General features: G+C 38.9%; 1 long non-coding RNA gene across 1 annotated transcript; it reads right to left on the bottom strand.

The window, feature by feature from the left end:
• Positions 1–1,060: 1,060 nt before the first annotated feature.
• Positions 1,061–17,187, bottom strand: LOC135306393 (uncharacterized). Its single transcript, XR_010367209.1, has 9 exons — positions 17,128–17,187; positions 14,337–14,522; positions 14,161–14,239; positions 13,933–14,036; positions 7,375–7,449; positions 6,713–6,781; positions 4,559–4,674; positions 2,723–2,816; positions 1,061–1,602 (listed from the first exon to the last, which is right to left on the bottom strand). It is a non-coding gene; the product is annotated as an uncharacterized LOC135306393 (long non-coding RNA).
• Between the last annotated feature and the right edge of the window lie 46,884 nt (positions 17,188–64,071).

Consider the following 64,071-nt stretch of genomic DNA (forward strand, 5'->3'; position numbering starts at 1 on the left):
CACAGTGGTCCCTTCCAACCTGACCCTTCTCTGATTCTGTGACACTAATCTGCACTGGGACTAGCTCTGGGAGTGAAGCACTGCTCCTGATCAGCAAAACTGAACATGAAATTTCTGCATAATCATAAGCCTCCCTCTCTCTTTCACCACCATCCCTTACATATTCCTTAAGAATTTTGGTTTTAATAGCATGGCATGTCACTCAAATTGTACCAGTTATCTCAATTTTTATACATGCAGTATGAGTTCTCATAATGAAGACACTGTGAGAGACAAACCATTCAAAAACCCTGAGGGGATGTATGAGTACTGACTATGTAACTAGTAAACTGTGTATTTCTGAACTAAAATTCCTCTGGACTCAAGTTTTGATGCTGTCAGTGGGGATTCTTACAAGTGATTACAGGAATTTGGTTCCTAACAAGAGGAGCCAGTACAGGACAGGACTTTCTGCCAAAGGACTGGTCTGAACATCTTTTTTGAATCCACCAGTAGCTGGTCCCCGGAAGAGTAAATAAACCCAGCAGTTGTTTGCTACTGCTTTTGATAGGCACACAAGTACAAGATGCATTAGCCATCACACAGTTCCATCTGTGCTGAGCACTTTGGCAAAGTCAACCAGTAAATTCTTCATCCTTCCAAAAGAATGTGGCAAAAATGATACAGTGTTTCTTACCAAGTATGAGAGGTGCAAGCATCATCAACTAGCAAATTTCAGTAATTGCATTTTTATGTAACCTACCATGCTGTTGGACAAAGGAGATCTCTTCGTTCTCATCTTCATTCTGTGAAGCTCAATAAATATTAAGACCAAATACGGTTAAAAACCTGCCTGTACATCAGCCAATTATTCAATTACAAACTGATATTTTCTTTTAATTGCTTCATCAATCTCAATAATGAGTTCTCAGAGATGTTAACAAACCTCTGATTTAATAGCGGCAAATGACAGAACTAGTATACCATTTTGTTTATTGTACTGAAAGTAGATGGAAAGTACATTTGAGAGAATTACATTTTACCTCTACAAACAAGCAATGAACAAAGCCCATTGTACAGTAAAGCTTAAAAGCACTGAACCATTTTCTGATGGAGTTCCTTTCTAAGCTAAGCATTGTCACAATCACAGTCTGCTCCAAATCACCTAGGGCTGAAGCAACTCTAACTTACATTTCTTTATGAAAATAAAGAAATAAGGATTTTCAGAACATTCAGAACTACATAAAAGCTGGCAATCAACCTAGTTACTCCACTGCTGTGTCTCCACCAGACTGATATCAGAACTGTCAGCTCTTGAAAATCCAAGGCGGGCAATTGCAGATTAGGCAGTTTCTTCCCAACATCTCAACTAAAGATTGGCTGCTTCCCTAAGGCATAAGAAAAACACATCTGCTTTTCAAATTTCCACAGCTTCATTAAGCAAACTCACTGGCTGAAGAAAGCTGCAAAGGACATAACCTAGATCATGCTGTTAAATCCTGAAGTCTCTGGGGAAATCCACTGCAGTTCATTGCAATTCCTTTTGGATATAATTTTGTGATGATATAATGAATGTGCACGCAGGGATGAAGTACTTTGAAGAGCTCAGATAGAAGCCTGACCCTATGGAAAAACAATTATCTGAATCATGGCCTAAAAACTAACAGATACAAGAAGTTCAACACACCAATTTTTTCTCTTATTTATGCAATCAGGTAGAAAATTATCTTTCCTGAGACTGCAGAGTTTCCCCCCCAGGTGCTCTTTTAGATTTTTTTTTTTATCCTTGAAAATGCTCATAGAGAAAGTCTAACACAAGATTACCAAGATACTGATTATAAAAACATGGTGTGTGGGAGCAAGGGCATGCTCTGTTTTTAAATAGAGTTCTGTTTGCTTGTTTTGTGCCTAGAGAGGAATAAAAATGAAAGCTAGTAAACAAACAAAAGAGAACTTCACCCTCCCATTATTTCATTTTAACCAAGCCAGTGAGATGAGTCCAGCCAGGCTCTGCTCATCCACCTTTTCTCACCCATGTTTCTTGTGGGAATACAGATCAGCCAGGAGAGGCTTTGAACTTACGCATGCAACTCTTTCATCTAAAGCTTCCACTGTGTCTTTAAAGAATAAACAATACAGATATATTTAAAAGAAGTGAAGGGGAAAAAAAAGGCTATTGTAACAAATCCACTTTTCTTTTACTCCCTTGTGGAAACAGCAACAAAATCCTTTCACTATTTAGGTAAAAACCAACCTGTACCTGAAGGATTTCCTCACAGGCTCTTGGGATGAAGGAATTTAAACTGACTGAGAAAAGACCACAAGCACCAAGAAGAAAAAAAGTTAGAAACAAAAGAAACAATGCTTTGCACTTCTCATTTCAGACATGAAAAAAAAAGATAAGAGAAAATCAAAAGGAGGCATCTAACAAAATAAATGGGGAAATCCCCTAGAGGACTTGACTCTGATTCCATGCTGAGGAAGCTCTTGTGCAGGTAGGATTGTCCTGGAGGCAAGTTCTACTCAGAACACCAAAGGTGACTGTGCTTGTATGATCACAGCAATTATGAGTGCTCTCTCTCCAGCAAAAACCCCTCAGTGAAGTCGGATATCTTTCTGTCCTGCTGGCAGACAGTTCAGGTAATACTGAAGTTACTCCTGAGTGACCACAAGGGTGTGATAATGAGAATGCAAGTTCAAAAAATTATATAGCTTGAAAATTAGTCTGACCCCTGCAGCTTACATGGACTACCAGACAAACTTGTACAGCTTCCTTCCTTGAGTTTACAGATGTGTGTTGATGGTAAAGAACAGCACACTACTCTGCCTGAAGGACACTAAAGAGGAAAACACATATAAAAACTACATATCTATCAGAAATGGGAGACAAATACAAATGTAGTATATTATACTGTTACCTTTCTGAATTCTGAAAGCATGAACTAAGGGCCAGCATTAAGAAGTGCTCACATACATAAATAAAAAGCCAAATTTGCTATGAAGCATTTTGTATGCACTGGTGTTCTGAGAAAATAATCAAGAAGGGAAAAACATGATCAGGACAGCTTTGCCTTTTGTGAGCTAGGATAACCCCATATTTTTCAGTTGGATTCGGTCTGGTTTACAAAATAAGAGAATATATCTAATGAAAACAAATTATGACAAAATTTTGTGCTTTCCCTTGAATTGGTAAAAAAGCCTTGAATGTGGGTTTTGATGTCTTCATTTTCATTTATTCACTAGAAAATATTTAGTGGGTATGTTGAATTTTGTGAAAGAAATTAGCTCTTAGGAAAATCTAGAAGGAAGTTTTTACTAGTGGAAAATATTACTTTACTATTAACAATTAGTTTCTCTTTAATAAAGGGTTACATCAGATCCATGACATGTTTGTCACAGCCTCTGCTTACTGAACAATGGATACTATAATGGCAAGCTGAGAAATGGAACTTGAAGCACCTATACTGCAATTCTGACTTTTCTTCCAGAGTCCTGAGTGACTTTAGGCAAGTTTCACCTATTTTTAGGCCTCAGTTTTCCCCATCTGCAAACGAGAAGAGTTATATCTATTCTATTCTCCAAGCACCCCCAGATCACTTAGCTATTCAGATGACATTTCATTAAGTCTTATTACCACTACTCTCAATTTTCAATATAGCTAAGCCAAAAGTGAGATTGAGCTGACATTTCAGTAGCAAACTCATTTTATAACAAATTCTGCTAAAACATTTAAGTACATGACATAGATGAAAGCATGTGGTGGAACAAATTGATAGCAAATATACAGACTAGAAATTATATTTGGACTAATCAGTATCCATTTTTATATTTACTCTGCAAACTTTTCAATAAATGCATTTTACTAGTTCAAATATGTATGAATTTGAAATTCATACATGCAACTATTCACTCAAAGTATTAAACTTTATAATGGATTGGGGGAAAAAAAATCCCATTTTAGAAAACTGATATAAAATACTCAGAGCTAAGAAACCTGGGACCAGGTTGTAGGTAAGTAATTCCAGAAGAAAAATGGTCAATATTAGGGCATTGTTTTGGGAAAGAAAGGAGGACATTAATTATTCACTATTTCAATGTAAATGCAGTAATAGAGAAAACTGATCATGGAAAATCCACACATGGGAAATCCAATGACACACAAAGAGTCAGAAATTAAAAACATAAATTATTAACTGGCAAGTTATTGTTAACCTGTTTTACGACACCAATCTTTTACTGAAGGAACCTAGCTTGATATTCTAGGAAAAACAAATAATTCCCTGCCTTGTGTTTACTATGTGAATATCCTAATTAGTGTGCAATAAATTGCATTCCTTTAGTATAAACCATTCAAGATGACAATAATAAATAATTTTAGAAGAAAGAGTATCCACTTTATTCTACTAGTAGTAGAATTATTATTATTTAATTCATAAATGATGAGCTGTCTGCACAGCTATTGTGATTTTTTTAAAATGCACTTTTGCAGGGAAAAAACGTAAAGTTATTCTAAACTGATTTTTTAATTAAGTATTTGAAGTTAGAAATAAAAACAGCGAGACATTACATTCATTAATACCTGTTTTTGACTTGCTGGACAGTGAGGACAGTGGGAAGGATCTAAAGCGCTGCACAGTTACAGCTCTAAGAGAGTTCCTCAGCCCAGGAGAGAGTGCCATGAATGAGGAGATGTCCCTGCGTTAAAGCACACAAGCATCTCGGAGCCTGGGTACCTGTTTGTGTTTTAATAACTTGCACCTCTCTGCTGCACTCCTGCAGGAGAGCCTTAGGGCAGCTCCAAGCAAGCTGAAAACAAAAGCTCTTGTGCCAAGGGACCCAGGCTCATTAACCTTGCCTCTGAGCAGGGTTAATTAGATCAGACTGGGCCTCAAGCTAACACAGGGACTGTTCTGCTCTGTGCCACTTCCATATGCCCTTGTGATTCAGCAAGTGTGGGAATGCAACTTCGTAAGGTTCCAAATTTGATCATTTTTCCCTTGTAAGATCATTCTTACTGGTGGGAAATCACTATCTGAAAAATAAGGCTCTCCATTTAAGATAATTAAAAAAAAAAAAATCCATTTTCTCAACAGACTTTAGGTTCTGTAGTTCACTTAATTCATACTGCCCCTTTCTATTCAGTAGCCAGGCTCTGTCAGGTTGCTCACAGTAAGGATGACACCACTTTTATTTCCTGAAAGGAAGAGACAACTGAATAGAAATTATTGGAAAGACAAGTGCATTAAATATTACAAGCTTCCACATGGCAGCTGCAGGGGCTCCAGCAGCCCTGGGAATAAGGAAAATGGTTCTTCAGATTAGTGGTTTAGTTACATTCTAGACAAGAGAATTATTTAATAAGAGGGAGTTAATTACAAGCAGCTCTATTGATAGGCAATTCCAGCCTGAGAGAGGGAATTAAATCTATTCATTGAATGTGTCCATGTCCATTTGTAGACATTTGCTACTATTATCTGAAGAAGTTACAAGAACAGTTGCAGTTTACTTTCCCCACTGTAATCAAAGGACAGGATTTACTTTATTCTTTCATTCCACAAGGATCTCTTAGGCTTGAAAATTTAATTGCTGCACTATGACAGACAACATTCAGATCTTTTTAATCTTTATTCTGTCAGTAAATATTCCTGCAGCAAATTTCCTCATAAAATTAAAGTAAGCATTAATTAAAAGTGATTAAAGTAAGCATTTCCATAGTTTTGATGGCTTTGTAAATCACAATTACTAACTGCTCCTCTTGAGGTGAGCAGGAATTCACTTAGTAACGCAGTTTTACTATGGACAATTTCTCAGCAGTAGTGTAATTAAATTTTGTGTTATTTCTCATGTTTTAATATAAATCCCCAGCCCCTCCTTGTATGCCAGGTATTGAACAACAGCATGTCTCACATGAAAAGGAACCAGGTAGTGACTTCACTTTTGTTTTAACCCTGTAACTTGGAAGATGTGAAATCTGAAGTTTCTAAGTAATATAGTAATAAAAATCAGAGATAAGCACCTCAAAAGCAACCAGAAGTTATTGCTTTTTGAAGAAGGGTTGAGAAAGGATGAATAGCTTACATTTACTTCACTCTCATATAAATCCTGCCCTCCCACGTGTGCTTATTTGCAAGCATGTGGCCTCAATCACAATATTGCAGCCATCATCAATTTGATACTGAGAAATTCTCTTTGGAATTGTCACATAGACACAATCTACAGAAATAACACACAATCATATTAAACTGAAGAGAAAATGCAACAATTCTCATAGATTTAATTGGAAAAAAACCCCTAAGTAAGCTAATAGCAAAATTCTTTGGGGTGTTCTGGAAGTTCATTTCCACAGTGAGATCCAAGTGAGACTTGTCTGATTTCCTCCAGAGTAAAGCCCAATAAAGCCTACAGAACTAAAGCAAATAACCAGTGAAATGAATCAAAAGAAAAAGTGGATGTCCATGTATTGATACCTGAAGTGGTGAACAGTAATCTTCAAAAAAATTGACTCAGCTCTTTATAAGATTTGCTGGGCAATATTGTAAGGGCAGAGGTCAAACTATGCAACCTAATATTTGCTTTTTGATTTTAAAAATATAATCTGTCAGTGTAATAACCTTTTGCAGGTCTGAAACCCAAGAAAACTATACTTAAACTCTGTGCAAAGAGAATTGATTGTGAATATAAACAGCTATTTTTTGGGATGAGATCTGCAAAAAATGAAGATCCAGACGTGTACCTGAAGGTAGAGAGACCAGGTGTTGCTCTGGATCAAAGGCAGAAGCAGGTCACCCATGGCAGCAGGGCACTACAGGGAAGACATAATTCCCAATTTCTTAAGGTTTGCTAAGTTAGGTTTGTCAATTGCCTTACTTTGGATGTCTTAAAATCTGCCAAGTACCTTATTATACCTTAATAATTTAAAGTTTTTAAATAAAAGCTCGTTAACTGCACCTCCTGAGAATTTTGTTTTTTCTTCCACACATTGCACAGAGGAATTCAAACAACCTTTCCCTAAAACTCATTGATTGGACCAGGGCATGCCTGGTTCAATGCCACAATGCCACAAAAACCAAACCACAAGTCTCACAATGTGCCCAAATATGTAAATATATGCAAGTACATTTAAAAAGGCAAATTCTTATTTAAGCAGAAAACCACTGTAATATTGACATATTGATGTATTAATAGTTGCAATTTGTACATAAAATTACAATATTAATGACCTTTAGCCATATCAAATCCAAAAAATCACCACTCTAAATTGCAATGCCTATTTTTGCTTCCAGAACTGTTATGCTGGGGTTTTGGGCCTTTGAAGACTTTTTGTGGCACTCCTCAGTCTTTTCTAAAATTTAATTATATCAAGCTCTCTAAAAGTTTTTCTCGGTGCTCACATACCTTGGAATATTCTTATTGCTTTCCTCTGGTCCTGCTCTACTAGGTCCAGGATTTTCTAAGTATGCTGCTCAAAACCTGACACAGTACATGAGCAGGGGTATTATTAGAGCTGAGTGACATACAAAACATTTCTTTGCATATCCAGACTTCTTTTAAATAGGGCACCCATTTTATATCCCATCATGATATTTGGGGTCAATGCATTTGGTAACAATACAAGGCCAATGACTGGCTCCTTATCCACAGAGCTTCTGCCTGGCCCATTTCCTGTCCTGTGCTTGGAAGACAGAGCCTCTTATTGAAGTTCTGCAGTTTACATTCAGCCTTTTTCAATCCTTTGTATTTCATGTGATTCCACCAATAGGACGAGATTATCTTGTACACTTTCAGAGTGCTCAAGGCCTTTCCCTAGAGCTTTACCATTTGCAGATGTATTAAGTGCACTCTTTATTTCATCATCCGTGATATTAACAAAAACTGCCACAAAATAGTACCAGACTCAGGGTGCTGAAGGAAATACAAAACATTTCACTTTCTACCTGTATATGTTGATGCTGTAAGCTAAAATCTGTCATGTGGTTAGAAAATAATGAAAACACAGGACAATGTAAAGTTAATTTAATCTTTCTAAAGGCAACCCCACAGAACAGCTGCTAAAAAAGCACAAATGACTCAGTCTTCCAGATACAAGACTGTTGCTCTTAAAAAATTATTAATCTTGCATCAATTACACAGCATGCAACCCAACCTCTGCATTACTATTAACTCAATAGAGAGAAGTCTTTTATACATAAAAATATGGAATTTATGGTGCTGGACCTATCCCTTCAGATGATTCAGAAGGTGCTCCCTGACCACTAATCAAAAATGTCTGATGTTCTTGTTCTGACTGACAAATGTTAGAGCCTGATGTTACTCACAAAATCATCTAGAATGCATCTGCACTCTTTTGAAAAGCTGAACAATTGAGAGGTCAGGGCACAGAATTTGTCTCTAAATAGGATTTTTTGGGAAACAGAGAGAACAGACTATACCATTCCTTTGAGAAGGGAAGGCACTGGGAATGAAAAATTAGGAAGCTTCCACTGCCTGTTCTTGTGACACCAGATCAGTGCACGTATGTGTATTGATTTAATTTTCAAGGCAGGCACTTCCTGCAGGCAGCAAATCTTTTGTAATTAAATAAAGGGGGAAAAAACTAAAAGAAGAGAGAAGTTAAGTCTCAAAATTCTTATCATTTGCTAGGCAATTGAGGATACAAATGACTTTTCTTTCTCCTTAACATAATCTGCTTCTTGTCTACTGTGAATATATGAGAATTCAGTATACACAGCTTAACTAATTCAACCTCAGTCTATAGGGACATTTGAGAGTGTTAGACTATTAGAGCAGAGACTCATCAAACAGAACAGGGATCAACATCCTTCCTGGATGTTAAACACTTTTGAAAAAGTTTTTTACCTATATAGATTGCAAAATTTATGGTTCGTATGGAATAGAATGGAATTATAGACACTGCAATAATTCATTTTCTGGTGGAATTAAGAAAGGCATTGCATTGTTTGCAGGAGGTACAAGGTTAATGCTTCATAACAGACGACCTCTATTTTTCCCCTGTGAAGAAATATGATAGAATCATAGAATCAAAAAATATCTCAAGTTGGAAGGGACCCATAAGGATCAAGTTCAGCTTTTGTGATCCTCACAGGACTACCTACAACTAAACCATATGACTGAAAAGCATAGTCTAGACACTCCTAGAACTCTGATGGGACTGATGCCATGATCACTTCCCCAGGGAGCCCAATCTGAGAGGTAATAATTTTGTATATGGAATTCCTCTTTTATGAGGGACTTCTAACTGTGCACAAGGCAGCAGCTTTGACTCTCAGCTCATGAGTCTAGTATAACACTAGAGTTAAGTCAGACATCTGGAAATTTTAAGTAGCTGGCACAGATCTCTCTCCTGACTGGAAAAAAATCACTGCATACCCCTGGCAGTGCCAATTCATATTGGCACCTGAATTCAAGATGGATCCATTCTGCTTTAAATCCTTTCTAAAAGCCACTACAGTCTTTTGACATGCTCCACTGAGTATGTCAAGGGAAATGCCTGAGTAACATTAGACTGGGAAAATAAAACACAGCAAGTCCCACTTATCAATACTGAGTGGGGGATGAACATTTTGAGAGCAGCCTTGCTGAGAAGGACTTGAGGGCGCTGGTGGATGAGAGGCTGGACATGACCTGTCCATGTGCACTGGCAGAAAGCCAGCCTTGTCCTGGGCTGCATCCAAAGCCAGGCAAACGGGATTCTGCCCCTCTGCTCAGACCCCACCTGCAGTGCTGCATCCAGCTCTGCAGTCCCAGCACAGGAAGGACATGAACTCCTTGGAGGGAGTTCAGAGGAGGCCACCAAGATTATTAGAGGGATAGAGCATCTCTCCTGTGAGGAAAGGCTAAAAAAAGTTGGTTGTTTACCCTGGAAAAAAGAAGGCTTTGGAGTGACCTAATTGTGACCTTCCGAACCTGAAAGGAGCCTACAAGAAAGATGGAGACAGACTTTATTAAGGGCATGTAGTGAAAAGTCTGCATATTTCAGAAAGTTACTATTGCCTTTAGGAACCCACGTTGTACTGGGAGCAACTGAGACCTGTGTGTCAAATCTATTTGTCACACATTTGCAGGTGACCTACTTGACAAAGGTGCCAGAAACACTGGGGCCTGCATTCTCATGCCAGCAATTTTTGCACATGCAGGATGAAGACTGTCACTTGGTGACTGGGGAAACCATCACACGGGATCTTTTAAACTGTCACCTCCCTCTCTGCTCCTGCACACGCAGAGCGCCCTCAGCCCTGAACCTGCAGCTAGGGCCCAGGTTTTGGCAGCACACTGGGCTGGCCTGGGCTGTGGAGACTGATTTTATCAGCAATATGGCATGTGACAGCCCAGCTGGGGGCCCTGAAGGCTCTGCCCAGGAGCCAGGCTCTGCCTGCTGTGGGAGAGCCTGGGACAGACTGCACAGCTTAGCAGGAGAAGAACAGCGCGACGGGAATAAGCAGAGATGAATGCACATGACAAGAGACTCTAAATGCAGAACCAAAATAGACAGCAGCAATTGCTATAGCCTAAAATGCCATCATTAGTCCCAGCCAGGAAGCTCTAACAGCAAAAAGGATAGATTCAGACAAAAGATAAAATCAACTGAAACGAGGAAAAAGCACCAAAAAAGGCCCCACCAAAAACTAGCAAGCATTACAAGATCACTTGGGAGCCTATTGGTGCCATTTTTAGGTAGTCATTTGTTAAAATTAACAACAGAGAAAGAAGAGGTGCAGTATCTCTGGAGCACAGATGTGGCTCAGCCTGCCTAAGCCTCTGGTCCTGCTGTGCCACACAGCCAGCCCAGGCACACCACAATGGCCACAGGACATGGCACCCGTTACCACAGGCTGAGACATTCTCCTCCCAAGGCAAACAAACCTCACACAACCATGAGGAACAGCATCTGCCTTTTTGTATTAAATAGAAAAATTCTGCATCGAAAAGCCTCTCATTCACCACAGCAATAAACCATGCAAGTTGCTGGGAAAAAAAAATCCCCAAACTCTAGTTCAAAGAAAAATCTGAAGTAATTCAGTTGTGAAGAGAAAGTATCAGTCATTTAATTTGCTGGTCCCAAACTAGGCCAAGTTAAGAGTTCAGAGCAATTCCTTTGCTTTCAGACAAAAATTATTCCTGAAGGAGAATGTTTAATGCATACTGTGAAGTGTTTGATTTTTATCAAGAGGTTTAGGAATTTGGCTGCAGCAGTTTGCTATGAGAAGACTTTGAACAGCACTAAATAAAACCATCTTGGAGCCTTAAAGGAGCACTTTGCCCTTCCCTGAGAAGGTCCTTTAAAATGAAAAACTACTGCCTGAAGATTGATTAAATGACCACTTAATTAGATAGGGGAGAGCTACTGACAATATCTGGCAGCGCTGGGAAAAAAAAGTGTGCCTTTAAGGAATTTGAAAAAAAATGAAGTATCTTGTGTTTCCAAGATCCATCAGACCCCATATCTGCAGCAGAAAATGCTGCAAGTGCAGCTTTGGGGAATAAGGTGTTTCAGACTACAATGAAATTCACAATGTAGTTCGCCTTCACCTGTAATAATTAAATGAAAAATAGCCTCCCAATACATGTTCATATTAGTCTAGATTTCTGAAAAAAAAAAAAGAAAGAAAAAAGGTAAAAAAAGTACTACTGCATTAAAATTCCACATCCTATTTTCAATCCAAATTAAAGGGCCTGAATGCACTCTTCTGGCTTAGCATGCATAAGGGATAGGCTGTCTTATGCACTCTAAAAGCTCTCCAAATCTTCTCAGGTTAAGATTGAGGATTTCAGCCTGCACTTCTATTCTTATCAGGGTAAAGTAGAAAAAAAGAGTCCTTTTCATAGAGTATTATTTGAAAAGGTAAAGAAAAAAGAAGGGAGGACAAAACCTCCAGCATTTTTAAAAGGTAGTATTTAAAAAAACAAAAGAAAAGCCTAACTACAAAACTATCTTTGGACTTTCCTACTCCCAAATTGCATAATACATATGCTGTAGAATTACTTATATGCATGACCTTTCAAACAGCACCCAAAATACTTTGAGTATCAAAGCTTTCTTGACATCATCATATAAATGGCAAATTGCCTGGGTAAAAGGAATCAGCACTTTTGAAGGTTTCTACAATATTGTGTGGGGAGCAAGAAAAAATGCAGTCAGGAAATGCCAGCTCCAGGTGCTGGCTACTGAGCTGCCAGTTCACAGTGCTCCTGCAGCAGGGAGGCATTAGGTGGGAAGAGGTGAGTGCTCCATCCCAAATAACCCAGCAGGGCATCACAGGAACATCAGAAATGTGTCTTTCTAAAACACCAGTGGTCAGCCTGGAATGTGCTTCTGGAGCACACTGAGGGGCAGGGCCAACTGCCTTGCAGCTCCAGTTCTTTCAGCTGTCCAGGAGGACAGAATGACCTGCAGAACCAGCTCAGACTGCTCTGGGACATGGCATCCTGAGCTGCTAGAAAGCTCTTTGAGGAACTCTCCATACTCTCTCCTTGCGAAGTTTTGCCAACTCAGTTGCTGCTCTGGGTAGTTCAGAGCAGTAGAATTAATGTCCCCCCAGCTTGAGCCACAGTCAGGGCAGTTTTCTGATTTGAACCAGACTTCTAACCAGACCTTCTCTTCTAACTGAAAGTAATAGAAATTCCATGTAGCATTCTACATTGAAAATTAATGTGAAACAAAATGAAACAAAAGAAACTCCAAAACACTTCTATGAAAGTAAGTTCTATAATTTCTGGGTTTTTTTAGAAGGCACTGGCAAAAAAAAAAAAAAAAAAAAAAAACCAAAACAAACCCATCTTAATTATTGCCCAACTGTTTAAAATTTGCATCACCTCCTGAAAAAATATCCTCATGACATGCTTAGTTCCATTTGGCACAATGGAAGTGCAGAAGAAAAGAGACCTCATTAAATGCACCCCTTGGTTTAGGCAGATGGGAGTGTGCTCAATAGCATTTCAGTCCTGATCTCACTTGTTCCTGCAGAACAGATGCAATATGTAATTTACCATAGATGATGACATTTGAGACAATTCAAAAATCACTGATAAGATGAAATTATATCAAGCTAGATACAGCCATCTGCTAGGATTTCAAAGATTCACCTGATACTCACTTTTCTCATTATCTGAGCTTCAGGATACAGAGGATTTCCTACATATACATTTGAGAGTGTGGCACATTAAACTGTGTTTCTCAGGGACCCTCACATGTGTTTTGTTCCTTTGTTGGAAGAGACCTACAAGTCTAGACACTCAGAGGCATGAAAATGTCTTTTGTGGTTAGGGAGAGCTACCATGTTATTTATAACTCATACTAGAACAGTGTGAGAAAATCCTCCAGGAACTTCTCCAGCGTGAGTGTGTCTATTCTGAATAAGGCCATCTGCATCCTTTGTCCTTGCTATGGTTTATTGTCAATAGGCAAAACAAGGAGGTCCTATACAAATGACACAATTCAGAGTTTTCTAGGATGTATTGTACATGAAAGCCCAAGAGATGACTAATTCTATGCACAGTATGTTGTACTCTCCTTTGTGGGTACTGCAAATTTCACTCAGAGAGGCAGCCCTGAGAATGAAGGGGCTCCTGCCTGAAACACCAAACTGGTAAGAATTGGCTCGTGATACAAAATTTTCAAATACAAATGTTCCACAGGAGCACAATAAACATTTAAGCACCAAAAGCATGGATCTGTGGCTGACAAATCTGCAATTTTTTTTGCCCACTACATCCTCCTTTGCACTCAGCAGCCTCCAGCACAGAGGATTCACCAGATTGCCAGGACTGCAGCAAGGCCTGCATAGTTTATTATTTCACCAATGCAACTTGTAATACAGAAATACAGAATGCACTTTAAAATGATATATTGTCAGTACTGAATGACCATGCCTAGTTTTCTGTATTTACACCTCTGCAAAGTAATAAAAAAATTGAACCACTCAAAATAGATCATACCTGTAAAATGTTTTTCATGAGAGTTTTGTCTTTTCTCCTTATCAAAAGGTACAGGATGATGAATTTTCACATTTTTATGTGCAGAATGTATCTGACTCTAGGAGCTATCAAACAGAAAGATAACAAGATGCAATGGCTGAAAAGTAGTACTAGAAACAGTCAGCATATTAAGGATTTTTTTTTTTTTTTGCCTGGGAGGTAATAGAATTATCAAAGGTAATTACTCACCAATTGGTTGCAGTCTTTTAAACAGAGAATTTACATTTCTCCAAAACCCTTTGTTGTCCCCAGTGAATTTAATGTGTAACTGGATGAAAAAAGCCCAGCTGTCAATTGCAATAGGTCATCACAAACTTATGTTATCTGGAAACATTGTTAAAGTGACCTGCCTGAAGTGTACGTACACTGTCAATAGAGATGAAAGCTGATATGCATCATTTTACCCCTCTTCTAAATTTCTTAGGCAACTTCAGTGAAAGCAGAGCCACTGTCCTTGTGCAGCCAGCCCCTCTGCACATGCTGTCACATTGGGGGATGGAACACAAATGACACCAAGAGCTGCTAGCAGAAGCACTCCAGCACATTTGTTTCTTCAGGAATGAAACAAACAGTGTTTTTAAAACACAGCTTTAACTTCATCACAGCTAATGAATATTTACATTGCTCAATTTGAATTTTGCTTCAGTTCAGCACATATTAAAGCCACTACACTCACAGACTGAAAATCCAAAGTCCTCATTATATAAAACACCCATAACAGCATCTCAATCCTGACTTTCACTACAGGGAGCAAACAAATACTAAATGAGACTAATTCCTTTATATGATGTCTCAGTATCAGACCTGGTAATCAGAAGCTTGTGTACATTCTATCATTTTTTTCCAACTTATTTTTTTTGATATGAAGATGACTGACATCATTAAACATGATCTGGCCTCAAAGCCAAGCAGTCTGAAATACCAGGAAGCTAAAATGTTGTGATTAATTTTCACATGGAAGCAATTTGAATGGCAATCTCTATATAGATTCAGTGGTCTTAGGTGTTGATAGATGGTACTAAATAAATGCCATAATGCTGGAGCCTTCAAGACCTTCAAATGCTTCATCAAATGACCAGGAAAACAAGAAAGTACAAGCTTCTCTTACAGCTGCAATCCCACAGTATCATTTATTTATCATTTATTACTCTGCATGAATACAGAAAGCATCAGCCTAACTCTGGCTTGGTTTTGAACCATTGGTGCAGGGACTACCTTGTACACACCTATAACTCAAACAAACAACCCACTCCTTCATTAATCTTGGCACATAGAGAAGTTCCCCATCTCACAGTACTTTCAGTGTACTTCAGTGTTTTTTCAAGTCTACAGTGAAAAATGTCTTAACATCATGCACAACATCACTGCATTTTCATACCTTTCTTTCATACTGTAGGAATATTCAATACTAGTACTGTTTTATTACTTTTAGAATGAGTCCTCTAAAAATGTATAAAGGAGCACTTGAATAATTCTCAGCCCCTTTAATTACATCTCCAAGCTAAAAAGGCTGCCTGTGCATACTTAAATATTTATATAGCAGTACTGCAAAACGTAAGTAGTTGCTGAAATTCAAAGATGCAACTACCTCAGTCCATAGTTTAGAGACAAACAGTTAGGAACAGCAACTTCACACTTTTAGAAACATTCTGGATAGTAAACAGGCTCTTGCACCTTACAGTTTGTGTATGCAACTTGGACTTTACTCTTCACTGAGTAGCAAAAGCATTTCAAAATGTCAGATTCTAATGAAAAATTAAAACACACCTTCCTGTGTTCAGACATATTCAGTTCTTGGCAGATGTCACAAGATTAAATGGACTGGATATTAGTTAAATTTCAAGAATTGCAACACTTGCCCTTACCTTACTGTTTTTTTCTAAACATCTCCTGTCCAGCCTATGAGTAAGGGAAAACATTAAAGGCTATGTCACAATATTAGCAACTCCACAGCAGGGCTTGTGACAGAACTGCCAGATTCAAACATCTCTAGAAGCAGCTAATGGATTTAGTTCAGGGCCTCTCTCATCCAATTTTAAAATCTAAATTATAGTTTTCAAATACTTAACTAGGGCAGTATGCTCAAAGTTCATACATGTGATAATTCTTTAATTTAAAAGTCCTGTACTGACGAGGAGTAGAAGTGTTAATGACTTGATAGAAGCAGGTTCTCAGTATCAGCAGTACTGCCAAGCCTTAAAGGAAGTTGTTATATGCTGTTTAAGTTACAGTTCAAATAACTGCAGCCCATGTTGTACAAAGCATTTTCTAAAACCTCTGTTCTGATGCATTGGGAGTCTAATACTGAGTATATATATGCACATATACTTAGTTCTTTGCACCTTACCTTTACCTCTAGGATTGCTACTTGAAACATGCAAAATTGGCCAGCAATTTCCAAATCAATGGAGAGGAAAATGGGAGGTGGAGTGCAGTTTGATTTTACAACATTCTTTCCATTCCTCTAAGAATTACATGGCATATAGCATTGTGTGTATGAGACATTCCCTTCTCTCATTTCCTCAGACCTTATTTGCAGGCTTTTTTCTCAGCTGGGGCTGATCAGACTTCAACACAGCAGCACATTTTATACTGGCCAAAGATCTGGCTTTCAGCTTCTTTCCTAAAGCTTTCATGCATTGTTTTTTCCTTTGGGTGGTTGCTACTCACGGTCAAAATACATTTTTAAAACATTTTTTTGTCTTTTTGAATAAGTTTTACACCCTGTACCTACCCAAACATCTATGCAATTCCACTCCCCTCACGGCTGCTTAGCCCAAGGCAACACAAACCTGAACAAAAAGTACAGCTACCAAAGGTCCCAAGCCACAGGCAGAGCCAGAGCTACCAGCCTTTCCCTCCACTTTTGGGGGAGACCACAAGAGAAAGCACAAGACAAAACAGTTGCTAAGTACAGAATAAATTTCCCCAAAGCAGCAATTTCCTTCCCACCATGTCCCAGCTGAACAGCATGGAAGAGGAATTCAGCTTATGGCTCCAGAGGACAGGAAAGCCAAGATGAAGCTGCAGCTTCTTGGCCCCTAATGACCAACAAAGCAAAACCCCAGAGCAGCTCAGTCTCCTCATGCACTGGCAATCACTGGTTAATGCACCTAAGCAGTAGGGGAAACGTGCAACTAATGGGATCCCGACTACCTGCTGGGAACTGGCCTAACAAAGAACACGGCACTCGAGCTTAATCACTTTTCAGAGAACTAAGAGCCAGCTTCCAGACCTGCATCCATAGCACAGCTGCTTCTCAGTCCACTTGCTTTTCCACAGATGTTGTCACAAAGGCATGCTGGAATTAGAATGAAATGGTAGTGACCATTCTTCCTATTGCTTTTGACACCATTGCCTGCCAGTCAATCAGCTTCCATATTCAATCTTCCAACACGCCCCTTCCCAGTACCAGACACTATAAACTGTGGTATCTGCACCAACTACTGGACATGATTGGTGTTTTGGGTTCATTTCTGTCCTCAGGGTTTTAGTGGCATAATGAAGTTCAGCACAAGGTGATGGGAAAATAGTTTCCATGCAAGTAATTGTGCTTTTCCTAATGAAAAAGAACTACAGACACTCTAAATTAATTTCCTCACATCGTAGTCGAATCACTTGACATCTGAATTGTTTCCATGTACAGCAGTCAACTGCATGTTGTCTGGATACGATGTTTTTTCTTATTTTCTAAAAAGATAGTGTTATGTGTTTCTGCTGTCTGTGTTTAGTAATACATTAGATAAGCCTCAAAGCAACCTGAAATATGTTAGCCTAAAGCTAAGTAGGAATTTCACTAGAATGAACCCTGGTTTATTCTGATCCAAAGACTTCCAATAGTAATGGAAATCTTCAAATTATTATCAAATTGTTATAGTCATTGAAGAACAAAACTATTGCCCCAATTCATTCCAAGCACAAAATCTCAGTTGTAGCACAACTGTGGCTCTCCTGTGCTTTCGGAGGAGCTCCTGGATCAATAGTATCACACGGGGCAGAAGAGACTCACTGCTGGGAGTTTATTTGACATGGCCTCCAGCTATTGCATTTCATGGGCTGCACTAAGCCCTGCAACTTTGATTGCTCTATTTGTAATACATCACAATGTTATCACTGCATTTTTGACTCACCCTGGAGCCTGACCCTATGTTTAGGACAGGATAACAGCCAGAGAAATTATCTTCTTTGAATAGTTTATGTCCAAACATTCAAATAAATAAATTGCAGAAAGAATTTACCAAATGCAGCATTTCTCAATATTACCAAGCACCAAAATTTTGTTATAATTTTGTGCTGGCCAGATTCTTCCATTTTTGAGGACTAAGGATAGTTAGTCCTCTTGAAGGTGCAGCTCCTCAACATGATGTAGGACATTTTAATTCCCCAGAGTCTATCAGTGCAAGTTAGCATGAAGCATTTCAACAAAGCACGTTTGTATCTAACAATCAACAGAGAAATCACGCCAGGCACCTTCCCTACCCATTTATCAGTGCATGCAAAAATTACTTTTTCATGACAGATGAAGCAATAAATATTGAGCAAAAAATTCATTTCTATCCACTACATTTTAATAAATAAAATGCACCAAAATATCACGGCAGGTGTGTGGCATTCTGACAACCTTTTTGTTGTAATTTTTTACCATTTATTTCTTCTGCTGAAATGTAAAGGGTGCCCTGGAAATCAAAACCCACAGTGATACTTTGGTCAGCCACAATCCTCAAGTTTCTTTTCATTTAATGACATGTGGCAGAAAAGCACATGCTGGACATAATGACAGACATTTGAATACACATGGCCAACCCACCTCATTGCTTGAGCAGGGAGGAAAAGAGCTGTGTTAAGCCTGGGTTGTTTCTTGCCTTAAAGCAGTGAGCCCAAGGGGGCTCACAGTAAACAAATCCTCCAAGGGACAGACAAAATTTGGTACCATTTTCACAAAGCTGCAGCTGTCTGGGAGGCGGCTGTAAATATGTATGGGGCTCAGCAAGAAAGCTGCATGTGACCATCTCAGCATTCCATTGTGAACTGAAGGGCTGGCAGGTCAGAATCCTACACTGAAACCTTTCAGCCTGTAGCTACTGTTCCAGATATTCCTGTCTATTTGTGTTTGCTCAGACATTCCACATTTTAAAGGGGGTGAGGGTTAACTGCCAGTGAGAATAGAAAGACCATGCAGCTACAAAAGGCACCAATGCATGTACCAGCCTCAGGAAGTTATACATTGTGTCTGATCTAATTTTGCATTTTTTCAGTACATTAATTTATGAACAGACTCATAACTATCGCTGGGCAAGAAGGAAATATATCTTTTTACTTGTGGTTTGGACTTACTAAAGAGCTTTTGTGGCAGCTGTGGGTGTCACAAAACTGCTACCCTGTGTAAGGAAAACACGAAACTCTTCCTTCAGACATTGATGAGCAAGTCATCAGTTATATCATAATCTATAAACAGTGATTAGTTTGTTTTATCCTGCACTCAAGGGCCTTATTTTGTTAGGCCATAAATAAAACTCTGTCATAACTGCTGGAAATCTTTTTGGTGACACCAAAGGGCTTTGGATTTACCCTTCTGTGAAAGAGTTTAAACTTATTAAAACAACATTGGTGTTGTTCACAGGGGCTTCCAGGTGATGAAATCCATGTTGTGTAAGTTCTTTCCCAGTCTCCCAGTCTCATATGAAACTATTTCATATGGAAATGGTGGAAAATAACACATTTTCAATGAAGGTGGTATTCCTGTTGCATTTACAAACTTTTAGCCAGAGGTACTCTGTAAGGTGAGGGAAGAGGTGAAAGAAACAGATTTTCTTTTGACAGGGGAAGCAGAAAAACAGTATTTTACTTCATCAGATGTGAATGCAAAGGACTTAGCAGTATAGCAAGTGGCATAAATATCACAAAGGAAGCAAATGACATGGGATTTTTCTTTATATTGAAATTACTTTCTATAACATGATTATCAGAATTGCTTCCTATAAACATAAAAACCAACAGTAGGAGCAAAGATTAGCACTATCCCCCTATAAATTTCAAAAGCTGCTTAAAAATGTTGTTATGAATAGACACTGAGTACTGAAATGAAATTCTCTTTTTCTAGATGGGTACAGTCAAGTACATTCCCTGATTAATCAAATATCTCTTTTTCCCTTAACCAGCAGACTGCTACTCAGGGAAGAGAAATCACACTGTTAAGGCAGGCAAGGACAGCCCCATTTCCTTGGTGTTCCCCTAGGATGGTGTAATGTTTCCAGGGGTAGCACTTCAAGTAAAAGAGCCTGTTGCTGCTGCCTGTCTATATAATGCTTAAAATTAAAGCCCCAGCCTGTGCAGAAATCAGAGATAACAGAGATGAGCTATTTGGGTGCTGCTGCAGGAGCAGGCTGGACTCTCCTGTCTGACAAAACACACACGTGCGCCTGTGTGGTTCAGAGCCTGTGCAGCTCCTTAGTGACAATTGCAGTGCAAGGGCCACTAATTACAAGGCACCTGGTCGCACATGCAGGGTAATAGAAAGACAGCATGGACCTAATGACTTCCATTCAGCTGTGAAACATTTAATCCACTACCCAGATGCAGACTTAGGCAAGGAACTAGACTGCATTTTAAGATGAGATGGAGATTCCATAGAGGAAGCTTCCAAAGCAAAGTAAGGCAGAAAAAAAATCTAATTTAGTTAATTTGGTTAGTTAGTTTCCTCATGTCTAGCACATTCTCATTAAGTTCATACGAACAAGGAAGCATTTTTTTGAAGGATTAAATAAAAAGAACAAAAGAAGAAGAAATTGGAAAATTAATTTTTCTAGCTTTGATTTTTTGCTCTTTGGGCAGGCACAATACTCCTTTACATTCAAAATCCAATGTAAGCGCCTTTGCTTTATGGAATAGGATGAATTGCTTTTCCTCTGTAGACCCTTCAGTGATGGGTTCAGATCACTGGGATTTCCCATTCTTCAGTGGGACTTCACTTTGAGAAGGCACTCTTGTTTCCAGTCCCACGGGAAGAATTATGTCTGAGGCACCAATATTGACACCTTTCAATCTCAGCAATCTGTACCAACATCCTCTGCTTCTGGTTCATGGCAGGATATTTTGCAATATTGGACTTTATTACAGTTTCATGAGCAAAGGGTAAAGAACTAGGACCACTCTCATATAAACTGCTTTTGAGAACAAAACAGTAGAAAATAATTTATTGGCAGCTCTAAAATTAAGAGTGGTCTTTGGCATTACTTTCCTGATGCTGAGATTAATAAGCACTGAAGGCCCAAATGAAGCAAAGTTTTTTACCTAAAACATAAAATTATGAAAACTTACCCTCAGACAGTACATTTGGGTGTCATGCATCAATATCACAAAAACAGTACACCTGGGACAATAACTAAAATACAAAAGTACAAAAACCATACACATCATTGGGGATTCTACTTCAGGCAACTGGAACATGAAGACCAAGCATGGGGTCACATTTATCCATTGTGCCAGGAGGAACTTATTCTTTCAGCTGTGTGTAAAAAGGCTTTAAAAGGAAGGAATGGTTTTAGGGACATGGATTTATCTATCTTGACCACAGTACATCTACGTATTGGCTTGTGCTGATTTAACAGCAAGGCTCTGCAGTCACTATCTGAGCATAAATGAAATTATGATGATACAGTTTCTTTCTTCTGCAGGTGGGCTATTTATCTTAATGGGAATGAGCTTGGCATTATTGCTGTGCACTGATTTTGAGCAGCACATATGAAGTGTTTATGCAGCCTATGTCTTATTTTTAGGGAGAAAATAATTAAAAAATGAAAGTGTGGGGATCTTTCAGCTGATTGTAAGAAGAATTTCTCAGCATACAGTGTTCATAAATAAGAAACTGAATCAAAGAAAATGCTTTTTACTCTTGAGATTTTTAAGTCTACCTGCTTCAAAACAAGTACATGTGGCTTTATAATGTTTTTTTCCCACTTGCAAGTGACTGGTAGCACCTTTATTTCAAGCTAACAGAAGCAAAGATGTCAAGGTCATGCTTTTCCAGTTTGCTGAAGAAATCTAATACTGTGACTATATCTAGGCCAGCTGCCAGCAGAACTGGACTTTTAAATACCTTATAAAAGCATCAGTGAATATCTAGTTTAATTCTGCCTTGCAATTTTAGAGTCTAATGCAGGCAACTACATGAAAGAACTTCTCATTCAATCAGCCTCACCTTGTTCATATACAGAAAAGCATCACATTTTTTTAAAGTGATAGGGGAAATAAGGCCAAAAGACAAAGGGCCTTTATTCCTTCTGAAAGTGGAAAATAGCGCAACAAGCAAGAGAGAAAGTCTCCTGGGAGGGAGTCTCTCTGTGCAAAAATGAGACCCGACCTGCAAACGGCAAGTGAGCATTTATACCTTGCTTGTGTCTGAAGATGATATTGGATGATACAGAGGAAAGAACCAAAGGACAAAAAATAGAAGAATCTATTTCAAATTTTATTGCTATAAACACTCCCAGCAATGGCACTATGCCTGTCAATAGATTGAGCCTGATATACCTGCTGGCTACCAAAGCAATTTCAGGGCATTCCATAGCTCAGCTGAAGAGCTTTACAAAGCTGCAGCAAAATAAGATGATTGAGAACAAGAATGTCCTCCTGTAGTCCATTACCATCTTCTTTCAGCTTGATTGCTCTCACAGCTTATATTAATCACATTGCTTACAGTCATTGTGAAATGAACAATTAGGTTATGAAAATAAACAGTCAAGTGAAGGCTTAGCTCAATTAGTTTTAGTTCTCCCAGACACACTACCACTTAGGGTTACGAATTAATTGTCTGTTGCTTTCCTCCCAGGAAGTCACCTCCACTAAAGAATTTCATGGTACTAAAATATGTATCCAAGTGATTGTAAGAGTCATTGTGTCCCCATATAGCTTAGAGGAAATAAACAGCTGTATGGACTATCTAAATCCAATTTCCACTGGAAAAATACTGATGTTAAAACAGAAGACCTTGACATCTTTGACAATTTCAGCAAAGGAGCCCAAATTATTTGCTATGGCATTGAAAGCACTCACAATGCTTCTCCTATAAGCTATAGGTACTGAAAGAGGAAAACCTGCTGTGTCACTGCACATCTTAAGTACAAGCATATAAGACCAAAAAAAAGCAGTGTGGGGTATTGCCATTGTGGACTGAGTGTTTAATGGATTAAGAAAGGTTTTATACCTTGCTTAGAGAACATTGTGATTTGCCTTACGTGGAAGGTCCTGCATGGAGCATGGCAGAAAGCAGGGACAGATGAAACAAAGATGGTGCAGAGCAATATCAGTGGCAGGGGAGGGGATAGGAAATACAGGCATGACAGTGCATTTAAGCTGAGAAATAGCTGGAGAAATTTTTTCCAAGGTCTGAATTTGAGAAACAGTGAGAATGAAGTGCTAGCATGCAAGTACAACAAATAAGGATGAGGAATCAGGAGGGTAGCAATTGCAGATTACTAAAACTACAAATGAAATATTCCTTCAGAAAATGTCAATCCAGACAGATTTGATACATTTTGACAGCGCTGTGTGGAGAAAATACAGTCTGTTTTCAGCTAAGAGCACTCTATTTTTTGTACAAATCTCTGCCTCTGTGCAACACTCGGAGAATGCCCAACACTATAGAGCACTGGAAAAGGCTACAAGTTAAAATTAACCCACTCTGTCAGTGAACTAACTCCCATCTTTGTTTAAGCTTAATGAGGCCACCTAACACAACCAGCAGATAATGGAGTAGAGCAACAACACATTTCTAGAACCATGCCTGCATGTACAGCAGCATAGAGAGACCACTGCTGAATTCCCAGTCAACACACAGACTGCTCTGCAAAACTGCTTGAAACAGCTTTGAATGCAAAAAACATTATAGAAATATAAATGGTGCAGGTACACATGTAATGTAGAAATTCGCAAGGTCAGTGAGATTTTTAAAGATCTCAGTTAAACTACTGAATGTTCCTGCAGGACGAATAGAGCCCACAAACACAAGACACTTCTGGGTCTAGCCAGAGAACCTCTCTAGCAATGAAACTCTGCTACTGACCATCTCCCTTCTCAGATGCATGCTTTGGAGAGAGTTCATTCCAAATTAACACTGCGGATCCCAGGGAAGGAGAAATTAAAACAATAAAGTTCAAGCTTAATCAAACAGTATTAAAAGAATTGAAGGAGGGAGAGCTCAGCACTAATGGTAATCAGCAGATTACACACATATTTGTATCAGTGGTTGGAGTGAAAATGCTTCCTATAATTACCAGTATTTGTTTGCACAAAACATTTATATTATTATCAAAATAGGCTGCAGCACATTTCCTCATAAAGCTTCTTATGTGATATCAAAGATTAAAAGCTCAAAAGTATTCATTTTTATGGAGCAAAGCACCATTCCTACATTTTAAGATTCACAAAAAGGACACTTTCCCTTGGTTTAGAAAGCTTTGCCAATGTTCAGCTTCATACGTTGCCTCTTTGTTGTGCATTTTGTTAATAGCCTGTTACTGAACTCCACACTTGACATTGTCCCACAAGGTAAAACTTCTCTCAGCATAAGATTGTTTGAAAACACTGCTTCCCAATCACCTTGTTACTACAACCAAAAATGTATAATTGTGATATAGAAAGAAATTAAAGAAGCTACAGTGCAAGGGCAAAGCTCTTAGGCATTAACTGATGCCAGGAATTGCATTCCTCTCAGCTACACTTGTCTGCATCTTACAGTCAGTCCTGAATTCCATAATAGTGCTAGGATCTCCATTTAGAATAATGCCATCAACATGCATAAGATTTTCCAAGAAGATACATTTCCTGGAGGTTTCTCTTTAAACATAACTTACTTAGTAAGTAAAATAGTAGTCTTGTTCATAGTCAAGATAAATCTTTGATCTGAAAATTCTGTAATGTGTCTTCAAGCCACAGAGGTCCTTATCCTTTTGTAATCAAAATTTGCCCACCCAAAGCACTCCCTGTGTGCTGCACCTCAGAGAGTTCTAATGGAGAAATCCTTTTTGATAAAGGATGCAAACCCCTTATTTGTTCACCAAATAAAATGCCATCCAAGTAGTAATTGGAAATTCTTCAATCTCAGACTCTTTTAATAATTACAAATTAGTGGCATCTTCACTTCCTCACAGATGCAATTTCACGACCACTTCAGTGCCAGCAAAAAAGGGGTTTCAATATGTGAAGTTTTTGGTGCAGTGGTTGAACTCTATTTAGCTATAGCTAACTTGACTGGTCAGCTGGAACCTTAATTTTCCAGCTTCAGATGTACATACCACCAAGCTACTCCCAGCTATCTGCTCCATTTTACATTAATCCCAAGTTAACTCTTTCACTCTTCACCATGTTTTTGGGCTATTTTTATCCCCAAGCAAAAGCAGAATCTAAATAAAACAAGCCACAGCACTTGTTAAATTGTGAGTGTTTTGCTTGTCAAGCCTCTACAGTCACATCAGTCCCATGGATATTCCAATCATACCAAAAACTTGGGATATTTTTAATTGAAATCAGTCTCCTAAAAGAGGTTATACTCCAAGCTTGAAAAGCTTATCTGGAAACATAGGTGGCATCAGTGGTGCATACTGTGTCCTAAGCTATTCCATTTATTTATCAGGAGCCAAGCCATTTGATTTCAGCAATACAAATTTCACACCACATAAAACAAGCAGTTTTAGAATTAAAACTGGTTTAGAGGAATGCAGGGATTATAGGAACCTTGCACATGGAAGCTTACAGAGGATCAGCATTGCTTCTCCCACATGTTTGCTGTACTTCAGAGTAGCTGAATGTCAAATCATAGTCTCAATCCAACCTTGAAACATCATAACCTGAACGTTTATAGTTCTACACAGAAACCTCAGAGCTGTAGAGAAAAAAAGAAAAAAAAAGGGGAGCTTTCAACAGAATCTGACATTGAAACTAACTCAGAGTTTATAATTTCCTGTACCTTCTCATAATTTTTTCAAAGACAATGAGCTTCCCTGTAGTGTTAACAGGATCTGCCATTAAAAATAATTTTCTCAGCAGAGAGTATACAGTTTTGGCTGCTGCTATTTTGGGGCCTCTCCTACCTTACTGGGCTCCACTCGTCTCTGTTAAGGGCAGAAGAGATGCTAAAAGGCTGGGATGACTCTCTGATGGAAAATGCATTTCTCTTATCTCTTCCACCTCGAGCTTACAGGTTTTAGCATACAGATTGTATTGTGAAGTCTCACACAGGTACCTGTTCCTGTCCAGTCCCACCTATGTGCCTCCAGGGAAACCAGAGGAGCTCTGGAGGGTCACACAGTGGGCAAGGCTGACAGCATTAGACCAAGGCTTGTCCTCTTAAGGCAAATAACATGGTCACAGTCCACAGATTTACAGATTTCACCTGCTTGGCCTTCATGCCTCCACAAAACCTGAGCACTCTACAAAGCCTTTATGTTTAAGTTTGATTATCTCAGTTTTAACAGAATTTCATTTATATTCCACTGGTGTTTTGTCTCTTTGTATAGCTATCATCAAGCAGTCAAGACTGAGGGAAATGTTTTGTATGCTATTGAAGAGATGATCAGCTCTGGCAATGACACCTGGGCAAGTAAGGCAGGGAAGGTAGGAAAACAGCAAAAAGACAATAAAAGGGGAGGAGCAGACCCAGTTAGTACAGCTCACATGCCCCTTCAAAATCTCCTCCAGACACATTTGCTGTAGGGGTTCTGAGGGTGAAAATACTAATGCTGATTTAATAGATAGAATATATCTACAGGATACAAGGCACTGTTCAGTTCAAGTCATGGGGGACTAGTATGAGATGGATGCTGCAGAAAAAGCCACCAGAACAGAGGAATTTTCTTGTCTGAATTGGAAGGTAATAGAAATATTTCAAATAATCTGTGCACTCATATGCATATCTCTCTGCTCTAGGAGAAGCTGAGAAAACTAACTGAAGCAATGCAGGGTGATGTGGCCATTACTCACAAGACATCCTCACAATTATGACTACAGAAAGCCACTTAAACTGACAATTTGTCCCAGAAATAGTTGTAACAATGAACACCCCAAAAATTATTCTGCAGGGTTAATGCCTGTTTATTATAAACATGGACTGCCATTTCAAGAAACTGCTAACTCCAGGTGTAACTTTACATCTTTCAAAGGAGGGAGAAAACTTATTTCCAGGTCATCAGGTTTGTATTTTTGTTGTACTACTGTAGGCAAACAATATAAAACTACTGGCCATTTTATTGCAACTTTTTCACCCCTTTCACACATACCAAAATAAAACCAAAAACCTCCTTCTGTTGTCAGTTCATAGAAGTATGGTTTTATGAGTACAATGTCAGCTCAGAGAAAAACAATGCAGTTGCAACAAAACCACTACATTGCCATGAAAAGCTTACTAGACAATCATAAAAGTAAAAATTACCTCACATAAAGCCAAGAGTGTTTAATTTACTTAAGGTTTTTTGGTTATTTAATTGGAAAAAGACCAATTTGATATGATGAGACTATGTCAGACACACATTGGTCAGCTCCTAGAGGATGCTTTTACATCAAGAGCATATGAGAGCAAGCTGTAGCAGGGAGATGAGTATTTTTTCATGTGAAACAAAACTATAGACAGAGAGGAAGTGTTGTTTTGTTTTAAACTTGGAGCTCTCCTGGCTTCTTTCTGCTGCTGCCCATTCCCAGAATAAATGCACTGGGTTTGTGCTCTTCCTGTGTCCAGATGGGCTCCCATCCCGCACATCCTGCCTGCCATACAGCTGCAGAAGGCACAATTACCATCACTGCCACTCAACTGCCCCTCTGCTCCAGTGTCCTGCCCGGAGCAGCCCTGGCTGGCAGGACCAGCACTCACAGGGACATTCCAAGAACCCCCGCAGTCCCCATGAAAGGACACACCCTCAGGGACTTGGGCAAATTCTGACAAGCCTGTGCTGAATATGTGGGAGATGATGTTTTTTATCTTTGAAATCAGGCCAGGTGCAGGCACAGCCATGATAGTAAATTAGCCTCCTGCCAAATTTTTAGTCTCTGTTTCAAAACACTGGGGATTCTCAATTAAACTGTTGTAAGAAACTATGCAGCACAACAACATATTTCACCCTACCTTATTTAAGCAATATGGTTGAATCATGTTTATTTACATTGACCTGGAAATTTAAGATGAGGAATCTGTCTAACAGGAACAGTCAACCTATTGTCAACCTATTTGTGTGTATGCACAAAGTCTACAATGCAGCTAAAGCCATCGTCCTATAAGAGGAATTACTTGGGAGATGCAAGTACCAGAATTTCTACCAGATTTTGGTGTTAGAAAGCTGCGTAGGAACGTCAGTCACTCACAACCACATATATATATATATTGAAAGTTACAGAAAGAATTAATATTTTGCCCAAGTGGATCATTTGGTCTTACAGAACGGTTCTAGCAATTCAGCAAGTAAGATACCAAGGTACAGTGTCCTAGGTCTGAATTAAGGGTATAATCTCTAAGCAACAAGTAATGTCAAGAGGCTACTTTAAATCTAATTTATTATTGTTATGGTTTAGAAAAATTCCATTAATACAGGCCTAGTTTTGTGATGACTCCCTTTACTATATATAGATATATATACTCTATATACATGTGTGTATATATGTATAAAGTATTCAGAGGTTGTGTTTGTATATTTGCAACTTGTTGCTGTCTTATTGCCAAGGTTTCGTACCTTCTCGGTGGTTTCTCAGGCCCAGCTCCTCACAGCACTGACTCCACCTTCTCAGCACAGCCAACAAACTCCATCTCCACCAGCCAACCTGCTCTTTTATAATACCCCTCTTAATTGGATCCAGCTGTGGCCTATTAAGGGCAGGCTTGTTCTTGATGCTTGATAATTGGCACAGCTGTAACTCTTTAGGGGTGAGATTACTTTCACCACTGTCTCTAGTCTCCTGCCTTCTATCCACAGCAAATGTCGGTGCATAAGAGACAAATTTAAAAAATAAAGAAATAAACCTTTCTTTACTGTTCAGTTTCTGAAATTCTGCACTATAGAACTGACCAGATTACAGTATTTAATTATATTTTCCTCCAAAATTCAAAACTTTTGAATCTTCTTCCTTCCTCTGCAGTGCTCCAACTTACAAGTGCACAGTTGTGTTACTAAGAGTCAGAAGTGGATTCTGCAAGGAGCCAGGCCCTTCCTCCCCAGTGGCCTCAGGAACAGGGATTTCTGTTGGCAGGTTATTCCCTCCCACCACAGCAATGGACACACTGAATTCCTGCAGAGATCCAAGTGGAACCTCTGGATTTGCAAGTGGCAGGTTATACGACTTCATGGGACACCTGTTTGAGCTAATTAGTCTGTTCTGGGTCTGCATTTGTTAATTTAAATAACTGAATCCACAGAGTCTTAGAGACTACAATACTTTGCCATGTAAATGAGTCAACCAGCTCTCTAATTCCATTTTCTCCTTAAACTCTGTTTACTATCAGGCATCTGTCTGCCATCCTTTTCCTATCCTCAATTGAGTTAATCCCTCAACAACCAAAACCATTTCCCTCACACATTATGGAGTTCATGGCTACAGTGTTTCTAAGAAAATAATAGTTCCTATTGATACACTCTAGCAGTTTTGCTCTCCCCATGTTCCTTGTACTGGTTGGATGATGTTTTAAAGGAACCAAAGCAACACAACCTCCAAAAAAGCTACTAATAGTCATTAATTTACAGGACAAGTACCACTTACGATTCTGTAAAAACAAATGTATGGAATCCAAGTGGACCAGACGCTGACTTCATTGGTTGATTCTTTAAGACTCTTTTCAGCACTTTTTGAGTTTATCCTCATAAAAGTGCCAAGATCATTCCTTTGAAGTCCAGTGCTGAGACTGGAAATGCAGCAGTAGTGAAATTATTTTTAGATAGAGCTCAGAATGCAGCTGGCCAGCAGAGGACTTCCCCTCACAAGTGACTCAGCAAAAGAACAAGATGGGCCCTTCCTCTACAGCATGTGTAGCTTTTGGCTGAAATTGCTATTGATGGCACAGTTCTCGAACCTAGGGAATCACTATTTAATTAACAAAAGTAAACCAGCCTCTGGGTGGCAATCCCATGCCGCCTCCTACACAAACAGGTGACTTTAAAGACAAGTTTCCTGTCTCATGGTTCATTGTGCAGCAAAGTTCTTTCAATGCCAAGATTTGGACACAAAGCTTTTGAGATGCAAGTCAGTGAAGTATTAAACTAGGTTACTGAAACATATGAAAAACAACTTATGAAATATGAAGCAGACTTTGAGTATTCTGGATTGATTTTCTAAGTACAAATGCCTTGACTGGTTTTGAGTTTGTATCAAAAGCTGATGGTTCCATAAATAAATTTGTATACATTTGATTACAAATAGTTTTGTTTTTCTTCTTTTTCATAAGCTGCTCTGTGAGGCTAAACATGTTTGTCTTGCCCTACCAGGTCATGTGGAATAGCAGAATGCATCTTACATATCCTAACATTTGCCAGCATAATCTGCCCATTCCACTAACCTTGCTGTCTTTAATTACAAACAGTATCTGGATTTCTGCTTACTGCAGTAGTAAGGCTATGCCTAAGTACTTCTGCTTACAGCATTTTTCACTGAGGGAAACTACACTGAGCTCACAAGGGCCATTTAGCGGCATTCACATATTTGCATGAAGGCTGCTTGATGATGCCCGTTGCTTAGTGGGTGTCCTACCCCACACATAAAAGATGGTAGTTTGTCGACTATGCCCCTTGAAGTGCTTTTCCCACAAATTTCTACAGTTGCCTTGCACTTAGGACAACAAAAATAAATAAAATCATGGTAGATTTTTATTTTTAAAGCAGTTTATAAAGCTATTGCTGTCAAATCCCTCCCACTGGTGAATAAGGACACAGGTTAGCTGGCAGGTGTTGCTGTCCTATTGCCAAGGTTCTGTACCTTCTCGGTGGTTTCTCAGGCACAGCTCCTCACAGCACTGACTCCACCTTCTCAGCACAGCCAACAAACTCCATCTCCCCCCTCGATCAGCCAACCTGCTCTTTTATAATACCCCTCTTAACTGGATCCAGCTGTGGCCTATTAAGAGCAGGCTTGTTCTTAATGCTTGATAATTAGCACAGCTGTAACTCCTTAGGGGCCAGATTACCTTCACCACTGTCTCTATTCTCCTACCTTTCATCTAACCACAGGCAGGTGCTGCACAATGCCTTCAAGGAGCTGTTGTCACATTTTTATGTATTGCACATAAAACCTGAAGCAAAAGGCATTGCAGTCTGAACTGTTGGCTGATGTTAGTTAAGGGTATTCCAGATGGGGAAGTTGCACCCAGTAGGCGCTCTGTGCTGAAGCAGCACTGGCCCAATAGTCCTTCAGTTTCTGAAAAGCATGTTTGCCTTCTCTTGCCAACAGCCCCACCCAGGAACAATGACCAGAACAGCAACCCCAGCACTGAGCAGAGATAAGCTTTGACTTCTAGAGCTAAGCCAAGGTTAAGTAGATTTACAATAGAAATTACTGTGATTAGTTCATAAATGTGTAAACTGATACTTCCTCTGTGGATGGCAGAAGCAGAGCTGGACTATTCCTTTTTCCGAGGCTACAGCACAATAACCTGGCTATGCATAAGAACATTGTATATTATCTGTTCATTTTGCTACACCACATCAACAATTTTCTCTCTCTTCTGCTGCTGCTGGCTATGGTGAGAGGGACTTACTTGGGAAGACTGGGAAACAAAAGAAAGTATGTTTGCCTACTTTTTATTTTCTAACAGAGAGAATAATATTGTGAACAGAAGCGTGAAGGTTTCAGGGTGTGCATTCCCTCAAGTCCAGGCATTTATTCTTTACAACCTTTGATACAGCAACAAAATCACCACAGAGAAACAAGGTATCTTTAGCTACCAGTTCCTTACTCTGTGCTGTAAGCTTCCAGTAACTGACATGGATGGGCATTTTCCTTTTCAAAAACCAAATTAATAATAATTTTTATGACAAAGCTTTAAGAACTGCAGTAGCACAGAAGAGTCCCTTTGCTGGTCACTGCCATGCCAATGCACTGAAACACAATGTCTATGGAGACAGAAGAGTAAAGAGTGATATGGGAGAGAGCAAATAATGCATAATAAAGTCTAAAGAAAAAAATATTAATATACACTAGTAGTTGCAACAATTTTCCCATGAAAGTGAACCTAGACCCTCTCATGTTTAGAGGCAGGTAAGAGTACTGTTCAGAGATTTAGTTGTTATTAAGGTACTCATGGAAAGCACCATCTCATTAGATACCGTGTGTTTAAGAATGAACTTCAGGCACGCCTTAGCCCAAAGCTGTTTGGCGTTTTCCATAGTATAATTGGAAGGAACTGAATTATCAAAATCACAGTGTCACTGAACACACAAACTTAAAGCCAGACTTTCTGGAAATGAAGGATGATCAAAATATTCCCTTGGCTTTCCAGAGCCAAGGGTCATAACTGCCCTTTTGCAAGGTTAGGAAGTCATGTGGTTTTTCTATGCCTTAGGACACTGTCTGTAGAATGCAAACACCTGAGTGATAAAATGACAAACAGGCATGAAGACCAAGATGTTCAGATCATTGGGGCATCTGAGCAGACCTTTAGAAAGCTCACATACTCCACTGCCTGGTGCAGTAGGAGAATAAATGGGACACTGCAGTATAACCTGTGGCAAGGTGGTTTTTGTTGACTCTCACACACTGAACATGTAACACTTGGGAGCTGTTTAATCATACAGCTGAAGACCTTTCCCACCTTCCAGGTTTATGTTGGATTAACCATACAAATTGAAGTACAATCCTTTGTAGTGTCAAGACTATACTGAACTGCTGAAGGGCTAAAAGGCAGCAAAACAAAAACTGAGAACATTTGTTTTGCACAAAGTAATTTGTTAAATGTACTGAGAGTTCTTTTCAGCAACATAAAACTATGCCTTTTGGACACCACATGGAACTGTAAGAAATGCCAAGAGAACATTGTAAGAGTTATCATAAATAAAGCACTTGTCATATTGCCCATAAGTGCAGAGGTCTCTCTACTTTGTTATGCTCCAGTAATGGTCATAATGATTTTATTTGCATAAAACCCAGATCCTATTATACTGTAGCTGCTTCTTTTTAAGCTCTTAAAATTACACTGGCTTCCTGAACTATCATGTTCAGAGCTGTCTGAAAAAATCCAAACCAAAACACAAACATTTGTTATCTTTTTATGAAGTGAATTATTTGCATAATGCATTTAGACTGGGAACAAAAAAAATATTTAGAGTAAAAGACATTTCTTCCCGCAGAATTGAACTCATTGGAGTGTCTAACCAAGGAAAGAAATGCATTTCTGCTGCTGCTTAATGGACATTACCAACAGGCGGTACAGATACCATGGGTCCCTAAATAATGGAGAATTTTAAAATGAGTCACCTTCATAAAGTTATGTTCAGGAAAGATTATTTGAGAAAAAAATATTCTTTTATTTTCCTGAGGGAGATTTTCATGTAGTCTTATTAACAGGAGAAGAAAATAAAAAATATTCTGTTTCCATAATTCATCTACTCATGTTGCAGTCCAGCCAAGCAGCGCTGTGGAACTCAGAAGAGAAATAGCTGAGCCTGTTGGAATATCCTCCATAGGGCCTACATCACTACATTTTAAGAATATAGGAAGCATGCTATTTACTGGAGATCCCAAAGCACACATTATGTTCATACAGCATAAAGAATTAGAGACTCTACATCATAGCTCATCCAGGTTAGGATATTTTGAGTAATTCCCCCTTACCTTGTGTCGAGAGATGCATCTGATACAGTAAGTGGCCCATGAAACCACTGTCATCCTTTTAACCACTCATACATATTCGCAGCAATTTTTCCCAGCTGTACTCCCTTCCCAGATTTCTCTGGAATGGCTGAAGTGTTCAAACTGTAATTAACTGTATTCATTTTGAACTCTGTAGCTCCTCTGCTCATAGAATAATCCTTCATAGAGCAAGGAAATACCTAACAAGGAGAGAGACTGCTGAGGACAGCTCTTGGACAGTTACCATCCTAGACTAGAGGAGCAGGAATTTGGTCAAAGATTTCTCATTCCCTTGTCATCCAGTGATGCAGAAAGGAAGAAACCCCACTGGAGTCACTGAAATTTGGCTAAACTTCAAACTTCTAGATATTATCATCACATTTCTGGTAGGGGGGAAGAAGGTGAAAGCATAATAATGAATATACAGAGTACAGGTATCAGGGCTGATAACTCCTTCTCCACATAGCACAGAATGCATTGCTGTCCTCTTCAACAGCTTGCTCAGCAAAGAGCTTCTACTATTTTTTTTGTTTGTTTGCTTTTATAAGAATTCAAAGGAAGCAGTAGATACATTATTCCTTTTATATCATGCTATTGAACTCCATGGGCATTTATTGTTGACTGTTTCAGAGTGAGCTATCTGCCCTGTGAAAGCACTGAAACAAACCCAAAATACAGCTGAACAGTAGCAGAGATGCAAGGACACCACAGCTTGAATTGACTAGAGGTAAATGAATAAAAAAGGCTGTATTTCAAAGCCAGTGCAGTTTACTGATTGGTCTTAAAATCTCAAAGCTCTCTCAGAATCTCTGTGGAGTTATTTCAACAAGCTCAGTGCTCTTTTCCAAGTAAGGTATTCAAATCACAAAAAAAGGCTAAGAACAGCTATCACAGCAGGCATTGACATCTTGTCAAGAGCTCTGACCAGTCAGAACAGGAAGAGAGAATGAATTGCTTTCTCACCCCTGCAGACAGATTGTGGCAGGGTGAGGGGAGACTGGCCTAGAAAGGCATATCTTCTATGAGTGCTTTGAGGGTCACTAGGACAGATGGCATTAGCACACAATATGAAAACAGAGGAAAGCAACCACAACGCATTTTCTCACCTCAAAAAAAACCCCAAACCCAAAAAGCAACCTGACCAAAACAAAAACACAACCAAAAAAAACCCAATCAAATAAAAAAAATCCCACCCCAGAATGAGCAAACCCCAAACAAATAAATGTCAGCTTCCTGGCTTTCCTGTATCTTGATACACAGAAGCCAAAGTATATTTCTGCTGGGTGAGGTATGGGGGGCAGTGTGGTAGGGCTACACACCACTTGCTGTGTAAGTTGCTGTATTTTTAACAGGGCTTCCTCCAGGAATTCAGCAGAAGTCATTACCTCACACAACTGTGGTAGCACCTTTGGCATCATGACAAAAACAAAGCAACAAACCTTCTCCATGAGCATCCATGCTCACTGTCAATTCCTGCTGATCACTGAGCTGCCTGCCCTCCCTTCCCTCTACCCTCCTCCCCAGCTGGATTATGTGGCAGCAAATGTGGAATTTAATTTCCTGTATTTTCATACATTGTGAAATCCTGAGGATGGAATATTCTGTTAGCCTTAAAAATTCTATTATTTGTTATTCATTATTTAAATGATCCCTTTTTTTTTTTTTTTTTTTTTTTTTTAAATAATCAAGCAGCAAGTATTGGGCCAGCCCCAGGAACATCACAGGCTCACATCCTGATCCCACTGTATTTAAAAGCAGGAAAGGTATCCCTAGATTTCACAAAGCAAGGAGATAACATGATTCAGTTTATAGGACAAACATTCATGACATAGAAGATTTTAGCCAGTCCAAGCACAGCACTGCTCAGCTTTTTTTTTTTTAATCACATTTTCACAATTTTCGTGATTTAGTAGCCCAGTTTCTAAATCTCACTGACACTTATGGAGGCTTATGAAATATTAACAACTTACAAACAAAACTAAAACACTAGATGCTAGATAAAGCAGCTACCTACAGTCTTTTAATTGTCAAAACCATTATTAATTAACACACTCCCGTTAAGGCTTCCAAGATCATTAATAGTAAGCTCCTACTCATTTCCAGATTCTGAACTTAAATTCTTGGGATTTTAGTCTACATTTTCACTTGTCGTTGAAGCACACGCTATCAGAGTTATATCACACACTTGCGGACTCTGAAACACCTTTTAGTGCTGTTCTGCTTTGCATGTTTGCTATGCAATAACAGAGACAGGGATTACTGCTTTAGCGAGTCTTATGCTTCAAGTGGTTGAGATTCACAGAATCACACCATCAATTATGTTGGAAAAGACCTCTAATATCACCATGGCACTGAGTGCCACAGCCAGTTCTTCTTTTAAACACCTCAGAAATGGTGACTCCACCACCTTCCTGGGCAGCCCATTCCCATATCTTATCACCCTTTCTGTGAAGAATGTTCTACCTGAGTGCTGAAAGCTGACTGATTTCTACTGAGCTCTTGATTTTTAGATGTATCCTCTTTGAATTTTTAAAATTTGGTGTGAAAGGATTTTATAAAATACTTGCTTAATAGCATCAAATGTAACTAAATAAAGAAATCAAATACAAAATAATTTCCTTTGCTATTTTGAGAAATAGACTGAAGTTTTATGCAAAATCACTACAATAAATATGCCATTGAAAAAAATTCATGTGCTAACTTTAATTTTCGTTATGTCTGTAAGGCTTATGTTTGCAGGGTACTGAGGTTTTTTAGTTTGGTAACCTTGTTGCTTCTCATTCAAGCCATGATCCTAATACATGTTTAATGCCCAAGCCCAATCCATCAGCCCAGCAAACATCATTACTGCCTGAGATTAGGTTCAAGTTACCGTATAATCAGGCTTGTGTGCAGCTCAGAAACAGCAACACAGCAGAAAACAGCAGGAACAACTTCAAATGCCTTTCAGCTGGTGTGACAGCAAGTGCTTCTCAGGTATGCCAGGGCAAAGACAAATAGTGGCAGCCAAACCAAGTGGTGGAAAAGCTGGGAAAGTCTGTATAAAGGATGCTGAACACCAAAGCAAAAGCTTTGCTGGGAGATGGAAGAGTAAATCTCCCTGAATGCAGGAGGCTTACAGAGGAATACAGAGGCAGGCTGTGGATGGGAAGTGTCTGGCTACACTAGCAACAAATGCTGGGTGGTGTACCACACAAGAGCCTTTTAAATGGCAGCCTGTCCTCCTCTTCATCAGGCTACAGCTTGCATAACTAGGATAAGTGCTGACCTTCTTTCTAGTTTTGCTTTGGAGTCAGGATGGACAAATCCCTCTCTTGCAAATGGTGCGAAAATGGCAATTGCAAAGTACAACTGACCGTGCTGAAAAACAACACATCAATCAGAGGCCTTTAGTAAGAGGATAGGAATCACCTCCCAGCAAGAGGTCTGAATAAATTTCTAACTGATTATTATTGCATCTTAGTTACCTGCCCTTAGAGAAAACCACAGAAAATGTTTCCATTCTTCTTCTGCACCAGCGGAAGTTTTATAAGCCTTGAAATGCTTCAGAAGAAAAAGTTTCTCCTTCATTGGTACCTGACTCTCCAAATAAATCCACAGGACTCACAGCCAGCTGCTGTGAGTGGACTGTCCAAGGCTGGATTTATGCAACCTGTTAGGGCTGAAAGTACTGCCAGGCACAGTTAGCTGTAGCCAATACCCAGAAGAAAATGATGCCTACTTCAGCCTGGAGAAATCCTGGAAATAGGAGGATATCCAAATGGTAGATATGATGGTTTGTAATCTAAGCAAATTTAAATCAAATGTACTTAAGGATAAAACCAAAAGCTGAAAATTCAGTGCTCAGATATGTCATTTACCAGGGAGTTCAGACATCAATTAAAAAAGGTCAAGTTAAAAACCTCTCCTGGCTGGGTTTTGCTGTGGAGGTGCCAGCTGACCATTTAAGCAAGGGAGGACACAGAAAGTTCACGCTGTGAGGTGCTCTCTAATGAAGAGGGACAGCAACACCCTTGCTGGCAACAGGGAAGCATGAAGACTAGATGCTGCACGATGTAAAGTAACACAAAACACCTCAATCAGAAATGTCCATCTTTGTTTGCAAAAAGCTTTCTCCTATGAAAAGCTGTCTCATAACATGCTCTCTTGTTGAGGGTATTGTGTTACTGTCATGCAAGAGAACAGACAAGTAAGCATAAACACTGTGGGTTGTGTTAACCACATTGTCTATGGTCTTGGTTGTTTTTTTTAAATAAATAGCCTCCAACTACAATGGTGAGCTCCTGTTTTTGGTTGTTGAGACTTTTTTCTACCTTTTTAGACCTAAAAATCATCTTTAATTAGGCCTAGAAATCTTTTTTTCATTTTACAAAGCGGAAAGCTACTGAATTCCCCTCCACTAAATTAGAAGCCCTTCTCACAGCTGAGAGCTGAGAAGCATTTAACACTCGGTCCTGCAGGGTACTGTACATTCACCTCAATATTGCCCCACAGACAAAAAATACTGAAATCTGTGTGTTTGCATCAGGTGATGGCAGTGACAGCTGTGGGGCATCATTCGGGAGCATGGTGCAAGTCACCACTCCAGGAAGGAATGTAATCATGGAGCAGCAACACAAACCTCACTCACACTCCACCTGTTCCAACAAGATCTTGATTGTTTAGCTTGGACAAGACCTCTAAGACTGCTGAATGCAAAATCTTCAGTTTTTCCATGCTAAAGTAGAGCCCCACAGCTCAGGGATTCAGATGTCTACAAATCCATCACTGCAGTTGTGACTGCTAGTTGCTGACACCAGAAGGAAACCTCTTCTACAGTTCAAAGAGAGTTAGAAGGCACATAAATAAGATAAAAACAATGAAGTCACTATGAATCTTGTGATTTCTGTGATACTCTACTTGCATAATTAAGTACAGATGTCTGTGGAGTCTTTCTATTTAAGAACTGCTTTTAACTCTGCACAAAAATATCAGCACTAGGTTAAAAAATTACAAGACAAACTTCACACCTTTATGCTTCTTTTGAAAACCACATGTATGTAGTTAAGAAAAAAAACACATAGAAAACATGAGGCTTTGAATACAAGATATTTAAACACCCTAGATTCATATAGTATATGTTTGGATAATAATGAAAAATTGATGATGTTTAAAATATCAGCATTAAAAAAATTACCTATGCAGTGAAAGAAATTATTTCCATATATTACACAGATGCTTATGAAGAAAGAAAGCACCTGAGAGATTAGTCAGAAATATTTTAAAGAAGCATTTCAAAAAACTTCCCTGCATGAGACTAGGAATGCTCCTAGGAAATAGAGATGGAGATGTGGCAGATGGGCCCAAGTTCACTCTAAATTTAGAGAAATGGCTGCTAAGAATGAGATGTCCCTTAACTCTGATGACATTGACCAGTGCTGTGGAAGTCCCCAGCTAGAACAAGTAATTTGCATCAAATTATTTTTCTATTTGTAGTTGGCCTTAAGCAGTTTAAAATATTCTAATACATCATAATTTAATTATTTGAAGATCCACTGCTACAATAATCTTCCATTATGGGGTTATTGATGAGCCCTTCATCTTGAGTACATAAAGCAAAAATCAAGCATTGCCATTTAACTTGGATTTTTTTCTGCATTGTACTTTTTATATACTTATAAGCATAATCATTAAAATTTGTGTCTTCTGATTAAAGACATCTGTATAAATTCATAATGTGATTTTGGAAAATATTCTTCATGTATATAAATCTAATGCTCTGTATAGATATTTTTATACACTAAAATATTCATAGAAATCAAACAAAAGAATGGTCTGAACTAAATATTGAGCTTTTTTCTTTAATACTTTATTCCAGTGACTACAAGTGAAGCTTTTTGAGGTATTTTATTTAATACCTCAATAATTTTGAGGTATTATATTTATATTTTGCTAGCAAAAGCCAACGCCCCATTATGACAGGACGGGATAGTGCAGCATATTCTCTAAAGCCCATCCTCCCAGGTTATGGGTGCAGCCAAATTCTTCCACCTGGGACATTCTATGAAGTTTTGCTGTGATCACTGCAGGTCATAACTGCACAAGAAAGGGTCAAAACCTTATTCCAAAGACATGGTGAAACAGGGTTTGGTCCTAATAAGAACTCAGGCCAGGCTGCATGTGATCCCTTGCAGAGGACTAATGTTCTGAGTACTAGCAAGAGGTGATTGTACCTTTAAATATTTTCACTGTGCAAACAAGCAGATCTAATTCTCTTTTTTTTTCTCTGCAGGGACAAACAAAATAGGCATCTGTAAATACCCTTTTAAAATGTCCAGACTAGTACTATACCTAGGCAAAAAAATTACATAACTAAATATTGTCCCCTACATTACATGAAACTTAGTTGACTTTTCCCTGAAATTGTCCTTATCACAAGAGCTGAATCTACTGAGCATTCTCCCTAACATCATGTGCAAAGAGACTGTCAGCTTCCCATCACTGTGGATATAGATATGTGGATAGAAAGGCTATAATCCTCCACAATGAAAAATGCATTTGATTTTTACCATGAATCTAGGAGAATATTTGTGCCAATGCTGTGAATGAAAGCTATGCCAGTGAAAGCCTGACAGTCCCACCACGAATTAATTATATCTCCTTCTTATCCCAGTCAAAACAATTAGCCTAGAAACATCTCAGGTCATATCCTTATGAAGACAAGAAAACATTGCAAATATAGCTAAGCAGAATTTGCCCTCCAGGCTGTTATTGTGCTCATCAGGCAGATGCTCTCACTGCACAGAATTTGAGGAAGGTGGGCTACACTGTTACATCATATTTTGGGCCAGCAAAGGGATCCTCTGAACCTCTGCTCTTACACCTGTCCCCCCTGCAGGTTTCGCTTCCCTGCTGCAGCTATTCCACTCTGTGTCTCACTCAAGTTGGTACTCAGTCACCACAGATAGAAGGATATGCTTTCATGTAAATCAGGATGTCAGGTAAACACCCACAGGCAAATAGTGCTCTAGGAAATCAGCAATGGTTTAAGATGATGCTGCGAGACAAATGAAAATCTAGACAGTTTAAAAAAGAAAAAAAAAACCTGCCCCTTGCACCTTAGATTTTAGGTGATATTTCTTCCTTGCACACTGCTAAGCCCATCTGCTGATATATGCAATCTTTTTTAAGTCCCCTGTTTAAGAGATCTTCTGCAATCATTTCCATGGCAACTAATTTTCATGTCACAAATAGAAAGCAATGCAGGTTCAAGAGGTGAAAAATCAGCAGCATATTGAGATAAACTTTTAACAAGCTAGAATTGTGCGCCAGCAAAATCACGTAAAAAATAATTATGTCAGTTTAAATCAACCACTTGCTATATTATTAAGTTTGCTGTGACATAGGACTGCTTTCTGCCAGCTAAACTGTGCAATCCGTGGTGTGACTCTAGTGTGAAGTGTAAAGATGGAAATGCCTGAATGTGAACCATGTGGGCACAGACCTGGCAGCCAGGAGGGCGACTCTCCTGCAGGGTTCCAAAGGGGATGTGGCCCCAGGGAGCACCGAGCCTCAGGCTCTGCCCTGTCCCACTGTGCTCACTGCACATGGTGGTGACAACGCTTCTCACAGCACCTCAGCAAACATTCACTCTTTTCTCTGAGCCCAAAAAGGAATCCAGGTGTAACAGCTTCTCCACTGCTGAACCCTGGATGCCCAGCAGTGTAACAACACTGTAGTAACATCAGCTTAATTTCTAAGGAAAAAATAATTTCCTTATGGTTTACTCATGAGCAGACTTGGTACAGAGAATGATTATGGAGCTCTCACACTGCAGGTTTAGTTTATCAGAGAAATTCTCTCCCAAAACCCCAACAATGCTGAATAACCTACCCTAAAATCCCTGGAGGTAGTCAAAACTTCACTCGGCAAGGGCCCTGAGCATCAGGAACTGGACACATGCTGAGCAGGAGGCTGGATTTCATCTCTCTTGGCTTCTCTCCTAAGAGTGAAGTTTTTGCAGTTCTATCAATTTCAGTGTGTTGGTGTCTCATTGAGCACAAATCTGATTTGCACACTGAGATGCAGGACCAAAACCAAAGAAACAGACCTTAAACTCATTCCTACAGTGCTACATCAGTGCAGCAATTATAAAAATGTCTTAGAAATGATAACATATGCTTCTGTTATGTGATTTATATTGGTATTTCCCTACCTTAAGTGAATCACATTATCTCACTTTGGGTCTATATCAGACCAAGGCAACTTTATTAACTTTATTATATTAACTTTATTATCTATTAGATATTTGCTTCACTTTTTTTTTTTTCCCTAGACAGAAGGCCAGAAAGTTGCATGTGACCACATATCCAGGGCAATACCATATTTGTAGAAAATGCATCATATTCACATATCTGTGTCCTCTGTTAAATAAAAGGAGAATAAATTTACAGAAACAGATTTACAGAAACAGATCAGGAAACCTTAAACTGCTAACTAGGACAAATTGACATGTTGCTGACCTCAGGAACTGCTGATGTAGGCAAGCAGGAATATGTTTGACAGAAGAACCAAGAGAAATAACAATCATAAAGAACTGGAGTGGTCTGAAGGAATGATTTCTTTGCACTCCTTTCATGTACAGTAGGCAGCTCAAATGACTTCCTGGTGGCTTAATATGTTTAAGTCACACCTACTGCTTTAAGCTGACATATTTCATTATCAATGGAATGCTCTTCTCACATGTGGACTAATTAGGCACTTGTGGGCCTCTTACCACAAGATTATTATTTTAAATCGCAGAATCAGCTGGGAAAAAGCTTAGAGAGATAAGAAATTATGACTGACCAAAGTCTATGTGAGAGGGAACGAAATCCTGAATTAGTCACATAACCTAATTCCTAAGATTCAACACTTCCTAAATTTATTATGAGATCAGTATTACCAGAAACTAGAAGAGTAAAATCTTAGAAAAATATTAGAGATGCAAGGGAAAGCAAGTTGTAAAACACAAGCTACTGCAACAGTCTTTCTTCTCATTGCTGACTGCCCACAGAAAGCAGAGAAAGATTGTCATGTGGAAGTAAACAAGAAAAATCCCAAACCCACAGAACCCCCCAAAACCCAACAAACTCAGATAAGGCAATTTTCTGCAAATGTAAATATCAGAAGCCAGCATAATGATCCATATCAGAAGCCAGCATAATGATCCACATCAGAATCCAGTATTTAATTTCTTGAGAAGTCAAGGTAGATCTCATAGTAAGAGCTGTGCCTTGGCCATTGAGTCACAGGAACTATAAGACTGCAATGTGCCCCAAGGCAGAAGCATTTCTCAGCTGTCACTACCGTGTACTTCCTCCACAACCCATCCCACAAGCAAGCTGCTAATCTAAAATGACATTAAGGCACAACATTTGTTTAAACACATCACCTAAATGAATCAATTTAAATCCAAGTTTAGCACCTCTCAAATGCACAAAGCCAAATCTAATAAAGGCCTGGAGAGAGGTTTTGGCAACTCAAATTTCAAAAACGCATAGAGGAAGGTATTTACTTTTGATTTTATCTCAAATGAAAGAGCCTAATTCCATCATGGCACACAGAAGAGGACAAAACAAAGCAGTGTAAACTTATAGACACATCAAATCTATTTAAAACATAACTACATGGAAACTTGGGAGTGAGGTTGAAGTGGCACTATAGGAAATGCAGTCATTGCCCACCTTTAGATATGGTACCAATTAAAGTCTAGAAACAAAAGAAAAAAAAAATCTAGCAGCAAACTAATTCACTCAGTACTGAGAAACTGCATGAGAAGTCTTTAATCTCCAAATAGCTGTGACCAAAACTCATTAGGAGATGACAATCCTTAGTAAAGAACAGAAAAATCTTAAGTCTCGACTTTGTTAGAGAAAGTGTCAGATCACAGAAAGGATCAAACCAGCATCTTAAAATGGTTCACTCCCAAAGTCTGAGCAGAAATAAATTGGATAAGCATTTAGAAGAACTACTTTTTGAATTTATTTTGATATCAGGATCATTGAACCCAAGCATTTTCTTTAAAGTAATTAAAAGCAAAATTAATAGCACATTAAAAAAACATTTAAACTTGAGTTGCTGAAATATTGTTGAATATTTTTGAATCATATTCAGGAAAACAAATGGCTAAAATCTGCTGCAAATGATAAAAATGAAACCAAGAAAAGAGGTTATTTTGCAGATCCGGCATTTCTGAAAATCTAGTTGTTGGGTTACTTGTTTTCCAAATAAATTAGGTAGGCTTTGAGTTTTCTGTTGCATTTTCTGTTTGTTGGGGGTTGGTTTGCTTTGGGTTGGTTTTTTGGTTTTGTTTTTATTTTCATTGAGGGAAAGTCAGAGAAGGCAGAAAATCTGTTTGCCTTCAAGTACCAGACCTGGTAATGGGCAATTATTTTGTATCTTCTGCAAAGGCCTATGCTGTTAAACCACCGTGGTTTTATGGTGGGGAAAACTCAGAGCAGAGTCTGCTTTACTGATGATTGTCTTGTCATCATTGAAAACCTCATCCTGGACTATACTGTTTAACTCAATAATTGAATGATTAAGAATTCAAACCCGTCTGTTATAGAAAATAACCAGTACAATTAAATTCCAATCATTACACAAATGTTAATTCAGCACTGAGTTTCAGGAGACCAAAAAATTTTAGCTATTAAAATAGATTTCTCCAACACCTTTAATGTGAGCTTTTGCTACTGATTCCATCTCAAGAAAAGTTCAAAGTCCTGTTTTGACTGCTTGACTGACTACACTGTGATTCATTGGCTCCATACACTCCAGAAGATGTCAAAAGCTGATGCCAAATGTAAAATTCTGGGCACAGTCTTGCTTTACTTTTCTCTTTCTGCATCCTTCTTTGCTTAGCAAGAAAAGGTTGAAGTGTCTTCCCATGACAGGAGTGAGGGAATGGTTATGGAAAAGTCAGCATAAAAGCATGGACAAAAAATGTTTCCAACAGTGTCCTGGAAGCAATAATAATTAATTTGGCTACTTGTACCTTGGCATCCTCTGCTCAACATATGCCAGCTTGAAGAAATGCTTGCCAAGCCTATATTCCATTTTACCCACTGCTCAAAAAAAAAAAAAAAGTTTAATATGTAGCAAGTCTTCTCCCATAAGAAAAAGTGTCATGAATATCTAAAAAATTATGTCAATTTTTAAAAGAATATCAAAACCAAATCCATTGATTTAAAAAACAGTTTGTGTGTTACAACATCTAAATGTAATTTAGATTATTTCTTGCTAGCTGACAAAAAAGAAAAATTAGAATGGTTTAAAAAGCCACATTCAATTATTATTTCCTTAACCATGAAACTCAAAATACCACTTTTTTTATCAGTCACCAGAGTCCAGAAAAGATTCAAATATTGCTTTGTGGGTTTGGGGGTTTTTAGGCTATATTAAAGTCTCTAATTATTTTCAGTTTGAGACAATGTGATTTTTATGAGGCTGTCTCCCAGTAACAGATACAGTCCCTGCCCACCAGCTCATGACATGGCATAACTGGGAAAAAATCTGATGGAAAAAATAGTGACCAAAGAAGAATTCTCTATCCCCTTTACAGGGCATGTGTTCATGACCCACCCTGTCAACTTAGATTGTGCTGGTATCTTTCCAGTTCACAGTACTCTCTACAGGGTTCAGTTCCAATTCGGGGTACCTGCTCTGAGCAATTCTCCTTGTTTTTGAGACCAAGGAAACAATGCTGACCTTCTATCTACATCCATTTCTCATTTTAATTAGTACATTTTTATATGAGACATCTATGGCAATCATATTTCTCCATATTTTGTTCCTCAGTTCACAGTATATGTTCTGTGCACTGAACTTGAGCACTACAGGTGGGAAAATAAGACACACTGAGCTATTCAGAGTGCAGACAGACATGCAGACCTCATTATTACTGCTCTTAATCCTCTGTTTTCATTCTAATGATTGTGACATTTAACAGGACATAGGAAATAATTTGGTTGGTGCACAGCCTCTAACTGCACATCGATATTCTGCTGGTTGGGAGACCTTGGTTTAACTTTGTTCACCCTCTTTGGGTCATTATAACCCATACACTGAACCAAATGTACAACAGCCCCAGAGTCATAACCATGCTCTGCTTTTTCTTCTTGTTGTGCCCATGACCCCAACAGCAGTGAGAATAACCTCTGCTACAAACATCTATTATGTGTACTCTGCATGCTTAAAATAGCATCTTGACCAGTCAATAAATCATACTTGACACAGAGGAGAAATAAAAAGTAGAAGGAATTTACAGAAACGTCACATCTTCCTCTTTAGAGGTAGACAATGAGTGGGATTCAGTTTGATGCTTCCATACAGGGCAATTAATAGTAAAACCAGATTGGCTGAGCCAAGCAAAAGGTCAAGTGTCCTTGCAAAAAAGATGATGGTGAAAGAGGATGAGAAAAAAAGGAAGCCAGGTGCAAGACCTCAAAATGCCCCTGTAAAGCAGAGTGCAAGGAGAAGTATAACCCTGATGGTCCCACAATGCCACCTAGCACACAATGTAAGGGGAAATCCTGGCACCTCCTGTGGTAAATTTCAGCACAGCAAAAATATGTTTGCTTACAGATCTATCCTGTGAGGGACATAAAACCAGTTTAAAAGCACCCCAGTGGCCTTGAGCTGCTGCAGTCTCATACAGTATGTTAGCACAGCAATGCAATCTCACACCCTGTCCTTTGATGAGACTGTTGTATGCTCCCTTGTGAATGAGAGAAACAACTGAGGTATTAAAATAAACAAAGTCCTTAAATGAAGGCCTTAATTGCATCTCAGAATAAACTATGTTAGAAGTCAGTGGACATTCTAATGAACCTTATGAGAGCTTAAAATGGTCTGTCTGGAAAGCTACTTTTGTGACAGATCATTTGTTGGCAGTTCCTTTGAAAAGGCTGTCACTGTCCCAAACAGGCAGGTTTATCAACTCCATAGCTTGGTACACACCCACCTGCTGCCCTGGAGTCCTGAGAGCTTTCACAGCTTGGATGGACACTGATACTGGCACTGGAGGAAAGGTGGCACCTCCTAGAAGATCACTCTTGTGATATGAGATGGAAAAATAGAAACAGGAAAGCCCCATGCTATTAGGCTATAAGACATGAAAAGATTACCATAAAAACAGTGGGACAAGCTAAAACAGGCCAAAGCAGAATAAATTGTCTTCTCAGAAGGTATTAAAGCAAGGCTTTTCAGAAGAATGAGGCACGATGTGTGAATGAAGATTTGTCAATTGGAAGGAAAAAGAAAGGGGCAAAAAAAACTCATGTGGAAAACAGCTACTAACCAAACTGACTTTGTACACCATGTATGATACTGATTTCATTCTTAATGGAAACTGAGTTTATAAGAAAACCAAGGTATCTTCCACTCCAAATCAGATGAAAATCCAGTAAATAGATATGCACACGGTGTTTATAATTCCATGTATCCTTGCAATGCAGCAAGACAAAAAAAATTCTGTTCAGGTAAAACAGTAGTTACATTCTATATGAATAAGTATAAAAATAAATCCAGATTCAAGAACATGAATCACTGTCAACCCAGACAGGAAAAAAATACCCTGAAATATGAAAAATACATAAGCAACTTTAGATATTTCCATGTATTTATTTTTCTGGGTTTATATTTCATTTATTTATATATCTTTTAGCATACTGGATGCCCTACAATGCAGTAATTTATATCTGCTCCTATATTCGGTATCTGAATAGATATCTGCTCCAATATTCAGTTACCTAAACAGCTGTAGTTAAGATACTTTATCTTCCTTTAATGTAAAACAAATGCCTTTGATCTAAATACAAATTTTACTACATATAGCTAGTCTGTAGAATATAAACATTAAACACATCTTCATTATTGAAGACTAGCAAGAGGGGATTTTTCTATTAATATCTTCTATGCCCTGTTAGTTCTTTTTATGCTGTGAGCCTAAATATTATCCCAATAACTACTTTCTTACAGAAGAAGCTTGACTATTGCTATAGAAGACATCAAATCCTTTGCAGAATTTTTAAGTCAATGTCTAGATCTTGCAATGGGGAAATTAGATTTGCTTTGTCTCTATGCATTCTTTAGCATGCAGTCAGTGTGGACACTTGCTTTTGTTGGGTTTTGATTAGTTGTTTTTCATTTTTTTCAGGGTTTTTTGGTTTGTTTTAGGGGGTTTTGGGTTGGATTTGTTGTTGTTGGGGTGTTTGTGTCTGAGGTTTTTTTCTGTTTGAGTTTTTGGCTTATATCAAGATATCTCCATGAGCCTGCTGCCACACAATTCAATATAACACAATTTAGGCTGGAATTAGATTTCAAGTACCGTAATTTATGCTAAGGGGATGTTTCTTTCCTGACAAACAGGGACGTCTGCAGAGGCACAGCATTTGCCATCAACTGGGTAGCTCCATGTTGCCCTTGGTGCATCTGGGAGAGGAGCAGGTCTTTTGCCCACCAAACAGATGAGGAGAGTTTCATGCTGTTCTGCTGCTCTTGATATTTGAGCTCAGTAGCCTGACTCCTGCACCTTGTTAGAGATGAAAGCAAGATACAATAAGACCTTGGATGTGAATCATGAATCTCTTGAGCCTTAGCTTATTTGAGTGATATCAGTTCTTGCTTGGCATCTGATGCCATTTTGCTGCTGCTATCTGTCAGCAGGTTTTTGAGTGGTGAAGGAGCAGACTGGTTTATCACCCTGTATGGACACTGGCAATTAGTCATAAAGTGAGCTAAAGTATCCACCAAAGTCCAGCTTCCACAATGGATTAAACAGCATAACAGAGAGGATTTACAAGCTACAGAAGACACACTTTTAGGCACCATACTGAACCTTGTCTAGGCTGCTGCAGTAATATTTTATGCCAATTTTATTTATTAAACACTGTTTTTCAATGCCCTTAAATTAAGGAGGCATCTTCCTGCTTCTTATTGGCATAACTCAGCCAGACAAGTGTCAGAGTTAGGTACAATCCCAGCAATAAGCACTGGCCACTCAGAACAGCAAACCCTGTAGAGGTAGCATTTGTCTCCTGTCCATCTGCTCCTGCACCAGTGCAGGACCAGATCTCTTTGATTTTTATTCAAGAATGTTTGCAGCTTTAAAGGTGAAATTTCACAATACATGCTCCAAGAGCAACAGCCACCAGCAATTTTGACAGAATCCATTATTAGTTGCAAAATTCTAACTGAAAAAATACCTGTCCTATTCTCTAATTTTCCAGATGTGTAAAACTTGCTGTGTGTTTCCTCTTCACCATTCAAATTCCCTAAGAAAGCTATTCCCAGTAGAAGCTCCTAGTAAAAAGCTATTTTACATTTGCTTTAAAAAACAGGGAATGTGACACACGTTTTCCTTGTAGGGCTGCATCCACCAGGTGTTCCCAAGGCCACTGGAAGGAGAGAGGCAGCAGCCCAGCCATTTTAACCTACATTTCTTTCTTGCTCCACAGCATCCAGGTAGTGGGGACAGTTTGCAACATTGTCTGCTGTTACCCACATGTCAAAAGAGCTCCTCCTGTTCCTCCCGAGGTCCTAAACAAGATAACCATACCCAACACTTCACAAAATAATTGAAATATAAGAATACAGAGACATCTCAAGGACACCTGACACAGGATCATACAAAAAAATGAAACCATTCCTTAGCTGCAGGTACAAATGAGCCTTTCACAGAAGAGACAAGCAACACAGAGATTATTTATCAACTAGATAGGTAGGGAACAAGGAGAACTAGGGGAGAAAAGGACATGTGATGTCAAGTAGCATTGCCGCTCTGAAGTTCCTTCTCCTTTCTGACTTTTCTGTCTATTTCTAAATATATATTTTTATTAGGTACTAAGGTCATGGTGCAGCTCACATAAAACTTGTAGAACTTGCAAACAAAGACACAGTGCCTGCTGCTCCATATAAACTGAAGGTTAATTGGGACTGAGGTGAAGCAATGCTACAGTGCTAATAAAGAGGTGTGTGGTTTTTTCTACATTTTACTCTTAAGTGCATGTGCAACAAGACCCAAAAAGCACCAAAATTATGGTTATGGTTCTGCAAGTATGAATGTTTTTATACAGAATGTCAGGATAACCTGTATTTTCTTAAACCAGCTAGCTTAGGAGTGCTGAAACTTTAGTAAGGCATATCACATTTTATGGAAAATAGGAAAAATAGAACCATAGGAAAAAAGGGGAGTGTGACCAGAGCCTAGCCAAAAGGAGAAAATTTCACTTTTTAAAAACACTCATTAATTCTGAGAATTTCATTTCTGCAATAAATAAATATAATAAATAAATAATTTCTATGCTTCTCTAGTAAAGAAATCCAAACATTTTAAGTTTCTAATTGAGGTTACTGGAGTTGCACAATCACAGAAGGCCTATTCTCCATCTCAGAAAATTTCATGCTGACAGAGCTGCCTCTGTCCCTGATTTGCACATGAAACAAGCATTGTTATTTTCTTTTGTCATCTTATTTAAAGGGTTGACAATTGTTGGCTAAGAGGATTTATCACTGTGTTCTGAAAAATCTGCCTTTTAATTACGTTTTCCAACAAGTCTCACTTACAGTGTATTTTGCCCCCTTTGTCCTTGAGCCCAATGCAGTTAATGGTGTGTTCCTCACATCTGTAGCTACATTACTGAATGAACTCAGTAAGTGACAGCACCTGTTGGATAGTCACACCGTACCCTCAGCATAACACATGGAATTGTGGAAAAAAACAGTGCAATTTTGGGGATGCAACTGACTGCTGAAACAATGGCAGCTGGCCAAGATGAAAACCACCACATGAACAGCCTCACAATTTCAACATCAAGTAGTATTTTGTCATTTAGCTCCTCTGCTTCCTATTCTTTACATTATATTAGCAGCTGAGTTCTTGGAAAGGGCCTGCTGAGTGACTTCCAAGGAAGAATTGCAAAGCAGAAACAACAAAACAAGGATGGCAATAATCACTATTGACTTCTCCCTCCCACCCCTATGATTTTGCCAGGATCAATACCTTGATAACAGGGGCTGATTTCACAGAAAATATACAATCAGAAGGCTAGGAAACAATCATATTTAATGGCCTGCATTCCTAATTCTGAAAGAAAAGTATTTGGATATAATTCAGTAGTCAAAATAACAAAGGCATATGCCATAATAAAGTAAGAGGGAAAACAAAGCATTTGAAGAAAAGTGCTGTGTTGTACATCTATTTCACTTTCACTCTTTCTTTCCTTCTCATCTGCCCACTGACAAATGTTTGATACACATAGCAAAATGTGTTTCACTAAAAACCCTTTTTTTCTGGCTTTTCCATTAGTTCTATCTATGAGTCATGTCTAGTTCAGATTTTCAGTAATACTGAGGAAGACCCAGGGGAAAATCTTATCCATTATATTAATTAATCAGGTCAAAGTACTAATACAATTTTTCCAAGGTGCTTCAGGGAGACTGCTGGTGAAAAAAGCACTTTTGCCATTAGACTGCTATTAACAGTGCTGAACTAGTCACACCTTCATATTTCTGATTTCCTGCTGTTGCAGAAGCCATCCTCAAAACTAAATCAGTAGTTTGTGTACTGTTGAGGAAGCAACAATGCAATGCAGTTTTACAATTAACGTGTTTCCCCAGGAATCCAGATTGGAATTCAGTGATTCTGTACTCCTGCCACCTTGGCTACCTTGACTCAGTGTAGCGTAATAACAACATATGCATTTAAAGTGTTATCTGTCAACTCGCATCCCTCAGAAGCAGAAGGACTTGGTTTGCTGCAGCCTCACCTCAAATCAAGGATACAATGTCCTTCTAGGGGACAGAGGACAGTCATTATATAACTTCAGCTTGAAGGCTTTCTCATCCCTAATCCTTTCACTGTAAAACAGGGTAAATGAAAACTCAAGAGCTGAGCTATAAATGTTTGCAAGGTCCTATAGTACACGGAAGCAGATAAGAGTGTTTCACCTCACAAATACAATGTCAGTGATGAAGGAAACTTCTAATGCAGAAATGCTGAAGGTTTGCAGCCTACTGTAGCAGCACTGCAAATGTAGCAAGACAGGGAAAGAGTCTTCATTCTAGAGGCCTTACAATCTAAAATGCAAATGGTGAAATTACTAGCCATAGGACACACAGGCAGCTGAAATTCAGATTGAAATTCAGTGCTCTTGGTGCCCACTTTAATCTATTGCTTTGTCAGAAAGACACACGAGACCGCTCCACTCAAATCTGTGCAATGGGACTGATTCAACACAGAAGCCTTTGCTTTGAGGATAATTGCAGAATTGCTTTGTTTTGTCTTCCTATGTAAATCTGCCATATGGGCCTCAAGCTACTGTAATGAGAGAAAAAAGTTGAGGAGTTTGATAATTCTTGGTTTTAGAAAGAGATTAAGGTCTGGCAGCTGGCACGTATGAAGCAGAAAAATTCAATCTAGCATGCCCAGCTGCACTGTGGAAGTAAGATGAGCCAAAATAGACTCTCTGCAGACAGGGGAAGCTTGCTCAAGAATTGCCAAAAGTGCTCAGGTACAGAATGTCACATAAAATTAAGAAAAGGGAGCAGCAAAATCAAAGAGCCTTTCAAAAAGGTGGAAGCAGGTTGAGACATGAAAAGCACAATAATGGCTCCTGTAACCAAAATGTGGGAACATAAAAGAAGATTATCTTAGTAAGGAAATTATCTCTTTTGAATGACTGTGGATAGTCATGAGGAATTCATTAGACAGTGAAAGAGAATACACTCCACAGCTTTGCTGTCTAAGCAGTCTTCACAATTGCACACACTGTACAGTGCTCACAGTGTAACTCCTTTTGAGTAGTGGTATCTAAGAAATTCAGCCAGGTAGAGGTCCAGAAAGGAAGCAATACCTTTTGATCCTCAAAAATACCACATTTTACAAGAGAAGACACAACAAACCAGCTAAAACAAGAAGCCTAATTCAAGAATATAAAATCAAGATGGGAAGACATAAAAGACGTGGGATGACAACAATGTTGAAATTATACTTTTACATAGTGAAAATATACATATTTAGACATACCTTATATATTATGTAAACGTGAACGTTTACATATACACATGCATACATGCACATAGCAAACTAAACTTGGTTTACTTGATTCTAGTCCCACATGGCTGTAATGGCCATGATGCCTATGCAGCCAACTCTGCATTGCAATACAGTGAAAACAGTAAAATTGTATTCTCATATTCTCATTCTGTAACTCTTATGCCAAGCTCTGAACTCAAATTAAGCCAGAGAACACAAATGGAGATCAAACACAAAGTGTTGCAAACAATGGCATCTTGATCAATTACCAAAGCATTCAGTAATAGAAAACAAGAGTTCTTGACTCATTGCCCACCCAATTGTTAATTTACAATTAAAAAAGGGTTTTACCACATGTAGAACATGGTGCAGAGCAAGAATCAATTTTCATATAAAATAAGGTAATTAGCTTTGTGGCAAAAGGTTTTTCTCAATATATTACAAATATGTTTGGGGCTTTTCTAAAAAAATTTGCTTCTTCATTTCTTAGCTGTTAACTAAGATTCTGTGTTCTATTCTATATTTTTATTTCAGGGAGTAAGACACCATTCAGTGTCACACATTGTTTGGGCAGAAGGTACTACTATGCTTTCAGAGTTCTAGACAGACAAAATGAAAAACATAACCAGAACTCGAGCTATTAGAAAACCTTTTGGTTTGTTGTGAGAGTTGTGAGTGCTGCTTTAAATAAAGCTACTTAAAATTAATTTCAGTTCCTAATGAAATGATTGTTGCAACAGAAAGCAATGAAGTACAAAGGTTGCTATGACAATATTTATGCTCACACTCAGGGAAGATCCATCTTTAAATTCACAAGTTAATTTTGCCACGTAAAAATGGTTTGATGAAAACTTGTAATTTTAGTGAAAAAGAAGCTAATTCTTCAACTGGTATGAAGCCTCTACATTAAAGTCTGATCTAATAGTGTAAGGCTCCTAATAGGTTTTATTTGCATTTATTTATGGCATCACTGATGTGATGCAACCGCACACATTCCACCTGAAAATATCACTACAACTGTTTAAGTATTGGTGTCTCCCTATAAATTATGACCATTAAGTAGAATATGTTTTCCCTATGAAGTCAGTTCCTGGTTTCAGTTTTATGGGTTTTCACAGTAAATACTTTCATAACTTGAAAGAGAATAGTGTGCATACAGATATATGTATATAAACTTGCTAACAGTCAAACACATACAGATATATACAAAGGCAAAGCACATACACACACACACTACTGGCAACAGGAATTGGGAAGATGTAGAAAAGATCCCTTTCCACTGATTGTTTTTTCAATTTGAGTGTTGCCTTTTAAAAGGCACTGCAATATTCACTGATGCGTTTGAACTAATTGCTCCTGACAGAATTTGATCCTTTTCTTTTTTCGTATAAGTCATTCCTGGAACATTATTTCCACTCACGTACTTTGCTGACTTTCTCACTTTGAAGAGTTATTAGCAACAGCTATTCACCTATAATCCAAATTGCTGCTTGCTCAGATGAAAAATGGAATTGTAGACTATAGAAAATTTAGGAAAGAATGCATTCTGGCCTCAAGGAACCATGAAGACATATGAAAAATCCATTGCATAGGCTGGAAAAATCAGTCCCTGACTGCATTGCAGATTCAGAGCCCAGGAACTCTGGTGTTTTTGCACAACTAATAAAGCTCGGCAAAAAGTAATTGCTTCTTTTTTGGGTCATCCCAAACAAAACAAAAAAAAGCAGTAGGTCATTCAAGGTTTCAGTAAATTGCTGATCTCTTAAAGGAATAGGCAATTTGGTTGAAATAAAGAAATTTTCCATCCTGCTGCTCCTTTGTAAATGGTAAGGCTGACTATTTTTCCCCTCTTAACATAGGGTTAGAGAATAAACCTTGCCCTAAAATGAACACAGTGCTCTTCCACACATCTCATACATATGAAGGTAGATACATAAAGCAAAGCCTTTTAAAGAGAGCTGTAAAATTAAACGTGGCTCAACTTTACAGACAACTCGATAAATGCACAAAAAGAGCTTTGAAAATGTTCTTTGATGAAATTTTCAGTAATTGCTGTCTCTGCTGCTCTTTGTGGACGAGTTTCATTCTGTTCTAGAGTAATCCATTAAAGTTAGAGGAGGAAAGTGCTGGTTCATTAAACAGCTAAGGAGGTGACAGTACTAAGTTGGAGCTTCCAAATCACATCTGTGTGCCTGTTAAATTGAAAATTCTGTTACCAAAGCAAACTAGCAATTGTTATAGAGGAGAACAACAAACAGGAAAACATTCTAAAGCTTCAAACCACCTTACAGAAATGCAAGTAACTCTTTTTCTCCTGAAAACTGTCCTGGGAAGGATCTCTACCCGGACTTAACATTGTATTTCAATTGCCTTGCTTGTAAATACAGCCTTGACAGAAGCAAAAACATTAAGCACTGAAGACACTGAAGTTTACAGATTGATTTGCTCTAATGGATCTCTTCTTTTCAAGAAACAGTAGAGATGGGAAAAGCCATAGTTTGCAAACTTTTTTAAACTTTTTTTTTTGAACTGGTGTAAAGGAATTTCTCAAGTGTGTTTGCTCAATTAAGTCTCTGAGGACTAAGCTTTCTCATTTTATTGCTTTGTGGGAAGCATCCAGGTGCATGTAGAAAGAATGCAGGATCAGTTCTGATGGCACACCTGAAATGCAAGTATCTGATTATGTTACAGCACTCCAACTCTACAGACACGCTATATTCTCTACTGTTTCCTGGTTGGAATAGTGTTAGTGAGAGGAATCACATTACTTAAAGGGTCTTTTCCAATAGAAAAGTTTATGAAACTTCCATAGCTTTTTAAAAATCATTAATAGCCATTTCTCTGCAGGTTTATTTTGTTCCTTCTCCTTCTGTGTGTTCCTTTCACATCAGAAAATTCCATGGCAAGGGAATAGCTTGCTAAAATTTGGAATTCAGTCAACCAGCTCTTTTCTGTTCTGCTCATTGTTGGACTAGAGCAACAATAAAAGAGAAATGTGACATTCCTTCAGTCTGCTCTGTGGCAGCAGCCTGCTGGGCTCCCTGGTGCTATTCCCACGTGTGTGCCAGGCTGCAGCACACATGAAGCAAACAGCGAATGTTTCCCAAGGAGTAAATGCTCAGTGCTGCCCTGGCAAACCGTGGGTTTCTCAAAGATAACGTAGCACATGCTGCATAACTTCTTTGTAGGCACAGATTACAACACAGACTCAGCAAGTGGGTTTTAGGATAGGACTATTTCTTATACCCTCACAGCACTTTGCTCAGTTCAGTCATGAAAGGAGTTTTTAAAGTGCGTGTAATTTACAGCAGTTTACTCCCCTCCTCAACTTTCACTGATGCTCCTTGTCGTGCTTTAAGCCCTGTTGGCAGCTAAGCCCCACAGAGCTGCTCATGCATTCCCCCCGCAGGGATGGGGGAGGAATGGGAAGAGCAGCAGAGAAAACTGTGGGTGGAGATAAAGACAGCTTAATAGCGAAAGCAAAAGCTGTGCACCCAAACAAAGCAAAATAAGGAATTCATTCACCACTTCCCATGGGCAGGCAGGTGTTCAGCCACCCCCGCGAAAGCAGGGCTCCATCATGTGGGAACTTGGGAAGAGGAACAGCACCACACTGAACATCACCCCTCTTCCTTCCTCCCTCCCTTCCTCTTCCCCAGGTGTATATGCTCAGCATGGCACCACGTGTTATGGGATATCCCTTTGGTCAGCCAGGGTCTGCTGTCCTGGCTGTGTCCCCCCCAACTCCCTGTGCACCCCCAGCCTGCTCCTCACTGGTGGGGTGAGGAGCTGAAAAGGCCTTGGCTCTGTGTAAGCCCTGATCAGCAATAGCAAAATCATCTCTGGATTATCAACACCAAACCCCAAACCGAGCTCCATACCAGCTACTGTGAAGAAATTAACTCTATCCTAGCCAAACACAGCAAACACTTCCTTCGACAAATGTTGACAAGATTATGCCTTTTTGTGTCTGTATAAAGCTTGCACGAATCTAGTGACTTCATTCAGAGGAGTTGCCAAACACCTGTATTTCCTCTAGAAAACAGTGGGAGCTGCAGAAAAGGAGTTTGTCTTCTGAAAAAATATTCCCCTCTGCACAACGCAATAGCTGCTTCAGTAATGCCAATTGACACTAAACCTCAATGATTTAGGTGCTTAGAGAATCTTTTCTATGCAGGTGGATCAGCGGGAGGCAAAGAAGCCCTCCTACAGTTTTTGTTTTATCCCTTCTCCCCATTAGTTACAGCTACTGACAAATTTCAGTTTCCAGATCTATAAATAATATTCAAGCCCAACATGTAAATGAAAAGGTTGTTGAGGTGCCTTTCCACAAAGAGGAAATTAAAAATTCTTAATTATAAAAAAAATACAAAGCTTCTAATCCTCACCACTAACCTAAGGTTAGTAGAAATGCTTAGTTAAACACATGCAGTAATTTTCTTAATCAGCCAGCACTTCAGAAAGACAGATGCTTCTGTTTATGTTGGTCTATTATCAAATCCTTTGGTGTCTGAATAATTCTTACGCCTATCCTGAAATTTCATTTACATAAATTTCTTGTGTATTATTCTGCCTTTTGTGACAGATAGTACAAGTATTTTTATTTGGTTGGTTGGCTTGTCCTTATTGGCCTTGAGAATCACAGTATTTTGTGCATTTCCTGTATCTTTTATCCAACTGTAGTGATCAAAAATTAGGAATAATTACACCATGTGTATGAAAATCAAAAGCTGTATAAGAACTAATTCTAGTTTTGAAACTTGTGCAGGAAACCCACTGCTGTATCTGTTTTTTATTTACCAAATGTCATCTGTTAGCGTTTTCTAGAGAGGCTTATGCAAACAATGTAAATCACAGGCTGGCTGAGGCTGTCAGGGACCTCTGGAGATCATCTGTTCCAGCATTCCACTCAGCAGGGCCAACTAAAGCTGGCTGTGCAGGACCATGTCCAAAATGCTTCTGAATATTGCCCAGCTTGAAACCTCCACACCCTCCCTGGACAGCCTGGGCCAGTGCTCAGTCACCCTCACAGCAAAGCGTTTCCTGATGTTCAGACAAAAATCTCCTGGCTCAGTCTGCACCCTCGGCCTCTGGTCCTGTCACTGACACCCCTGAAAACCTCTCACTCGTCCTTGCACCTTCTCTCAGGTATTTCTATGCACTGAGACTTGTCTCTTCTTCAGGCTGAGCAATCCCAGATGTCTCAGCCTTTCCCCATGGGACAGATGCTGCAGTCCCTAAAGAACCTTTGTGGCCCTTGGTTGTGCTCTCTCCAGTACGTTCAAGCCCTTCTGCTGAGAAGTCCAGAACTGGACACAGCACTGGAGGTGGGAGATCACCAGTGCAGAGTAGAGAGGATGGAACAACTCAATGCTGTCACTTGTCACACATATCTAAGTTGTACAGTACCAGAACAGCTAGGGAAGAAACATGGAAGCCCCAACTTGGACATTATGGATCTGATTGCATCAACATTGCCTAACAACAAAATCCTTAAGGAAAAAAAAAGAGTGAAACAAGACAGATTTTGTTTCATAATATGTAGATTCCATAGGTAAGAGTATTTCATATTTATATTTTTGTGTCATAATTAAAATAATTACCCCAAATCTCTGTTATTGGTTGAAAGAAAGACTGAGGCCTCAATTCCTATCCTTAAGTGTATTTCACACAAAGCATCATTGTGACAGTCTGAAACTAAACAAGATTTTTGAAACTTTTATGGCAATAGCAATGATTTATTTTTTGACTATACTCTCTTGAGCCACAGGATGCCAAATGCCATCCTTTTCATCTTTTTTAGAGAGGTTTTTCTACCATATTCTAGTGAAAGTGTGAAAAAATGCAAAAGTTTTATTAAGAACTTAATATTTTTTTTCAGTTCTCCATATCCCATTCTTTTATTTCCCTTACTAAAATACAACCCACAGCCACTCTTAAGTAAAGCAGTAAATCAGGAGAGCTGTGCAGAATTTAGCTGAGTCTAGATTTAGACAAACTACTCAAGCCTACTTCCAGATTGAACTACCATGACCCTTTTAGTATAATATCAGCTCATTGTGTATCTGTTTTAGCAAAAATCTCAGTTGGCATCCAGCATGCAAGCAATTTCCAACCCCTTCCACTGAGTGGCTATTTAAGAAACACAAATAACAATAGAACTCCAATCCATTTCTGCCTATTCTTTGCATCATGAGTAAAGTGAAATAAATCTACAGTAGAGTGACTAGGCTGCACAAGCAAGATTACACAATGCAAGAGTGGTATCAGTGTTCCTTGGCCAGCATTTCTCAAGTGCTCCAAAACAATTAATCTTAAAGAACAGGTTTCCAATCTCCCTGAAATCAAGAACTGTCTTCAACTAATAGATTATCAAACCCCAAAATATGGGCTGTAGCTCATCAAATTACCCACTAGGACTATTAATCTAGTAAAGAGCTTGCAAGTCTTGTTGCAGTGACAGGCTTATGCTACAATTAACAGACAAAACAAGAACTACTTATTACAGCTATTATTCTCAGGAGCAAGGGGGTATTTTGTGACCAAAAATTAAGTTTCCCATTTTTCCTTTCATCTTTCAGAGAGCTTTGGATGCAGCCATCACTAGCCCACTGCACAATCCTCACTATAAACAGTGGTATTCCACCACATAATCAAGGATTCTTGGAATATCTGAGCTTAAGGACTCATAAACCTCCAACATTGTTGAATGTATTAGTTGATTCTCTTATAGAAGCTAACGCAAACTTATGTGTCTCTATCAAGAACCATAATAGCATCACAACTCTTAACACACATTTCCATATTCAAATCTAGAATCTTCTTGTTTAAAAGGTGCTGTAAACATGTAAGACATTGCTACATGGCTCACCAGCCTTCATATTCTACCAGTGCTTAATACTGCCTCTCTTTATCTCTACATACGGTACAGAAAATATAAAATAAACAAATTCCATTGAGCCTTCAGCTTTAAAAGCTAATTCACATTAAAATATGACACTGACTTATAGCAGAACAAGCCAGGTGAAACAAACTGCTCTAGCCAGGCTTTGACAGACAGCTTCAATCAGCTTACTTATCCTCCATGTGGAAGGTGCAAGCCAGGCTGCTGCCAGCTGCTTCCCTAAAAGGCTTTTCCTCATTCTGTAAATCAGTATTGCTACAGCAACAACTCATTCTGCAGAAGTCCACTGTGAAACATGTGCAAGACAGATAAGGACATGGGAATGTGCTTCTTGCCTGTATTTGTGCCATTCTGCTCCTTCTCACAGTCCTGGTAGCACAGAGTAGTCTGTGCTAGTCTGCTGTAGACTGAAACTCAGGCAGAGGCTGCAGAGTTGACTTTGGATCAACAGCAAAAATTCTACCCCAGCTTGCAACAGCTGGAGATGGCACAGATCCACTCTGGGAGCACAGCACCATGCTGGGTAAGGGTCTGGCCACGCAGGAGCCTGTACTTGCCAAAATAGGCAAGGCATCGCCTCCTGATCAAAAGGAAGCTGTCACCAATCCCATAAGGGCTCTAAAAAACATGTAAGCCTTTGCATGTATTGTGGTTTTGTTTTTTTAAAATTGTATCACAACCTTTTCTGCTCAGATCTTTCCTTTAAAGGAAGAAAACCAAGCAAGTCTCCACAAAATGAACAAAAAAAAAAAGCCCCCAAACCAACCAAACAAAACAAAAACCAAATAAAACAAAACACCAATCCAAAGCAAAAACAAAACCCCAAAACCCCCAACAAAACCAAAATATCCTGGACAACCAGAAAACCAAACCAACCAAAAAAACCTGCCACAAAAGTAGCTCCCAGCATATAAAAGGTATACTGTATAAACTACTGTGGTTATAAATGTATTCTACAGCACAACAGAGATAGAAGGTTGGTGCAAGGAAGTCCAGCAGAGCCTGCCTAGAGCTCATGTCAGCACTCAGAATTACTCAAAGAATGCCTGGACACTCCATACTGACACCTCCCATTTTCACAATAGTACTTTATATATCTTTACTCTCCCTACAGCTATTCTCTGGCATGTTGTCTGCATCTGTCTTCTCCTAAACACATGTAAGCATGGCACACATATGGAGTTGTTAGGGATGTGAGCAGCAGTGTGGGATGACATCCTATCAGGGCTCATCACTGTGGCATCCCGGGGACATCCAGCTCCCTGACTTCCTGCACTGTGGGTACCATGGCAGAGCCCCTCACTGCAGAATCCCTCTGTGGATAATGAGGCTTTTATTGGTGATTCATTAAGGATTTGAGGATGGTTAAATTACAGACCCTAAAATCACCCATTTCTTTCCTCTCAGTGTACAAATGGCAAACTTCCCAGGACAGACAGTATCATCTTTGCACCATGCTAGGCACAAAAGGGCTTTTTGACATGCTGGTAGCAAATAATAGAGATGGAGAATGTCAGCTAGAGTAACAAGGAAGCAAACAAGCCATACTGACAACCTGGATAAAAATACCACTAAATCAGAAGACCACTTCCTTGTGGCAATGAGTCAAAACTAACTGGGCGTTCCCTGCTGAACTTTCATGGAGATCAAACTGTGCTGAAAGACACCATGTGAGTCAGCCAATAATTCCTCCAAATATACTTCTTTAACCTCCTCACTAACAATTTCTCTCATCTTATTCCCTCAATCATAATAATTTTCCTCTCAAAAAAAAATTTACGTATTCACCTTTTTTTCCACAAGTAACTTCTGATTGTATGAAATTTTATTTTGCTTCAGAATTTTCTTTCCTTAGAGACAAAGAAACCTTAAAAATACAGCTTTACTGACTTTATAGTATTTTATTTTGCATTTTAATAGTTCTTTTTTGAAGTATTTTTTTTTTCTGGTTTTAGCAAAAAAATATCTCTTCCAAAGATTTTTCCCCAACTGTGCAATTTCACCAGTACTTGCAAATAAGCTGAAGCATTTAAAGAATTGAGAGGGTTTTTAAAAAGAAATGTAATAATTTATCCTGATAGCAATTATCATCTTCCATTAATGAAATATTTAAGGGTTCTAATATACAGCTTCAGATGCAATAATCTGTAAAATCCTTAGATGGTATAAATTTGCTTAATGCCGCTGAAATAAATGAACCTGCACAATTTTCCACCAGTAAAATCTTGGGAGTTAAATTTTTTATAGTGAAGCTTGCTGGTCAACAGCAACCATTGTTGGAATTAAAGATTCTCTGCATCAGTTCTTCATGGTGTCAGGATATAATCAGCAACTCTAAAGCAATGTAAAAAGCAGAATCTAAAATAACTGTCAGGGTATTACCTTTTTGCATTATTCATACCAATATCAGAGGTTAGTTTCTAACAAAAAAATACCACCTAAAGATTAGTACTGTAAAACTGTGTCTCATGTATCTTCTTTCAGCTCTTTCCCATTTTTCATGAACAGAATATCACAATCTTTTGAAATATATTCAGGGAAATCATAATATAGCTGACTCATTCTGAGATACACATTTATTGGTTGTAGCTTGTCATAATCTGAAAGACTATAAATGATTGGTCTTCAAAAAAACTCCTTCCTCTGACAAATTCTTAGCATTAACAAACCAGTGGGTTTCTTTTTCTAGATAATTTCTGAACTTTATTCTTGTTCCTTTCAATATTCTTGAAAACAAAAGGCAACATTGTTTTGGTGGGACTTTGGTGTTTTCTGTGTTAGAGAGGGATGCATTGGTACAAAATCAAATTTCCCAGGAAGGTAAATCTCCATTCTAAAGGATCTCTATGTTGTAAGGCAGTCATTAAACACATGATGCATAGACAGGGCTTTTTTGCTTTGTTTGGGCAGGGGTGGTGGGAGGGCATGACAGGGGTGTGTGTGGGTGTGTAGTTTTCCTGCCATCTGGTATGTCAACTGGTTCTCTTTTTTGTCCTATTTCATGTCCATAGAGCTTTGCTGTGTTCCACCTGTGGAAACACACACTGTCTAGGCTTCCACTGGTGTTCTCTCTTCCTCTTTTCCTCCCTTGTCTGGTTTTCACCAGTTTCCTAAATGTACCACAGCCTCTGGAACTGAAGCTCTCTCTGCCCTCTTCATTTTACACCAGGCTTATCACCAGCAGCTTTCTGTTTTTCTTCCTCTTTGTTCCAAGATTTGTTACTAATCACAGCCAAGACATTCTGTTGTCATGTCACTGGATTCCCTCCTAGCTCTTAAATTTCTCACCTGGACTGAGCACACACAAGAGACTCACTGTGTTGAGCAAACATCAGATGTTTTTCCTGACTTCATATTATTGTCTGAGTGATCTAAAAAAATTTTTGCCTTCCATTGTGTTCTGAGAACTCTAACAAATGTACACAATGTCACACAAGAACTTCCAAAAGAGATATTTGGGTCAGGCTTGCAATGCTGAAAGGATAAGCACACTGTTAAAAAGAACAGAAGACTCAAACCTTTCTTACTGCATTAGGAAAAAATCCTTTACTGTGTGGGTGGTAAAGCACTGGAGCAGGCTTCCTTGAGATCTTCTGGATGCCTCATCCCTGGGAGTGTTCCAAGGCCATGCTGGACAGGGCTTTGAGGAACCTGATCAAGTGAAAGGTGTCCCTGCCCACGGCAGGGGAAGGGAGGGGTAGCACTAGATGACCTTTAAGGTCCCTTCTAACCCAAACCTGGTACAAAAGTATCACAATCATGAGCCTATGATTGTGGCAGCTCTACCTGCTTGGCTCCTAGGATTTCCAGGTGGCCTTTCAGTAAAGAAATACTACTTGAGCCTGCTTTGTGTATGGGTGCAGAGGTCTGAGTAATGAATAAAATCAAATCTCAAGCTGTATCTGGCACATTCATAGCCTGTGAGTGAAAGCAGTGGTGGGAACTCCTGCAGTGATCCATTACACCTATCAAAGTCTACTGTAACCTGTATTCTGCATTCCATTAGATGTTCAGTTACAAACTATTCCCCTGGACTTTTTACCAAGTGAGGGGATTTAAAAAAATGTAATCACAGAATGACCTGAACATGCTGCACATACTGGGTCCCACTCACTCACCTCCTTTCTGATCTGATAAGGACCTAGAATTCTTTGAAGTTCTGATGAATTTTAAACCCACTAAAGCTTTCTGCTAAGCTTTAAGCCTGACCAACACATGCCCTGGGCACCAGTTGAGACAGGACATTTTGCACACTTTATTTTCCTTTCAGAAATGTGACTTAACATACAGAAAAACCTGGGCAGTGCCTGTCTGGCTGGGACTTGATTAT

Source organism: Passer domesticus, chromosome 8 (assembly GCF_036417665.1).
Source record: "Passer domesticus isolate bPasDom1 chromosome 8, bPasDom1.hap1, whole genome shotgun sequence".
In the NCBI taxonomy this organism is placed as follows: Eukaryota; Metazoa; Chordata; class Aves; order Passeriformes; family Passeridae; genus Passer; species Passer domesticus.